General features: G+C 37.0%; 1 protein-coding gene across 1 annotated transcript; it reads right to left on the reverse strand.

The window, feature by feature from the left end:
• Window positions 1–208: 208 nt before the first annotated feature.
• Window positions 209–43,202, reverse strand: SLC41A2 (solute carrier family 41 (magnesium transporter), member 2). The gene is made up of 10 exons (XM_010566325.1): window positions 42,506–43,202; window positions 40,421–40,528; window positions 33,015–33,086; window positions 32,010–32,154; window positions 29,972–30,118; window positions 25,813–25,960; window positions 25,166–25,245; window positions 13,089–13,220; window positions 11,959–12,107; window positions 209–922 (listed from the first exon to the last, which is right to left on the reverse strand). Exons 1-10 carry the CDS (start codon window positions 43,058–43,060, stop codon window positions 737–739), a joined length of 1,722 nt encoding a protein of 573 aa, XP_010564627.1. The 5' UTR covers window positions 43,061–43,202; the 3' UTR covers window positions 209–736.
• Window positions 43,203–50,986: the final 7,784 nt, after the last annotated feature.

The raw sequence follows: 50,986 nt of genomic DNA on the forward strand, positions 1-50,986 counted from the left end.
TGCTCTTATTCTAATAAATCACAACAGCAAAATAATTAGGTTGCTCTTTTTAGCACAAAGTGCTTTTCAAGTGTCTAATTTTATAAATGTTGATGGTCATATTAGTATACATAAAATAAAGTGACAAATTGTTTAGACGATCAGGGTTCAAATCACCATAACAGTTATTATTGATATCAAGTCTGCAATGATCAGAGAGCCACAGCACTGAAATTGTAAGATAAGAACATATGATCAACTAATGTCTATGAAACTGAATTCATCTGAGGTCTACTAACCCCTTCTGTGGTAAGATGAAAATATATACCCACTTTGTTCCCGGGAGGGAAAGACAAGGCAAGCCACTGACTGGGTCTTACCCTCTTCTTCATCACCACTGAATGAGCAATTAGAGATTGTTCTTGTTTGCAATGCAGGTAAGGAACTGTTCTTTTAAAAGACCAGACCTTTTAAAAATGTAAAACTTGATAAAGGATTGATCTGCCCTTCATTGTGTCTACTCAGATATTTTCAACTAGCAGCAATCCACCTCGGTTTCAGAGTAAAGGTCTCAAGTATCCTCCTATTTCCATCCTGTTTTTTAAAAAACAAACCAAACTAAAATCATTAAGGTTGTTTTATAACTGTGTCAACTTGATTTACTTATACCAAACGGAACGATCACGTTGAGGACCTTCAAGTGGAATGATTGGTCTTGTCAATATTCCAGGAAAAGTCATTGCATCCATTGGAATAATTAGTCTCCAACATCGCCATCTCTGTCACCTATGAGCCACAGAAAATGAAAACCTATCGCTAATAAGGCAGTTCCAAGCAGATCTCCCAGTGCAGTAAGATAAGGGATAGAAAAACTGTCAGGATCTTTTCCTTTTTTCCAGAAGTGGTGCACCATCCAGTCAGCGATCCATAACAGAGTAAACACCTATGGAACATCAAACAAACAAAATCTGTATTATTACCAATTAAGTTAAATTGAAAGGAAGTCAACAGCTAACATTATTGTCTCCTTACTACTTAGCACTATTGTATACAACTGCTTTTGAAAAATATTTTCCAAAAATAGTTTTTTGAAACACTCCCCACAACCAGAGATGGGGACACTTAGCCAACTTCTCTCAGTCAATCACGTGCACAGGTAGAAAGAACATATTGAATCATTGATAGCGTTCTTCACCCAGTCTATGCTTGAGGACTTCTGAAAATGGCAAGAGAAAGCAAAAATTCCAACGAAACATGCGACTGCACTTCTCACACAAGACATCATTCTGCACAGTGAGAGCTTAAGCGGGGCTTCGAGATCATTCAGAATCAACGGATGTTGCCCCAGATGAAAACACTCAACACAGGCTAACTCTTGTTTCCACAGGTCTAGAACTGAGCTGAAATCAGATATGATATAAAGAATACCAGGTCAGATTAAGAACAGTTTCATCTGGATTGTATGAACTGCAAAAAATGGCCTAGAAGCTACTTTTATGCATGAAATACCAGCTTCAGCCCTTCTGTAATAAGGCACACCTGCAATATGTATTATGAAATTGTTGCTCCAGGCTGAATTTGTCCCAAAGTAAAAGATTTCATTCCCAACTGTCAATGTCTGAACATTCAAGAGGTTTGATCTTAATACAAAAGGTATGCATAATCATTAATCCAGTTTTAGAAAAGAATTCTTTTAATGTTGCACAGCTGTATGATAAGAGATTCTGGTTCAGTGGAATCATGTGGTGTGGCATGGCATGAGATGAATGGAGACAGGACCACTAACTGTGCTTCCATTTCTTCTTGTCTCTTCTAAGGAGCTGCTTAAGATGAAATAAACACTGTATTTTATGTAGTTTTAGTTAATCAGGTCTTTGGGAATGGTAAACGTATGACAGTTACTACCATAATTAATTTTTAAAAAGTCTTCTATGTACATTTAAAAGAATATGCAGTATCAAAAGTAGTAAAAGCTACAAAATACATATTTTATTTAGTAAATGATCGATTACTGGTATCAAAAACATCTTTATAAAAGTATGCACACATTTACTGAAATACTGATAGGATGGTTGCAAGACACTTCTCCACAATATGAAATACAGTAAAATGAATATCATAGAAAACTTGTTGAAAAAGTGTTGAAAAAAATTCTCAATTAATCTTTGATTTGCAAAAGCATATGTTAAAATACAAGCCTGAATTTCTAATTAAAAAAAAAAAAAAAAAGAGACGGGTATTTGCTTAATGAAAAATGCATGGCTTATTTATATAAACATATCTTCTGAAAAGGGAACTCTGTAGTCTAAGCTAATTATGCAAGTCCTAGGTGTGCTGACTGGAATCCAAACAAATATATTTAAAACAGATGTTTTCTTTGGAAGACTATCAGATTCTTTGAGTCAGCTCCTTCTTCTAACGGAGACAAAAAGAGGCCTGTTTATAAAAGATACTGTACATTAACATCTCCTACAGGATGTGCACAGAAGACTCTGTAGCACTCCACATCAACAACAGTTACGCGTGTTCTATTAGCAGATGAGAGCATTTGTTCCAAGAATAATTTAAAATGCATTTATATGACACAACCAATTAGACATAGTGCACACAGTTCAATTTAAATGACGGTATGCACTTTTGGCTTTTAAAAATCATTACATGAAAACCTTTAATTTGTCTATATTTTTTCCACCCTAAAATAACTGACTGACTTAGACTATTGTGAAAAATGGGTAGTTTAGGAATTAAGTTTTGTGAACCTTCTTGTATTAACTTACAGGTGCATAACACATAACACAAATTATAACAAACCTGGCTTCTCTAAGTAACAGGAAAAAAGTTATACCATATTATATTAACTGATGCTTATGAAAGTATATAAAGTTTAACATCTTTGTCGGTGACACGGACAGTGGGATTGAGTGCACCCTCAGCAATTTTGCTGACAACACCGAGCTGTGTGGTGTGGTTGACACGCTGGAGGGAAGGGATGCTGTCCAGAGGGACCTGGACAGGCTGGAGAGGTGGACCCATGCCAAGGTCATGAAGTTCAACAGGGCCAAGCGCAAGGTCCTGCACGTGGGTCAGGGCAATCCCAAGCACAAACACAGGCTGAGCGATGAGTGGATTGAGAGCAGCCCTGTGGAGAAGGACTTGGGGGTGTTGATTGACAAGAAGCTCAACATGACCCAGCCATGTGTGCTTACAGCCCAGAAAGCCAACTCTCTCCTGGGCTGCATCACAAGAAGGGTGACCAGCTGGTCAAGGGAAGGGATTCTCCCTCTTTACTCCGTTCTGGTGAGATCCCACCTGCAGTACTGCGTTCAGCTCTGGGGCCCCCAACATAAGAAGGACATGGAGCTGTTGGAGCGAGCCCAGAGGAGGGCCACCAAGATGATTAGAGGGCTGGAGCACCTCTCCTGTGAAGACAGGCTGAGAGAGTTGGGGTTGTTCAGCCTGGAGAAGAGAAGGCTCCAGGGAGACCTTACTGCTGCCTTCCAGTACCTAAAGGTGGCCTGAAGGAAAGCCAGGGAGGGGCTTTTTACAAAGGCATGTAGTGATAGGACAAGGGGTAAGGGCTGTACACTGAAAGAGCCTGTATTTTGGTGAAGGAATAATGCTATCATCATGCATTTGCATAGCTAGAAATTCACCAACATTTAAGAATTACACAGATCACTCTTTGGAAATGGTTACTTATTTGGCCACAGTAGTTGGTGTTGCAACATCAATGTGACTTAAATCTTTAATGAGATTTTACTTCTTAACAATCTTAAAATGGGTTGATCAAAGTCATCAATCAACTGTTATTTCTGAAAAAAAAAAAAAATTAAAAAAAAAATCAAAAGCCCTACTATGAGTTTGCTGATTTTTGAAAGTAATTTGAATTTAAAGTGATAAGAAAGGTCACTCACAAAGATTTGTTAGAGGTCAAAAGAAGAGAAAAAATTATACTAAAGACGTTACAAGACTTGTTACTTTAAGTGGCACAACACTTCACATTTTCTGGGATTTATCAGCGCCCTACACTTATTTCAACAAAATCACGCAGATGGCATAGCAGTACAACTACTGTGCACTTCTACTCTGCACTCATGCTATGAGGAAGAAAGCCTTCATACTTCAAATTGAAAACCAGCTGGTTTTGAGGGAAGGAATCAACATTACAGAAAAGCCTAATAAGATAGTACAAAAATGGTCTGTTTAGCTTGAAATGCTGTAGAAAAGTGATAAGAAAAGCTTGTAAATACATGCAGAACTGTTCAGATGTGAGCTAGTATTTTTAAATTATTTAATATACAGAGGAAAAGAACAAAGAAGTGTTTTTTGCAAAAAACAGATGGAGTAGTAATAGAATTATGAAACAGAGCCCTAGGAATTCTTCCAGACTGAAGAATTAAATAACCTTGAGGTTTAAGAAAGGTAAAAAAATAACTAAATTTCTATATACATAAAAAGATCTATCTAAGAAAAGGGAGACACTCTATAGTCACTGATCAAGAAAAAAAACCACAGAGCAAGGATTACAAAAATACAGGCAACTCCAGATCTTTTGGTATTTTAAAAGGAAGATCATGCTAAGCTATTACTCTTCTGGAAAAAATTATAATCAAAAGTGAGGAAAATGAAACTAAAGATGTCATCAGTTTTAGAATAACAAAATATGAAACAAGTATCCCAATAATGACTGATATATTCTGTTTATAAATGCGTATTTGTAAAAAGACTTATCAGTCACATTGTCAAGAAAGGTCCTCAGAAGACAGAAGCAGCAGAATATAGCAATAAGAATGAGAGGGAGGGAGGGAGGGAAAGAGGGAGAGAGCAAGGGAGTGAAAGAGCAAGAGTGAAGTCTTTATCAAACCCTAATGATGAAGAATCTGAAAATAAGGAGTGTAAGTACACATACCATTTTGTACAACAAAGGACAGAAATAGACAGTAATTCTTGATATTGAACTTTCTGATTCAAATTACGAATATCAGATTGAAACTGAAATTGAATATGAATATTTAAATAAGGGTGAGCCTCACTATTTAAAGCTCAAATCTTATGATTGCAAGACTAGAAATGGGAGCATTATACACTACAAAGCAGTTTTTTTCCTTTATTATGGGGCACAAAATTTACTTTCATTCTTTGCAGGTTTTTAAGTACAAATAACAAGTTTAGCTAAAGAAAAGTTATTTTTGGTCTTTTGCATGAAGTAAGGACCCCTAAAAGCTATTTGCATTTTCTCATGTAATTAATTTCTCTTGATTTCTGAAGTGGGAAAAGAATGAAACTCTATTATTTAAAATAAAAATACATAACTCCCTCCAAACATTCTTAATACTGTCTAAGCTTCCTATAGCCTAATTGATACGTTGCAAGATGCTATAATATTTTTATTGTTTCCTTCATCTGGGATGACCATATTTCATCAGTGAATGCATGTCAAATTCACAGTGATAAAAAGTATAACATTCAAACGCATATTATTTGTACAGCGGATTTTAATCTTTTATGTTTGTATTAGTTTGTACATTAGTTGCTATGATTAGTGAATTCCAACACCAAACTGGAAAGAGAAAGTTTAGGTTATTTATTTGCATATGCTTTTTCACATGGGCATTATCAAAATTCAACTGTAAGATTAGTATGTAGAACCAAGACCATTTAGCAGTTTGTTTAGCATGCCTTGGACAGGATATTCCGCATGTTGCTAGTACTGCTGATTCACCTTAAATTGTTTCCATGTGAAGGTGCATTACAAAATAGTTTCATTCTGTTACTTCAGACAGGAAACACAGATGCAAATAAACTGTGGTGACCTCTTTTCAAATGTATTTTAATTCTCCTTTACTCTCAAACTTACACTACCTCAAAATTCACCTATAATGTAACTATGACAAGATCTGGTAATTACTGCATAAGAACTCTTACAAGTCTATGAAATTCAAAGGTAAGACTTTTTTTTTTTAAATTATGAGTGGAAACCCCGAGTTAAGGATCTCTAAAGACTACTGTGTCCTGACTCTGACATCATTCTCACCAGATTTATGGCTTAGGTCTTCTAGTGGTTGTGACCATTCATTAAGTTAATTTTTAAATTATACATGACATTTCTTAGATTTTAAATGGCTTTTGATGTCTTCATGTGAATCTAAGTAGTATCTGTAAAGCACTCATAAGAGATCAACACTGAACTTACTTGCTGAATTTCCACTGTCTACAGCCAGAATCCTGTAGTCGGTGAACCCTCAGAGTAGGATCTATGTATATTTTTCAAATGAAATTTTCCTCCACTGTCTTCTCAGGTGGCATATCTGGTGTGTATCGTGTCCAGGGGAAACAAGTCACTATTTCCTCCAAACATACAGAGATTTCCTTCAATGTCTGGCTGCAGAGAAACCACTGAACAGCAAGTTCTTTCTTGCTGCTGTTGTTTGTGTTGTAGCTAAGTGGTATTAGCTACACTATGGTATCCAAGTACCCAGACAGCATAGCAGACATTTGTCTAAGACTAAAACCTCATCTAAGTAAAAGAGAGGATACCATTTTAAGTGAAGTTGTTTCTAAATCAATTTGATCATATTGATGCAATTTTGTGGGAAGGAACTTCTTTTATTCCACAGTTTGAAACCAAATTCCTCAGACTGCCTTCTTGATTTCTTTGTAGCTTTGCCAGACACCCTGGTTTGACCAAGACAGCCCAAATTTCAGGCTGTTTGTCAGCTGTCTGAATGAGGAGTGCAACCCAGACCATTCAGTGTTCAGGTATGCTCAACCCACAGTAGCTGTAGCACAACTCAGTGTGTCATGCTACACACATAAACACTTCGAGTTCAGCCTTCTGGAGACAAAAATGATATATCCCTGCTAATGACTTAGTAGAAGCCAGGTTTCTACCACAGACAGCAACGTGCCTGCAAGTGAAAGAGCGGGTGATACTCACATTCAGATCCCAATGAGTCTGGCAAGTCTGTTTCTCGTGCTGCAATGAGAAAGCACTGAACGTGCAGAACTGTCCAGGTTTGGACCTTAGTTTCCATATTTCCTTGAATCATGTAGTCTCTTTAGCAGTTATATGCTCTACATTTTGGAAGTAACTTTTCCTCTTAGAAAAAGCAGTATTTAAAATGCATCAATATTTTCTCTATAAACACAACTTTCCTTATTTCTCTATAATGTACATTATACCCCATGAGTTATTTTTCCACATTGAAGAGACCCATACCATCATTAGAATCCTCACACCAGTGAGAAATCCAAGATGTTTTTGATGTGAGCAGGAAGTCATTACGAGCACTGCTGAATTCTTCATTTTCTATGCCCCAAACAGCCCTGAAGTACTGCAAAAGTTACTTCACAGCAGTAGACATCTGACCTTCACTGGGTAAGAAGGACTGTATTCTGGAATTACTTATTTGCTTGGTAATAGCTCTGGGAATCTCCTATTGTTTGTTTATTCCCCGAGTCTTTAACGTAACTGTGTGCTCAGATTGGGTTAGGAGGTGTGAAAATTCCTAAGAGGGCGTTTTGCTGGCTCGGTGAGAACATGCAGAACAGAGACCGCCTTTGAACGCTGAGCCGTGTGCTAGGACTGATGGCTCGGCAATTCCAGCGCTGCTCTCGTTCTGCTGCAGGTTGACAAGACAGAGGACGAACCTTTGCTCAGTGCATAGCCTCATACAGTTAAAAAATACGTGGGCCTTTGTGAGCTATAAGAGGAGGACTGTTTTTCAATTAACATATTCTTTGTTGGTCAAACGCCAGATTGTCACTGCATGTAGCATACTGGTATGTGCTTGTGTGTGACTACGCCAGATTGTAACTGCACGTAGCATACTGGTATGTCCTTGTGTGTGACTTGTTTTTGTAACATTTTCAAGAGTATTCTTCCTACATAGAAGCCAGTCACCAAATCCAAAACACATTTAAAATCAATATACTGGTTTTCATTAATGCACATTGGCTTGCCCAGATACTGTACAATGCATTATGTGAAGTACCCTACATACTTACAGGCTATAGCTTCCTCATAATTTCTTTTTTTTTTTTCCCTGGTGCTGCCATTCATAAACACAGAACAGATTCTTCACTACAGAGCTAATTCAGACCTTTTGAACTCAAGCCTAAAAGTTCTAGTTGAATAAAGATTAATATAAATATTTGTGCAGTTTTCCCTTTCTTTATGAAAATATAATTGTGAAATCCTAGCCCCATTAAAGTTAAAGGGAGTATAGCCTTGGATTTCAATAGAACCAATTTAAAATTTAATTGAAGAACATTTCGAGAATATGTACTTATTTAAAGAACAGAAACAACTGTACTATTAAAGGTAGGAATATTAAAGTAAAAGAAAATAAAACACTTTCTGGATTTTCTTAAGCCTAGAAATGCAGAACTGTTTTGTTCATAGAGAATCAGAGAGAATGCAGATCACAATACTGGCTACTCATATTATTTAAAATACCTTAATTAATGATTTTTAGAAACAACTACATATTCAGTGAAACTGTACTTTGTTTTACTACATAGCATATTTTTGGTCAATAATAACTAAATCATACTATTGCTAATGTACATTATATCATATTAATTACTTATTTCCCATAAATATTTCAATTAAATGACATGCTGGGGAGAGAATATCTAACAACAGGTAGGGAGGGAGAAGAGAGGAAAGAAGCTGGTAGGCATGGGTGGTGAAAAAAACAAAAAATCAAACAATGAAAGTATCAGAATTGGATGAAAATGAAAATAACTATCTGATTGGAAGTTCAGTAATACCATATAGAGCTTGCAATGCAAATAATTTCCATTTTACCACTTTGGGAAGAAGAATATTGAAGTTTACAGGCAATCTGAAAAAGTCTTGTTAAAATGCCAAATAGAATTCACATATACGTTACGAATTTACTGTAGAGATAATGTGGAATAGCATAAACTGACAGAGGAAGAGAGAAATATAAAAGTCATAATTCAAGGCTTTTTGTATTAACATTTCCTTGATTTTTTTTCAGCTTACTGTAACATTTTAGTTCTACTTTTGTCATTTCCCTAACCCCTTCCTCTCTATTTTAAACAAACACAGAGCTGGGCAATCAGAGATAATAAACAGATCTTGAAGTTAATTAACAATCTATTTCAGACCACTGTAAAACATGTCATTAAATAATTTAACATCTTACAATAGTCACTTGAATTTTAAAGATAGAAAATTCACTTTGTTGCTGTTGTTGTTGTTTTTAATTTAGCATTAATTTTTTAACATAGTGGAAAAAGTGTAAATAGGTGGTACATTGCCATAATCATTATTCAGATACCCCTTCTGCCCCCCAGCTCAATATAAGTAAGGAATTGGAAAGGGCAAAGTAGTAATATCAAACCTCCTCAAACCCAGGACTGACCATAATTAACTCTCACCTTTGGGAATCACTATGTTCCATTAAATTATCATCTACCACCTCAAACATAAAAGATACAACCTGCAAGCAGGCTTGTAAGTTTTGACATCCATTTTCATATGCCTTCTACGCAAAGTGAAAATAAATGCAAAGTCCAGTGTATTATAAAAAAGGCCTAGAATGCAGATCTCACTGCTCAAAAGACCGTAAATGGATTTGTTTTGTTGATAATTGAAATGATAACAATTAGCTGTGAGGATTTTTTAGCTTTACAGCAGAACTGGTAAAGCTTTCATTGGGAGGACAAAAATATAAAAGAATTCTGGAAAAATGAGATAGCAGATGTTGGCTTATGCCAAAAGAAATGGCAGGTTGAAAACTGTTATTTACTATATCCAGGTGCATAGATGATGTCACTGAAAAAAGGGAAGAGGAATGAGCGCAAATATTTAAGTGTTTTCCTTGAGAAAGGAGAAACTTATAATCACACAACTGCAGTAGGCAAGTGCTTCAGACCAACAGGTAAATAAAATATGTTCAAGATTTAAGGGTTAGAGCAAGAATAATGTCTCTGAAAATTTTAAATCTCCTCTAATTAGAGGTACGCAAAACTACAATAATCACTACCTGAAAAAAGCCGGAATAATTAAAATGGGGAAAAGACTATTAAATATTTTCAGAAGGTGTTAAAAACCATGCAGTTCCAAATTGTAAATCTGTCAAGACCCATGAAAAGTTACAGTGTGCAATACTGTTACTCAGTTTCAAAGTAAATACATCTCAAACTGCCTGTTATGGTTAAAGACAGAAGATAAAGAGGAAAAAATCATCTATAAAAGGCAGTGGGGAGAAAAGAAAAAAAGCTATATGTCTGCTCTACGGGTGAAAAATCAAGAAAATCAGGTGTGGCCTTACAGACTGCAATGGAGATGCATGACTGCAAAACTGAATACTCTAATCAGACCTTGAATCTATAAAAATGAACTTTACACATGTTTATGTGCTGATGCTGTGTCTGAATTACGGTGTAATCTGAAAGTCCTGCCCTAATGCCTTAACTTGGATTTCAGCTGAACTTCTGCATTGCTCACATCTTACCGAATCCTTTGCTGCTGAAGAAAAGTTTTGTATCCCTAAACATATTATGATTGCAGTTCTGTGAGCAGGAGATGGATTTCATATGGATTTATGAATTCAGGTTGATTCCCATGTGAAATCTCTGAAGTCTAATAATGGCTGCAATCACACTGCTGTCTTACCTTCAGCAGAGGCATTAACAGGGACTCTCTCCCCAACCTGTTTTTATTAAGCTTATGAAACATAGTATCACTGAGAGAGCTGGGACTTGGAAAAACTTGACTGAAATGGGCCAAAGGATTCAAAAGTTATTAGAAAGGACAGCCAGTCAGACAGAACAGACAGAGTGAAGGTATAGCATTGTTTCCTCAGGAAAACACATTATAAAACAAATGATAAGGCTGGAAACTAGGAATATTATGTAAGAGAAAAATGAAAAGCGATTTATAACTTTTAGTATGATATTCTCACTTGCAAAGGTTGAAATGTTACCAGTTATATCCTACCAAAAAAGTATAGAATTCTCATATGAAATGAAAATAGTAACAGTTTTCGAAACCTATCTTTATTGAAATAGTAGTGTGATAAACACAGAAAGACAATTAAGGACATTAAAAATTATAATTTTTATTAAGGATTGACTGTTTATAATTTTGTTTGTATTTTAAAACTAAATTGGTCACAATTTTAGGAGCAGTATGTATATTTAACTTACGGATATTTCACCTGTATTTTTATTGTGTAACATGAACAGTTAATTTTTGTTTTTAAGGTACAATGAAACATTATAATTAATTCAGCCAGGTTTTAGCTAAAAATTGGCTGTGGATTTAATAGAAACATTTCATTTTGTATTACTGATTTCTCTAAGTGAAATTATTTCACTTTAGACATTGCTGTTTCAAAAGGCATCTCTCAAGAACTGCCCTTGCTGGGTGTGAACAGGCCACTAGGTAAGACCAGCCAAAATAATGTATCAATGTTTGACAATTAATGCAATTACAATTTCTTGTACAGCAATCGCTGTCAGAGTAATTTCAACTTTCATAAATATTAAGAATGCACCAAGCAAGCCATAACATTCTCATCTATTGCATATTTAACTATGTTAACTAAAACAGTAATGTGAACCACTTCCGGAGATTTCTTTGAGAGTTTCCTTGATGTATTCATTATTCATAAATGCTACTTTTCATTTTCTCCATCTCCCCTCTAGTTGATTAAAATTATGGGGGTTTTAGATGCAATGGTTCCAAGAAGCATGTGAAAGAGAAAGCACAAGATGCATGACTGGGAAATAATGCAGTCAAGTGTCTTCTGAAAAGCACTCACAATACAGATACACCTGTGTAAGCTGTAGAGATAATCAGTTACTTCAAAACAGTGCTGGAAGCCTGTATTAACCCATACCTTCTTGTACTATTCATGAGATTTCAGAAATCAGATAAAAAATGATTTTCTTCAAGAACTTGATTTTATACCAGCATTTTCAAGTTGTACTTGTTCTTACCTGTAGCAGAGCTGCAAACAAATATACTGCTATAAAGATAGGAGTTAAGGAAGTGTGTCCGCTTTTCATTAAATGGATAGTGTACAAGAAAATCAGGTGTCCAGGAATCACCAAAAGAAGCAGAACTTGGGCTGATTTGTTATTTACTCCTACAATAAAAAAATAAAAAATTTTGTTAAGCTCTTCAATTACTATATCTGATTTTTATTAATTTTAATATAAAAAGCAGTTTTGGAATTCCACAGCATTGACTATTGTGGAACAGCAGGCATTATTTTCTGCTAAAAGACTCCTTGAGGATTTTCATAGGGAGAAAAAAGCCACCTATAGTGTCTGCCAGAAAAGTTAAGCAGGGCCTTTCCAGAAGAGGGTGCAAACTGTCTGCTTTCATTCTGTACTCATGTAATACCATCTACTTTTTTGGAGTTGCAATGACCTCCTAAAGCCTTCCTAGGAAAGAAGAGGTTTTGGACACTGTATTCAAGACATCCGTAGAAGTACCTTATCCTTCTAACAAGTAGTCCCACATCTACCACTTTCTTATCTGTTCCAATTCATTTCATAAATATGAAAGTGTAATACATGCTGTCTACACATCACATTTCACCACAGTTAACCACATTATTAGGAAAGGGGGCAATACGGGGGAGGAATAAGCTGTGAAGCAAGAATCTAGAAAGAAAAAGGCAAATGGGAAATGGAAAGCAGGGACTTGGCTTAATAATAATGTTAGATATAAAGTTTCATCCTAACAGGAAATTGGTTTGAACTTCTGGAGTTAAATGACAAAGGCTAGGAGCAGGTAAACAAGCTAAGGAAAGATGAAGGTTGAAATCCTTCTGAGTGGGTACCATAGCATCCCGCTTCAACAGTCCCTGTCTTCCACCCTTGCCAGGATTAGACCTTTCTCTGTGTTTCTCTCTACGCACCACCTCCTGCAGGGAGCTCTTTGTGATTCTCACCGGCAAACAGCTGCAGGCAAAGGAAACTGCCAAGCCTCTGCTCCCTTTAAATTGCATACAACAAATTCAGTTTGTTGCCATTTTTCACTGGTGGTACAGTCTGGCATACAGGGAGAAAAAGAGGAGACATGAGACATTAGTTTTAACAATTAACTGACTAATACGTACCTGTACCATAATAAGTTCTGCATGGATAATAGCAACCCTTGGCTTCTTCTGGCAGCTCTCCAGGAATGCTATGCAAATGGAGGTAGGTAGAAATTCTGCTAGCTTGAATAGCTACTAGATTACCACCAATACCTGAAATACAAAAGGGAACAAGTGGTAAATTTTCAACTATTTTTTTCCTCTAGTAGGCAATGTTTTTGCAAATGTAACAACTTCCTCTATGTTTACCACAGTCCCCTACATACAAAACTAAAAAAGAGAAACATCTTTAGAATGTATATTAGATATACAAGCTAACACCAAGCATTAAAATAAGTCAAAAAACTTGGGCTAAAATTTGGTATATCATTGGATATTTGGACATCTGTTTTAATTCATAAGTGCAAAAGATTCCTCCAAAAGATTCAATCTGATGCTTTCTCATAGGTGAAGCTCCCTTTTATTGCTCCCTCTTCTTCGGAAATACCTCTTAGAACAACAGAAGCTGTTCTAAGCATAGTTGTGCCACTGCTGGATTACCTTGCTAGGTCAGTATGCAAAGCAGATGCACTCACTACCACAAGCATAAATGCAGATTTCACACACAGAATCACAGAATTCACACATGGGGCTGGAAAAGACTTCAAGAGCTAATCTATCCATTCGCCTTTGCCACAGAGCAGGATTAACTATAGTTTTCTGACACTCATAATTCAGGTTGAAAGGACAAGACAAGTGGCTGAATAACTGATTTTTAAAAGAATGGTAGTGATGGAGATTCTACTTTCCTCATGACAACTGTTGATATACTTCCCATTAGAAAAAAGATTTCTATAAAACAAAACACCCTAGGATGCAAAGAGAAGTGGCTGGCATTGTTACAAGGCCACTGTCTATAATCTTTGGAAAGTTGTGGAGATCAGGGGCTACCCCTGATGACTGGAAGAGGGCAAATGCCACACCTATCTTCAGCAAAGCATTTGACAGTTTCCCACAGCTTCCTCCTAGACAAACTGGCAAGTTACAGGCTGGTTGGGTAGTCTGTGAATTGGGTAGGAAATTGGCTAACAGGTCACACTCAGAGGGTGGTGATCAGTGTTTTTTCCAATGTTGGAAATTATTAGATTTTGCTATATGAATGTTTTTTTAAGAAATCAGGGATTGATACCGGGCCTCACACTGTTCAACATCTTCATAAATTACCTGGATGATGGGATTGAAATCACCCTTACCAAGTTTGCTGATGACACTGAGTAGTGAGATGGACATGTCAGAAGGGAGAGCCATCCTACAGAGAGACCTGGACAGGCTGGAAGAGTATGAAGTTTAACAAAGACAAGTGCAAGGTCCTGCACCTAGAATGACATAACCAAAGAGCCCAGTACAGGCTAGGATCTGTGTGACTGGGGAAGCACCTTGCTGAAAGGGACCTGGGGGTCCTGGAGGACAAGATGATCATGAATTAGCAGTGCACTGCTCCCGCAACGAAAGCAAATTGGGGGCATTACCAGCAGAGATAGACATGACCATCCCACTCAGCACTTGTCAGGCTGCACCTGGAGTATTGTGTCCAGTTCTGGTCCCCACAATTCAAGAAAGATGTGGACAGACTGGAGAAGGTTGAAGAGAGGGCCATGAAGATGATCAAATGGCTGGAGAACCTGATCTATAAGGGAAGACTGAAGAAGTTAGGTCTTTTCTCCCTGGAGAAGAGAAGGCTCAGGGGAGACCTCATCACAGTTTTCCAGTACTTAAAGGGCAGATACAAAGAGGACAGAGGCTCTCTTTTCACAAGGAGCCACATGGAGAGGACAAGGGGAAATGGGTACAAGTTGCACCAGAAGAGCTTTCCTCACAATGTAAGAAATAAATTTTTTACAGTAAGAACGATCATTCACTGGAACAACCACCCCAGGGACATGGAGTCCTCACCACTAGAGGTTTTTAAGATGTGACTGGACAGGGTGCTAGATAGTCTCATCTAGGCTCCCTTTCCCACAAGAGGTTGGACCAGATGATCTTTCGAGGTTCCTTCCAACCTAGGCTGTTCTATGTTCTATGAATTTTTACTTCAATGAATAGAAAACTAAACCAGCTTGTTATATCTACATTACAGAATGCAGTGGCACTAGCATAAAATTCTCCTATTGTTATTATACTCTAGAGTTGTCTGCTTGCATATCAAGCACATGCTTTTTTTTGTTTTTCTTCCAGATGCTTTACATAGCCATGGGTTTCTCTGAGAAGATATGATTAGGCAGAAGTAATGCAGATCTTGTCCCCACTTCAGAAGGAGAAAGCCCTTGCTTATTGTACTTGAATGGATTTGTTTATCTGATGCTTAGGGCTTTGTTTGGTGCAGAACAAGTATCTGTTGTCACCAGAAGACACTATTTGCCAAATCCTTTTGGTGACTATAGAGTGGTTAGGACAAAGATCTAATACTGAGAACTCAAAGAAGCTGAGTTGGCAGAAAGGACTGTTCATCAAACTTATCTGCATCTTCCCAGTCAGGAGATACAGAGACAAAATATGAACTACCAAAAGGTTGAGTCAGTGTTTGCAAAGAAAATTAAAACAACAGTAGCTTTTTTTCCGATGAACTACAGAAAGAGAAGTAAAATAAGGGATTTGTCTAAACTACAAAAGAGGTTTAAACAGATTAAAACCAATCTAAGTAGGGTCCAAAGTCTGTCCTTTGATTGAGAACAATAAGTTTGAGACTTCTGACTAATGAGAATACGGTATGGAAAAGGAGGCAGAAATAAAATTAAGGATCAATGCACTACATTTGGATGGGGATCAGATAACTTCTGTGACTGAATTACAAAAAAGCTGTTACGTAAAACTGCTTCTTAGTAAAGCTACAAAGCTGGGGATTGTGCCATATGACTAGAAAATACAAAACAGTTTCTGCTTAAAAGAGAGGGGATAAAAGCAATCTGCATAATTACAAGCAGGCTAACAACTGCAATATCTGATATATTCAAAACAATATTAAAAGAAAAAAATTAGTGAACTCTTCTCTCACTCTCCATATCTCTTATAGCACTACAAGAAGAAATAAAAGATAGAAGTAAATAGGGCTGGTTTTCAAGGTATGTTTTGAGGTTCGTAGCAATGCAACCGTAAACCACATTGGCACAAAAAAATAGATTTCAAGTATTTCCGAGGATGTATGCAATTTCCTCTCGTGACTGATAATTATCTGCTTCAACAAATTCAGACAATCAGAAATATGATAGATGATTTGGACCTCTTTCCCTAATTAATAACAAGGGAAACTGAGTGAAAGAAAAGAATTAAGGAAAATGGAAATTTGCCCATTTGAAATGGTGATAAAAAAGCTGTCTGGATAACAGAGACATGGACAAGTCTATGAAAGAAGGTATAAGATTGGTTGTCAATCCTTTGATGGATAGCTATTAATCACAAATCTTTTTACTTTTATAACCATCATTTAGAGAAAGTATGCCCCAAGTATGCATGTAGATAACAAGAAAAATGATTGAAAAGTATTAAAAGTGATTCTAAATCAAACTGGCCAGCCACGGGACACTGGTAGAAGGAGGTGTTATCTGTTCTGCAAAGGAAGCTGATATGCTAACCAAAACAGCCAGTGTGGAGTGTGATTTCAAGAGCTGTAACATTCTCTCTTCTATTTTAATTACAGCTGAATTGAACATATACAATTTATTTTAGCTAAATGGAAATGCAATATGCATATCTTAAGCAAAATTATTTTAAATTTCATTTAGTCTGAGTCTCAGTAATCTAATGTCAGTGGTATATGTTTAACTCACAGAAGATATGCAGGTGTACTGAAGTGTAAAAAGCTTCTCGAATCCATACATCCTGCTCAGTCTCAACCAGCCAACAACATATGGTGATGGACAGCAGCAGTCACACTGTCTTTTAGTTCTGTCCATTCATCTACCAATTCTTGCTTCTAATTGTTTTTGAACTTTGGGCCCATTTCAACCACATCTGACACCAGGATAGAGATACTAACCACCTCCAAGTATGGTTAAACAAGCTAACAAACAGGAAACGGTGGCTAGGTAAATAAAGAGAAAGATTCAAACCTGTGCCCTCAGTGAGAGAAAGGCAGTAATATGAGCTGTATAGTTAACAGCATAAGCATGCCAGCTGGCAAGTCAGCACCTAGCTTGGAGCTAGGCATGATGCCTCTTGCTCAGCCAGTAGTTCAGTGACACAGAAGAGGAACGATGATGTTGTGGAAAGCAGAGGGAGAATGGAGAGAATGTTGTGAGCAGCAGGTATTGCAGGGGCATGAGGACATAGGGAACACCGGGCGGTGAAAAGGCTATCTGGTGCTCTAAAAACTCGGGGTACAAATCAGCATAGAATCACGTTTCATTATTCTGCTGGTCATAGAATGATTTATATAAAGCTGTGCTTGCATTGAATGAATCACTTCAACATGTACAGAGATACTCAGTTTGTTCTGTAACAGCAGTTACTGTGCATGTGAAGTTATCTCAGCAGTATCAGATTAATCAGATCCGTGCAAGAAGCAGAAAACATGAAACTGCGTAGGTTGACAAGATGTCAATACACAAAATTGATAGCTTCTCAGCATCTTCTGGATGCATAAAATGGTCATGTGCTCAGTAGCTGCTCATATTATGAAAATCTCTGTAGACATATATGAGGACTGTTTCCATGAACATTTAAGTCAGAATTTTTTTTCTCCCGGAAAACAGTATAGCAAACACTTTATAATAAAGACTAACTTGTTAGCTTCTCTTCATTCTCATGAGAACTACAACACAGAGGAAAACAATTTCTTTCAAAAGTAAAGTCCTGCAACTGTTACTGCATTCCTCTCAGAACAGCAGATGTGTTTAACTTCAATAAGAGAGTGCTACTTTGTCAATAAGCAGAAGAGATGTTGTCTGGTAAAGTGTGAAGGATGTCATGCTGACTTACAACATTAAAAGAAAATTGAAAACCTCATCATTTTATCGAGCCAGTTAAGGGCTATGCAAGAATACTTCTGAAAATTGTTATCACAGTTCTTTTTTGTCTAACAGGCACAGAAAACCAAAAAGTAGAGCCAAAACCATGTCATGTATTTCCGAACAGGCCTGCGGGCGTGATTCTGTTAATCATTATCTGGAAAAAGGACTTTTTTCTAATAATAGAAGTAACCATGCTATTCAGAAAACCGCTTTAAAAGTACTTTACATCAATGCATATTAAAGAATATGTCAAAGTAAATCTGTGTCTCATAACCCTCATTACAGGTAAAAAACCAGAAGTTAAGGGAAGCTGGATGGGTGTTGCTCTTGCAGACTAGTCTGAGACCATCCAGTGCTCTGGGTAACACACCGGGCTGGTTTTTTTCCTCAGCTCTTATACCGCATGTTTTGATAAACAGGGTAACATTTTCCAGGGAAAACTGGGAAGAGTCGCTGATAAACCAGAGGGTTGTACTGCCATTCAGAGGGAACTGGATAGGCTGGAGAATTGGGTCAAGAGGAATCTCATGAAGTTCAACAAAAGAAAATGCAAAGTCCTGCCTCTGGGTAGGAGTAACCCCATGCACCAGTAGAGGCTGGGAGTTGACCATCTGGAAAGCAGCTCTCCAGAGAAGGACATAGGGGTCCTGGAGGACAATAAGTTGACCATGACCCAGCAATCCGCCTTCATGGCAAAGGTCAACAGCATCCTCAGCTGCATTAGGAAAAGCATCAGCAGCAGGGCAAAAGAGGTGATGCTTCTTTTGTGCTCTGCACTGGTGAGGCCACATGAGGAGTACCATGTCCATTTCTGAGACATGATTTTTCTTTTAAATCTATCAAGAGAAGGAAGACAAGAAGATTCTCACTTTTGCGTACTCCTGAGCACAATCCATAGTTCAAAATAATTTTGTCTTTTTGGAGTTCAACAACAACTTGCTTTTGGATGTCATTTGTATTATAAAAATGAAATGAAAAGGGAGGAAAAGAATGTGTTACAATAGTGACTGAGCTAAAAAAGCTCTAAATTTTTGAATAATAGTATTATCTTTCAAAAAATTCAGGACCAATTTTTGCTCTGACCTCTCTACCACTAACTTCAATAAATCATGTTTTATGCAAGTGAAATACTTAGATTAGAAGCCTAGCTTAACTAGCTACCTTTTTATGGGTGTTTTTTATCCACATTTCTTCTATCTTCCTTTTTACTTTGTAGCATTTCTTTTAATACTTAAAGTTTGAGGGAAAACAGTTGGAAATTATTAGCTTTTCCTATATGAATGGTTTTTTAAGAGAAGTCTTTGAGACAACATTATATATGCAAACTATTACATTTTATGTTTGATTTGACTCATAAATCATTTCCTTCCTATGCCTAATAAAAAATTGTTCCTTGACTGTCAAAAAATGAAAATATTCTGGATATAGTTGTGTTGTGAAAACTAATGATTACTGAAATCTAAAAAATTTAGAAGTAAGACTTAAAAGAAGGAACACACACGTCTGTAATAGCATAGAATATGCAGATTTACATGTACAGGTTAGCAATTAAAAAGTAGTAAAACTATCACGCAATAATGCATCAGAACTAAATATCCAAAACCAAAACCCTCCTTCTTTTTCATGCCAAAATAAAGACTGAATTATAAATTTCTCATACAGTATAGGTGCCTTCTGAGATTATCACATTCTTTCCAATTCAGGATGCAGAAAAATTAATTTGTTACTCTACTACCCTACAGGTACACTAATGTTTTCCCTTGTAATTTACAGAGGCAAATTTCAGATGCTCAACTGTCTGAGGCAATGGTTACTTTCTAATCAAAGCACTAGTCTGTTGTGTGAAAGCTGACAGTACAACTATGCTATAAGTGATTAAAATATATAGTTATTAAAAATGCCTTTTTTTTTTTTTTTTTTTTTTTTGAGGTGGAATGGTTTCTGGGTATTTTCTTTCCATATGCTCCAAAACAACTTAGAACTAAAGCTCTCTGAAAAACCTGAATGTCATTCCATTTATCCTACTAATAGATAAAAAAGGTATGGTTTGGGGAATATATTACATAAGCTTAACTTTCATCTCCCAGACAACAGATATTCAGTAAGTTTTGTGTTAAGTTTTCTCATATGGATTTCTCATATTCCTTGATCTACATTTATTCCCTCCAGATATCAAATACTCTCACAATATGTACAGCCAAAGAGTAAGAAATATTACAACAGGTTTGTGTTACCCTTAAAGAGTATTGCTTCAAACCATCTGCAAAGGCAAGTTTTTCTACATAAAGCCTGCAAAGCTTCTTTGATTTTCAGGTGTTTTCACAATTAATTTGCAGAACCTCCATTCTATAAGATGCATAAAATGGGGTAAAGTCTACCAACATTTTGGTTATTATGCAGTAACTCCTGAAATGCAAATACTTAGAAGATATCTCACAATGTTTTGTCTAAGCATACAACAAAAATGGAGACAAAAGTGGCTCTATCTGGTACCTGCACCTTAGTTCATTTCTGCTGACTATTCAGAAGCATATAATTGTTTAAGGCATTACCTTTTTTCTGCACAAATGAACTTGGCTACTTGCAAACTGCAATTCCTGAGCCAAATTCAACGTGCTGTGATGCTGTAAGAGGATTTGCAAATTGTAACCATCTCATCCATTAGAAAACATAAAGATCAACTTGAGTATCTAGGCTGAAGCACAGCCACTCTTGGGCTTAGTTATTTTATTCAGAACTTCAGTACATCACACACAGACACCTAAATCTCAAGTAGTTTGTAAGTACCACAATGTCTGAAACCACAAAACCATTTATTGATTTTTAAAAAGCAGTTACAATTTAACCCAACCAACCATAGAATTAAAAATAATTATTCATCTCAAGAAATGTGTTTAACGGGAAAATGGAAAAGCAGTTGTGAAATACTTCTGGCCACCAGCAGTAAAGCTGACTATAAATACCTGTCTGCTTAAGAACTATTTTAATATTCTTGACAAATATTTGCAGTTATTGTTAATAGAGGTAGGAACTTTGAGGTTGCTCAAATTCCAGACCAATAGTTCTTAACCCAAAAGGCTTATGGTTCCACACTGTAACATTTGTGATGAAAGTAACCTGTCTCGCATCTAAGAATAGGCAATCCATCTAGACAGAACCAGGTTGAAAGCTACTTAATGGTGCACATAGGAAGCCTAACACCTGACAACTTTGCAGTGCGTACTGTTTAGGATTTCAAGATATGACAACTGGCACTGAATAAAAACAGTGACAGCTTGAAATCCTGAACAAATTTACACTGTCCTCAAATTTTGGCTTGACACAATCCCAACAGGTTACAATATTTCTTTCAGGTTTCCCTGGTTTCTTTCAGGTTTTCTGTGTCACAGGAGCAAGAAACTTTAAGGTAAGAGAAAGGAAAAGGTATGTGAAAAACATTTTGAGGGGAAAACCCTCAACTCTTTTCACTACTTAGGCTTACAATGAGAATTCCAAGACCAGGAAAGTACTTGTAGAGAAAGCTTTCTGCAACACTAATATTTAAAAAGCCATCTGTTAAGTGGTCTAGCACACCTTTTATGTCAGTAAATGAGTGTCAACAGATGTACTTTTTTAACTGAAAGATTTCCTAAACCCCAGTTTACTACACTATACTGACCAGCAATATCAAAAGGTGCCAGCAGAATTATGAAACCCAGGAGAGGCTAATCTAACAGCAACCAAAAAAATCACCTACCTACAATTTCCTTTTCCAGGAGGTGTACCATAAAACAGGCCCACTCTGCATCTTCTACACAGAACATATTTTCTCTATATTTTCTGATAGAAATGCCTCTATCCTTAGAATACTGAGGGTTAAGGGGGTGAGCACAAGCACAGACAACATTACTCCCCTCTGCTTTTTTGTGCATGAGGGAAAACCAGAATTCCTTAGTGCTTCTGTTGCTGCCTCGTGGCACTGCAAAAGCGTTATCGCTATTGGTAGTAACAGGCCATGGGCCTTAGGCTAACTGAACCTTTTGCTACCGTTGCAAGACTCCAGTCTTGGCCTAGTAGGCTTGTTGTGAGCTTGTTATGAGCTCCAAAATGGAGCCTGGTATGAGGTTTCTCTTCTTACAATGTAGAGTTTAAGTCTGGGATAATAGCAAAGGTTCTGAAAATATGGACGTGGGACTGTAAACAACTCGCTGATGGTCCGTTACTAGTCACTGTTTAAACTTTGAGAGCTGGGAAAAGACTGCTTTATGCATATCAAGAAAAGAAGGAGCTAAGCATGAAAAATCCAGATGAACAACGGAATAAGGCACCTGGTGTGGCTTGGAAAATAACATTCTCAGGCGCTGCGTAGTAGTCCAAGGGGTAGATGACAAAGGCTAAGAGCACTCTAGAAATACAAAACTTCTTATGAAAAAGCAACATTTTGAATGCAGGTCATACAATCATCACAAGAATCATCAGCACAGAACCACTGTGGGACTGCCACAGCTACAAGCATGCCTTTTGCTCTCCCTGCCTGCTCCAATAGCCCCAGCTTTCCCTTTCTTCCACCTGCCTAATTCTTCAAGGATCTTTTGACCTTTCAGCTAATCATCCAGGGCTACGCATAGCTTTTGGCTAGTTCTTTTTCTCTAAAGATAGTTCAAAAGAATGTATGCACGTTGCCTTAATTCTGTTGATAACTTATGAAAGAAAACAGGAAACAAAGCGGTACATTTGTCCTTTTCTCTAGAGGCATATAGTAAGCTGTCATTCTTAGCGATTAAAATTATTTACTTAAGTCCAATCATTAGCTAAAAATATTAAAAAGGTAAAATGTAAACATGCAGGCAATCCAGGTTTCAAAGCCTTTCTGTGAAAGAAAATGACCTTGAATAGGATACACAGTTCCACTTACAAGAGCAGTCCATAACTGCTACAGGGTAAAAGACCATCATCACTGCAACATCTGGTAGGAGCCTGAGGCCTTGAGAAAGGCGTGTATCCGTGAGACCTGTATCCATTGTAGGTAGCAAGTCTAGAATAAGCGAGTCTATAGAGTAAGTGAGTCTATAGAGAAAATCCAGTAGTATTCTGGTGCTGTACTGGAGCAGAAATAGAGGCCTATGGGGAAACTGTAAGAAACAATCACCAGACAGTTGTTGGCTTTTGTAATCAAGGGATGTCATCTAGGAAAGCAGGACCTCTGATAAGACTACTGGTTTGGGTACACCTGCCTAAAAAGAAAAACAATCCTCTTCTCCTAGGAAGCAAATCCAGGGGGTTACCAAAAAGGACTATTATAAGAAAAGTTATAGGTATAAAGCAGAAAAAAGTTGAAGATCGACATGTCTGCCCTGCTCTTTAGGTATCTGGAAATCAAAATGGAAACACACAAAAGGTAGTTGCAAGTACTTGCAATTTCGAACTAATATAAAGGCACAGGCAAGAAAGCATAAAGGCTGAAGTGTAAAAATTAATTTACGGTTACCAAGGAACACAAGTGGCAACACAGAAATGCTTCATATTAAAAGTAAGAACAAAGGAAATACAGGACCTTAATGTGAAAGAAGAACAAGCAGCATGCTCTACGAAGACTGAAATACTCAGTTCCTTTTGTCTACTGCCTTCATAAAAATGGAGATGTCTGATTACAAACTGATATGTATTAGGGCCTGAGGGTAAGTTAAATGTAGCGCATCCTCAGAAAGCTAGATGATCAATCCATGAATTATCAGTGACCATTTCTGCAAACTGATTATTTTGGAGGTTAGAGAATACCAGAGGGCTGTAATGGAGAAAATAGAAAATATATCTTTAAAAAGGGCCAAAAAGGATGATCTGGGGAATCGTATATCAGTGAAATTTACATTCCTACATAAGTATTCGAACAAATTATTAAAAAGACAATTTATAAGCATCTAGAAGATATGAAAGCTGTAAAACAAGAGCTAACATGAATTTACCAAGAACATGCTTCTGTCAAAACAATACCATTTCCTCCTCTAACTGAACAGCTTGCCTAATGGTCGCAGCAATAGATATACTAACTCTCAACTGCAGTAAAGCTTATCAAAATGTTTTGGTGCTATCCCATGCTACATTTCCATTAGCAACCTCTGGAAAATTAATTATATCAGGGCAATGTGGTTCAAAACTACAGCTCAGTGTCCATATTAACATTTTCTTATCAAGGTGGAAAACAAGTGGTTGTAATTCATTTAATTGATAGCTTAGAAAACAGCACAGAATATACCCATGTGGAATTTGCAAAGGCCAAGTTAAGTCAAAAGCACTTTGTAAGCCAAAAATTAGAAGCCAGAATCATCTTGGTAATTGGAGAAATGGTTTAAAAATCAACAATACATAGAAGTGCAAAATAATGTAAGAAATCAAACAGAGAAATACAAAAGGGGAAAAGAATAGCTAGGTAGCAATATAGTGCAAACAGATTTGGTGATTATAATTATTGCAAACTAAATATGTATCAACCCTGTGATACTGTAGGAAAAAAAAGTATTTTCAAACTGCATCAGTCTAATAAGATATTAACTTTTCTTATAAAATTCGCCTTGTTATTGTTAGAATACTTAACTTAAGGACCAAATTTTCACAAATACATTCTTACACACCTGGAAAGTGCATACCAAGCATGGGAAACAACACCCATTTTTCTTGAGAAATCTATTTACTTGTCTGTAGCAGCCCTGCTAGGTCTTATATTTACATACACTACATGTGAATAATAAATTACTGTTTTGAAAATTTGTCCTTTCATAAGAAAATCCTTTGAAATAAAATTTTATCTACATTTTCCTCAGCCATAACCCTTTTAATATAATATTTGATCATTTAATATTTGAATATACTACTCCAATATTTACACTTTCAGTTTCTTAATGCATACTTTAGGTTCCTACTTCTCACATTCTCTATCATGTTTTAATGGTTGTAGTAAATAAGATCAGGAAGCACTCCTAAGGTGTTCAAATAAACAACTGTTGACATCAAAATCAAAACTTGAAATTAATATACCAGATACTAATTAGGATAACAGAAATTTACTGTAATAGACTTTTCTCAAACCAAAGTATATCAATTGATACATAGTAGCACATAATCCTGTCAGAGTCTTACCATTAATTACTGGGGTATAAACAACAATTCCAACTAAGTTAGGATCAGATACAGTTGTGTCCAGAATAAGGCCACCAATACTGAAAAACAAAGTACAATAATTAGAATAAGGCAAGCAGGTATATTAACCAGTATTTTAAAACTTTTTTAGGTCTGTCTTAGAACATCTTCAAGGCACAATTTTCTTCTCAATTCATCTTTCCCCCGCCCCATCACTTTGTTCTCAGCTACAGACTAACATCACTATAGTTATTTATATATTAAAATCGACTTCTTGTATAACAAATACCATAGGATTTCAGCCAATCACTCCACTTTTAAGATTCACAACTTTCACTGGATTAAACAATCTCTTAGATCGGTGTATAATCTTGATTGGAAACTGCAGGAGATGAATAGTTCACCGTTTCCTTCCTTTGATATGGCACAATTCTGCTCAGTCATTGCCACAGGCTACTGCTGGCTCTCCCACTCATTCCCACCTGTCACTTAACTTTGCAACTTTCTTGTTTGGGGAAGATAAAGTTTATTCACACTCTACATTCTAGAGGTGCCTTAAATGTTTCTTTTAAGTACAATCAGGTGTTAAATAAGATATACAGAGACACAGGATGACTATCAAGATGAAGCAAGACAAACAGACTTACCTGCTTATAACCATGGCAGTTATGACAGGCTCCCATCCTGAATGGAGGACAGTTCTGGTAGCTGGGTGTTTGGCAGCTATGACAATCCCCATCGGAGTCAGAGCCAAAAAAAAGGCACCAACCAAAGGAGATACATAGAAATATGTTTCTAAAATAAAAATATAGAAAAAAACAAAACAAAACAAAGTGTTACTTTCAAGATATTCCTATATGTTTTTCCTAATTTAGAACTCTCAAATAAATTATAATCTACATCATGCAACTGAGGAATTTTAATAGCCTTTATCACTACTGTACCTAAAGTTTCAACTACTGCACTAAACAATATGGTTAACATCTGCCATCTGTGATTACCATCTCCCATCTTCTCAATGACAAAACTATCTGTACAAAGAAGGAATTTTGAAGAGGATTTTTGTATGACGCTTTATGATAAAAATGCAGTAAGGATGTGGAATATAAAACATTATTTTGTAACATATCTACAAAAAAAAAAAGAAATTGAATATATTGAAAATGCATTTTGTTTATACACAAATTCATAACATATGTACACCCCCTTCTTTCCAAAGCACAGATAATAATGATAATCCTCCCAGAAATAGCACATCTAAAATGATGCAAGCACAATGTGTAATATTGAAACATTTATATCAGTAGCTCAGTTGGTTTATAACCAGCCTGAGTCTGAAAATTCATAGCCACGATTCTGCTGCTTGCACCTATCCATCAGAATTGTATCATATTTCATAGGAACACAACTGCAAACACCAGGGAATACCATCATAAAGCTGAGCTTATAAGGCAAACAGCTGCCTCCACAGAAAGAATACTATTTTTTTTGATTACTTGGTTTTATAATCCCATCCATACAGAAGTTATTACAGTTATCCAAGACTTCCTAATTCAACAGTGAGGTAAATAAAGGAAAATTTATGCTAATGGCAAATATATAAACTATGCAAACATTCCACTTTTACATATATTTAGTTTTGTGAGAAATGTGGTCATGTATTTAATGGTAAATACATTTTGTCTAAACTTTCAGAATTTGGACAAGTCTTAATGCAAAATATATTTTAAATTACAGGTTGAAGTAGTTAATGTAGAACACACAAACACTCTACCAAAGAGGAATATCTAGTGTATAAAGAAGTAGTCTCACCCATGTATTATGGCTTATTACAAAGGCTGCAAATTCAAGCAATTACTACTTTGATGTTATCTTGGTGGAGCTAAAATTACTCCTGGAAGAATTGCTGAGGAGTTTTTAGAAGTTACTATCCTTCTGCATTGACTGGTAACAACCTCTGCAGCAGAGCCAGCAGAAAAGATAGTGAGATACCTTTCATTGTGTAAGCTAAAAGTGGAAAGCTATTAGAATGAGAATGAGACAAAGCCCAAAAGAGAAGTAATTTCTTCCTTTCCTTATCTAACTATTCTCTAGTATATTATCTCATGCTTCCTTTGTGGTGCCTGTGCCTTTTTTCCTCCTTTTTCCTCTTTCTGTGAGCTAAGAGGTGGGCCTAATGTAGTGTTCTTACTCAAAAGGGTACACACAATACATGATTCCTCTATTCGATAATTATAGTTTTGTTTTATCAAACTTAATAAAAAAAGACAAAAATGTACTGATGTAAAGTTCTCGAACTACTTACTGCCTAGGTAAACACATCTTTCCCTCCAATTGCAATGAAGAAAGATCCCTGTGTGCACTAAAATTTGTCACATGGAAAGGCATCATTCATTCTACATCTATTTATTTAAAATTTTGAAACTTCTCTCCTTTTCCTCTCTCTTTTTTTCTCCTCTATTTTTTTTTCCAAGCCATAAGTCATGCTGTATCCCTGCTACATCTTCCTTTCTCCCTGTCTGTTCCTCTCATATGGAACCAAGGTGAGGCATTAGGATGTACCAGATGCCCATAACTGATTTAAAGGTCAGAATGAGAGAATAGCTCTAATGTAGTGTATTTAGTAAAATACAAAGGGGCACAAAATATGTTCCAAGTCTTTGCCACATTTTTGGAGAGCTTGCCAATTTTATTAAAAGGTAAAGTCTGGTGGTCAGCAAAGATCCTCTGTTGCAAACAAACATTGAACAGCAAAATACGGATGCAATGGTGAGCACTACTGTAATTAAACACTAATTTTTAAAATTCTTTCACTTGTACATCAACAATTAGCCCACTGTACTCTTTATTTTAGGGCTTCTACCAACACAGGAAAGGAAATTAAAGTTCAAAAAAGTATACCTTTTACAATAATTTCATTTTTAATCCCTCTAACAACTAAAGAACTTGTTAGAATGTGTTCATGAAAAAAGGGAGAGCATTTAACTATCTGCATCAGTCTCCAGGCTTGGAGAGCTAGTCCAGTAACGTAGTCCAAGAATTACAAAGAACACTAAAAATAAGTAAAGAATATCATATAATTCTTTTCTTCTGAAAAAAAATGAAAGCGCACATGGATAAAACTGAAATCAATCCAGCAAATGAACAATGAATAGTAACCAAGAATTATTTAATAGGTAACTTCTAAATAAATAATAACTATGCAAGTATAAAATACACATACACGTCATCCTGCCACAGAAATGTTTTGTAGCAAGTTTAAAAAAAACAGAAAAAAAAATATGAGAAGACAGTCTCGCTAGTGTATAATGATTCATGAAATATAACCAAAATAAATATAATTTATATCTGCATATTTAAGCCATGTTCTGTGAGAAAAAAGGAAAGCTTTAAATGAAGTCTTCAGATCATTACTGATAAATGACAAGCAACACGGACCTCCACATTTAATATACTGGGTCTTCCTATTCCAGAGCATTCCCCATGTTGTGTTCAAGCAAGAGGAGCTGGGTCCCAGCACGGTCCTGAGGAGCCCTCTAGTGCTTTCCCCCAGCTATTTAACAACGATTCACAAATACAGGTTTTTTTAGGGAGTTGTTAAGACAGAAAGAACCGTTAACCTTTTAATATTTAAATCCCTATCCCTCTCAAACCAAAGGCTGAGCACAGGGCTACAGCTCTGTTACCAACAAGCTGAAAGCTTGTACAAAAATAATTTCTCCCCTTCCAGTCTTGTTACATGAAAACAACTCTTCCCCTGCAGAAAGGAGCCAGAAACTTATATTTTGTTTCCGTACATTTGAGTAGTTAGGCTAATAAATCATAGGGGAAAATAGTTAATTCAGAATGAAGCTCAGGGGTGAATCCCACCTGCTTCATTACTAGCCCATAAACTGTGGGTTTCTTTATAACATTCCCATTGGGCTTGTTATTCTAGCATTGAGAAAGCAGGGAAATAACAGAAAGAACATAAGAACATCTGTGCTGGGTGAGGCCAAAGGCCTTATCTAGTCCGGTATCCTGTGTCTGACTATGGTCAATACTTCAGGTTTGTGGAAAGAAGAAAAGAAAATGACAAGTTTAGAGTGATGCTTCTTTCGGTGTGCTCTGCCAGCTTCTGCTGCTGTTTGCCTCAGGGATTTAATCTCTCAGGTTTCTGTCTGCATCTGTCTGTTCAATGCTCCTCAATGGATTCTTCTCTGATTAATGTATCCAAATAATTTTCTAAAATCACTTTGGTCCTCTTAATACATCATAAGTTCCACATCCCAATCACATACTGTGTAAAAAAGTTTAACTTTTTTTAACTTGTTGTCTAATCATTTTCTGAATGCCTCCCAGCAGCTTATCAAGATAGCCAATTCAACTCCTTCCCCTCAGTACAAGGGGAGAACAATTCAAAAGCATTCTGGGAAGCAAATATTTGATTTAGGGGTGAGCATTCAAGAAAAATTGGATGAAGACACCTTCCCTCCTCCCCAAGAAAGCGGAGTAAATTCAGCAACTACAGTTTCTAATTCACATGTAGACTGACTGTGATACTGTGAGAGTCTTTCAGACATTAGCAGATTGTGCCAAGATTGTGGTCAGTGACTTCTATCATCTTAAAAAAAAGAAAAAAAGAGAAAAAAAAGATCACGACATAATGTTGCAACCCAAGGTTTATCATTCAACGGTACAAAATGTCGACAAAAAAGTCAGTCAAACTAAAAGCTTTTCTGAACCTCTCCCTCCCTGCCTTCTCCCCCACCCTCCTAACCCAAAAGAGGTTCCTAGGGAGACATACACACTTAGAAACGTACTTACCAAGGCAAGTATAAAGACCCTGACTTATCCATGCTAGTATAGCAAGAGTGATAAGATCTCCAAAACTTGCTGCTATAGGAGTGGCAACATTGTCAGGATTAATACCAGTCTTCTTTGATCCAACAATAACTCCAACCATTATTATTCCTAGATTGAACAAAGAAGACAGTACAGTAACCGTATCTACTGTTGTAACTCCACAGAAAATTCCAAGAAAATGGCAATTTCAAGCTTAAGAAGTCAGTGCTTTTGTCCCAGGATGATTGTTCTTCCCACCTGACTGACGTCTGTATTTTTAAGTTCTCGCCATTCTTAAAAATGAGGTTATATATTAAAAAAAATACAGTAAGCACACACACACAAAATCAAGAACCATCTGTACAATGAACTATTTTGCTTATGAGTATAATTAGCAGTATTGAAACTGTAAATCAGCCATTTCCTGAAGAAAAAAATATGCAGTGTATTATTTCTACACCCTACTAACTTTCACTCACTGAAATTTAAATTACACTAGGCTGAAAACAACAGAAGATTAAATACTTCAACATCTGATATTGTGCAAGATTTTCAGTCATGGGCTTAGTACCAAATGTCAAGAAGCTACATCATATATTAAAAGCAAGACAACATATAAAAATGTTACTTGCTACACAGTTAAAGAATTTTAAGTTAGGGATGTTGCTTTCTATTTTTTTCCCCATAAACAGCAACACTAACTTTTTAAGAGGCATTTCCCTGCACAGTGCAAGTGGCTACTAAAAATAAAATTCACACTGTTATTAACAGTTGTCTTTGGCATAACCTGACTAATTTGCCTCTCATCACATAATACACATAAGAGCTTCAACTGTGTATGCTATTGTTTATGTTATTTTTAAGAACTTTTTAAAAATTGGTATTACAATTTTTATGTATTTTAGTAATATTACGTATTGTAGGCTACCTTAGGAGTTCACTTTCAGAGAAACTGCCTAAAGAGTTACACTCCATGAAATTCTCAAAGAACTGAAATGATCCGTTAGGATCAAAATATTTCAAAAGCACCTGTTTCACGTGTAGGAGGATGAAGCTTGGAAAGTAATTTCCTGTGCTGGCCCACCACCAAATAACAAGAAAAGTTTCTCTTCATGTCCGAATTATACAAGAGAAGTGGAAAAAATGCATTCATGTTCCCCAGTTCTCTCACTGCTCTGAATTCTGTGCATGATCAAACTCAATGGATTTGTAGTCACTAAAAAAAGTGCGTGCTCTTAATTCCATGGGAAACTTTAACAATTTTGTAATTTTCACATAAGTTAGCATATCAAATTAGTAAAAAAAGGAAGTTAAACATTTTACTTGACTTGATATTAATTATGACTACTGACTATGTATTTTCATTAAGAATATGTCACAAGTAAAGGTACTTTTTCCCTCCCCTCACGTCCATTAAGTACTGTCTTTTATGGTTAAATGTTTCCTGACAATTGGGAAGAGAAGATTAAATTCATCATGTCATATGGCTCCAGACAGTCTTTGGCACTGTTTGTAGAGGGGGACTTGAACTTGGCCCAAACCCTTCACATAACAAGCCAATTTCCTCACTTCAGATACAAAGCAGAGCACAAACTAACATATAAGCAGCACAGGCAACCAGGAACTTTGGATTCAGCTGAGCTAACATCTGGGCTTAATTGAGTTTAATTACAAATAAATTCTACCTGTTTAGTACTAAGAATATATTTTGTACATTAATGAGTATAGAAAGCAGGGGAAAAAAGTTCTCCATCATATTAGGTAAAGTCTAAAAACATACTTTTTGTTTTAGATATGCTCAGGAGGTCATGCAAATCAAAACCTTTTCAAAGAATATGACAGGAGAGGAATGCAATATGCAGGCATATGGAAATTGCAAAAGGGCATCCCATCTTCAGCTGTGTTTCAGATGTATTATACCTTACTGGATTTAAATTTTTAAGGAATAGCAACATAATATACATTCAGCTTCCACAGAAAACTAAATAACTGTAAAAAGTAACATATATACACCTTTTACCTTGCAAAAGAGAAGCTATGAAGGCAGTTGCTACGCTGCTAGAACACAGAAGGACTGAATGATCAAAGCGATATTTGCCTTCTGGAATCCAGCCCAATATAACTGCTGCCACTGCTGCCAGAAAACCAACTACTGTTGCCTGAACCTGGAAACGAAGAAGGTGGTGAGCAATTCTTAAAGTAATTGATAGACTTAAGAGGACTACAGAATCATTTTCCGATATTCTTTCCTTCTATCTACATTTATTTGCAGGGTGTAAAGGGAGCATGCTCATCCATTTCGTAGAGATGATGATAACCTTGGATGATCAAGAAGAAAAATCTTATGCCAGCAGAAAAGGCTTTACCAGCATTTCAGAGACTCAAGAATAACAAAAGTAAAATCAGGGAAAAGAGCCGAGGATTTACCAGAAGCCAATGCCTGAAGAGGCTTCTAAGCCACTTAAAACAGTGAAGTCACAGCATAAACATTTCACTTATATTTTGAGCATGTTGTATTACATGAACATGAAATAGTTCTTAATCTTAAGAAATAGTTGCTTTGGAGAACAAGCACTCCTTTCTTCAAATGACCCAGCTATTTAAAATATTGTTTATTATCCAAAAGCTCTATCACATACTTCCTTTAAACATTGCATCCAATGCAAACACAGTACTGAAAACATTTGAGAGGACAAATTTAAAAGGTTTTGCCAAATCTGAAATTTTTCTCTAATCATCCTCAGATCTTCTCTCATAAAAATTAAAAAGGAGATACCCTTGGTACAGTCACAAAGAATACTTTACCCCTTCTTCTGATAAATATAAGCTCATATTGTTTCAGAGAAGAACTACACTGTTCAAAAAAAATCATGATGCAAACATTGTATGTTAAGTATGAGCTAGTGTAGTAAGGCTAGTTTCCCATTAACATTGTCCATCTCCATACTTACCAATGTTTGTGATGGGCTTTTTCAATAACTTCACTCACTTACAAGAGTTAATCAAATAAATCCATTATATTTACCTGTTTTAAGGCCAAGTTGCCAATTATTAGGTTCCATTTCTCAATGGGAGAATCCATTTTTCCAATATTTACCTGTCAAAATTATAAAAGGATTTCAGATATTTGAGTTTAAAATTGTATTACTTTAAAATGCACTAACAAGGTAGAAACCCACAAATAATTCAACTCATACAAAAAAAAGAGACATTCTGAAAGCAAGTTAAAACCAAGCTACACTTTCTTCAAATCAAGCATTGCTGTTGATTTTAAATTGTACTTACAGTATCTATCCAAAAGTAGCTAAACTTGATGGAGTTTTACATAGTAACTTGTTTAACATCAGCTTACCCTGCAAGATATACTAGCCACCTTATATTCCAGGAATGTCCAAGCACCACCAGTGATTAGATCAGTGGCTGGAAGGGAAACTTATCAGTGTTCAGTCACTTTAGACTGAACTTTTTTCTATGGTCCTTAAATTCTACCGGCCAATAGAAAAACGTGTAGAAACATAGGTGCATGGACACACACGCTCTCATGCAAGTGTGTTAATTGACTGCAGTGAAACTACCTGCATAGAGAAACTGCAAGTGCTTATGGAAAATCAGAAACCATGTCTAATACTGTTTAGAATTCTAACTTTTCATTTATACAATACAGCTACCGACTTATGATGCTGTAAATTATGTAAGTCCAGTCCTAAGGCAGTAGCTGGCAAGATAGCTAATAAATTATTCTTAGAAATGGAGAAGTACATACATGCTCTTTTATAACGTATTTCCTACTTCTACTTATTTTTTTGAGTTAGAGGACAAGATCTGAAGAACAGTACATACACTGCAGTATGACTATGTTTAAAAAAACTTCTTTTTTGAGATAACTGAACAATTTTTTACATGTTGAGCATAAATTTTAGCATTGTTTCCTATAGAATACTAATTTATAAGATACCATACTTCTCAAAACACAGAAAGCCTTAGTGCATATATTTTCATCTTTTGATAATTTCTTTTCAGTTGGTTTTACTTCCATTTCTTTTCTACTTTGTTCCATTTTGTGGTAGTAGTGACTGGTGTGGTGGTGCATTTCTTTCTGCCTCTGTGGGCTGATCTACGAAGTTGGGAAGTCTCACTAGGCTTTAGCATAAGTGTAATGAGTTGGGCAGTTAAGTGTCCCTTGACCGTACCAAGAAGTCTCACAGGGCTAAGACAGGGAATCATGTGGACTGTCTCAAGGACTCCTGCTGCCCATCCAAAACAAAAAAAATGAAAGTAGAGGTAATTTATTCTCTCCTGACAACCTTGAGACATCCCAGTCCTCCCCTCACAACCTTGGAGTATCCCGTATCTGAATCTTAAGTCATTCTCTGACAGCCCTGGAGTCTTCCTTATCTGAATTGTAATTCATGTGAAATGGTACCAGGGCAGCTGGAATCCCAGTAAGTTGTTAATGACTAAAGCTAATCATCTCCCGAACCTATAAACAGCACTACTAAGTGAGACCCTTTGAGCTCTCCTGGACCACAGTGGGCTGCGACCAGCATCTCCCTCAGAGTAGGATGCCTCTCAGAGCTCGCTAACTTTCCTGTTTGCAAAGATTGGAGGTCTGTCGCCAAAAGCCAACAAGACTTGGGCTGATACTCTCCAATCCTTGAGACTCAACCCTTCGCCCATTGAGAAAGAGATGCCAAAGCATTCGACGTGAATATTTTCACTGAACTCAAGGGGAATTTTTAACAGGTATACCTCTTCTACTTGCTTATATGTATATGTCTCAGTGCCTTTATGCACGTGTGTGTGTACTAACCTGAATATTCTATAGCAAGAATATTACAAGTTATTGCTTTTCAAATCTATACTCAAATTACTGTTGGGAACTTTATTCAACTGTGAATGAATCTCAGGCTGTTATTATACTCATAATCCCTTTAGATATAAACTGTTGACTAAGTCTGTGACTAAGAGTTGATCCAGCTGCACCTAGACTCCAAAAGGAGTTTAGAAAGCAAGGGGGTCTTCTCTGAACCTCGTGACTCAACGGGAGGGTCTCCCTTACCCTTTTACAATCCCGATCTCTGTACGGATCATGAGAAATCAATTCTAACTTGATTTTTCTTTGTATATTCCTCTTTTACCCTATTGCATTTTCCGTCTCTGTATATCTAATTATAGTCTGATTCTAACTTAATTTTCTGTGTACATTTCATCCATGTATTAGAGTGAGCCTTGCCTTTGAATTCTGTGAAGTTGCACTTTTATATAAATTTCTATTAAATCATTTTTCTTTTGCTAACACTGTTGGAAGTGATTCTTTAAGTGGTCCAAACCACTCCCTTTCACAACAACTGGCAAGGAACAAAGTATTAAAAGAAATGCTAACTTAAAAACTTAGAAATATAGTAAGATACTTTACGTCAATCTACACTATAAATATATTACAGTGTTCAAAGTACAGTCAAAGCTCTGCAAATACATGCATTAAGTTTCAATATTACAGCAATATTTAAGGAAGTGGAGATAAGAATCTCCTTTGCATCCTTCTTAATTATATATGCTAAATGAACGAAATGGCAGGCTATGGAGAGCTTCACTCTTTTTCTCCTTTGAAGAAGTTTTGGAAAAGTGTCCAAAAAAATCCCCGTTGAAACAGTAATCTTACAAAATGCTTAACCCAGCCTAAAAGTGGGCAGCTTCCCAATGGCATAGTTCTTCTCTCCCCTACTATCAGCTACACGTTCACGTTTTCTTTCTTGAACAAATTCTACTAACTCCATGAGTGAGTTCATGGCAACACAAATTTGCTTGCTGGTTTGATGGAAAATGCTTTTTTTCAGGGAGCAAAAAGGGGTTATCTTCTACAAAATGATCTGATCCATCAGATGCAACCATGTAACCACATACAAATGCTCTAGAGTTTGGAAAGGGGAAAAAGAGCAGGACCACCCCTTTCAGCTGCAGATTTGCATAAAGTAAGATAAAGTTTATTGTGACACTGTGGACTAGATGGATGTAAATAAAAGGTTTGTGAAGTCATATTGCTAATGCCTAACCCTGATAACACACGTTCAAAACAAGAGTCTGCATAAATTTACAGGGATGACTGGATGAGTGGCATTTTGGTGTTGGTTTTTTTGTTTTGTTTTATTTTTTTTTACTGCCTCTTAAAAAACAGAAAAAGAATAGGGAGAAAAGGCAACAGTGTGAACTGAGACAATGAGAGTGACCCAAACTACAGAACAAAGCTGAAGAATACAAAACACAGAATATAAATATTGGGCTTGAATGGGCAGTTGATGTAAGTATAGCTCACACAGTTACACCAGCACAGCAGTGGGCAGAGGGAGAAGGGCTTACGTCAACACTAACACCAAAGAGAAGAACAAGCTATGCCCTGAAGTAGATTAAAAATACAGTCTTGAGACAGATTTAGTGAAACGACTGATTCTAAAGTGGATGGGAAATGGTGAGTGACCAGTAAGAAGCAGCTAAAGTAGGAATTTGGGCAACAAGTTGAATGAAGGTGGTCAGACAACACTTGAAACCAGATGTATTGTGGATAACAGAAACTTGGTAACAAGACATTACTTTCTGGATGACTACATAACTACAAAGAAATAAAGATAATTAGTTTACAGTCCCAAAGAGTATAGAAGTCTACAAATTCAGATGCAATTATAAGCTAACTAAGCAAGGGTATGAATTAGCTCCAATGCTGAACTCATGTTAGAAATTTCCTCGTCAAAAGGTAAAGCTATTCACACGGGCACAGTCTTGCATTTACTGTAAAGACAGTATCTGGTGGGGAGCCAGCTAGTGAAAATTTAGGTCAGAGAAGGGAAGATTAATCATACAACTGCCTCCAAATAACTGTTTAGATATGCTCTGAATTAATACACTCTTTCTGTTTTCACCTAGGATGAGGATGACAGGACCAAAGACTGGATAGTTAAAGAGAGTAGGGGTCAATGAAATCAATGTGAAGAATGCAAAGGTCAGAATAACCTCTTTCATAGAGGTCTGAGAACTGGCACATAAATTGCAGGTCTAGCAGTAAGCTTTTTGATTAAACTCTCCAGTAAACAATGATACAATATGACACAGCACCTGTTTTTAAAACCTGGGGGAAGCAAAGCAATCAAGGCAACTGTCCTGGAGTTCAAATTCATAATCTGGCAACTAAGCCCAAGCTGTCACCTGTAAGAAGTTACAGGTAACATATAACAGGTTTCCACAGTTTTCAGTTGTTTTTTTGTTTTTTAACTAACGATCAGAAATATTACAGAGTTCCTGTGTATTTGTTTGTCTTTGCAGTATCACTAGGGGGAATGTGGCTGGCTATCCACCAGCTCGCAGACCTGTGCCCATTGCAACTGGTGTTGAGTGTGAAAAAAGACACATAAGAGAAAGTTGGAAGGTTCTTTGCAAGATAAAAGCCTTTTTTTTTTCCCCTGTTTTTGACATATAAAAACTAAATATAATCTTGTTAGCATTATCTTGATAATGAATGATCTATACTATTCTTATTTTGTACAGTATCGGTCTCTTAAACCTCCACTGTGCTGTGCACATGCACATACACACACACACTCTACAACATTTACTGATGGGCTCTTCACCAGCTAGAACAAATCAGAGCCACCACCGGCAAAAGTGAGAACATTCACTGAATCATGACAAGCCTCTACCTCCTCCCTGTGAAGGATGTCTAATGAACTTACAATATGACTAAGGAAGTGCTGGAAAGTATTTCAATCACCTGTGTAACTTTGGCCAGGGTCTGTCATGATTCTTGAAGAAAACAGGTCATACAAGGAAATTAGAGGTATTAGAAAACAAACAAACAAATGACAAAAAGAATCCCACAAGTCTGTTGATGCAAAGCTGGGAAGTAGCTTGGTGCCAGTGGTGCTGTGACTGTGACTTCAGGCAATGCCAAAGAAATTGGAACTCCCATACACCATACAGCACTGTCTGAAGGAATGTACACTTCACTGACCTCTTAGCCAGCTAATTAACCTTCATGGTAGAAGGATGCGAACAGAGCTGGCTAACCTGATTTGGCCAAGACGGACATATGACAATTTCTGCTACTGGGGTGAAAGGAAGCCTTCATGGCATGCTTGAGTAAAAACCTCTGAAGCATCAGCTGATTTATGTCTTGGTGAGACTTAATGACAGTGGTAAGTGGCCCTGGTAACACTACTCAAACTAAACCCTCTCAGAATGGACTGTTTGAGTCTTGGTAGGAGCTTGGGCTTCAAATGCCCAAACTGCCTCTGAAAAATCACGTTCAAGACATCTACAGATCATGTTATCACACAGTTACTGGGATACTCTTAAGAATGCCATTTTGGGCTGAAGGGAAGTGGCCTGAACCTCATGATGTCAACTGTAGTTAACCACTGAACATGCAGCCAGTGTTGCAGAAACTCCAGTATCCTTTATCTGTGTGTGTGAGAGGAGGATCAGCTCCTTGACCTTTGGTAACTGTTGATGGATAATAAGAACCAAGGTCAGGATTCCCAGTGTAGAAAAAGGGTGTGCATGACCCTCTTCCAAATGTCCCCTGAGAGCTGCAAGGTTTACAAATGAGATGGCATTAGTGAGGATGGGGAAATCAGCCATTGATTAGCCCAGAGGAGAAGTTCTGGAGTCATGATCTGGCAAAGGTCATAAGCTCAATTGAGACAAAGAATTAAAGATCCCATTAACTGAAGCAGAAGTGATAGAGCTGATTCTGACCCTCTTTTTTTAAGCCTTCAGTAGGGCACTGGTAGATCTTGGACTTGGTATACATTTCACTATGCAATACAAGCACTTTCAATCCTCAGGCCACAACCTGGACCAGTCAGGAATATATTAAGCAACAGGTCAACATAAAAAAAAAAAATTAAGGCAAAAGACAGAAGTATTCATACCTGACAGTAAAGGCGGTAAGGTTTAAACACAAAATATTCTTAAGAAACAGTAAGAATACTCAGAAAAGTAAGAGCATTAAAATCAAACAGAAAACAAGACTGAATAGCTAAGGCTGCCATTGATAAAGATACAGCACAACATGTCAATTCTTACATATGAAAGAATGCATATGGGGCAAAAGTAATCAATTTCTATAATGAGCATGACACAAGCAAACCTTCATAGGACTGCTAAGGCTATGTCCATCACAGTGTGCATTTGGGCAATAACTCAATATAACGTGGCAGTGACATTTATTAATGACAGAAAACTGGGAGACCTTGTCAATACAAAGCATTGTAATATCATACAAAAACTGAATGACCTTGAGGATTACAGCAACGAAAACAGATGAAATTCAACAGTAGAAATGCAAGGTCATGCACTTATGGACTAATAATATTTCTGCCAGAAGATGGGAGTGACAGCTGGAAATAACACAGGAGGAGAAATACTGGGATGCAGTCATTGATCACAAAGTGACTGTGAGGTCTAAATCTGACGCTGCTAGGCAAATAAGTACATATAAACCTACAAAGTTTCAAGAGCAATTTCTCGAGAGAAATAGGGAAGTGCTACCCTACAAAGCCATAGTAAGGTCTCATGTGGAGTTACATACACCTTTTATATACACCTTTGACCAAACATTTTCTTGAAAGATTCATTCAAGCAGGAACAGGCAGAGAGTGGGGGCCTTGCTGGAGAACGGAAAAATTATCTTACAAAGGAGAAACACTGCATTAGGCAGTGTCTTACAGAGATACCCAGTTCAGGTACCAGAAATAGTTTAGCCACATTATTAAAACATTTTATTCACTATAGTTATTCACACACACACAGAAAAGATAGATGGTAAGGGAAAAGATAGATGGAACATCCCCTGAGATGTAGAAAAGAACTATGACAAGTATGTAAGAAAGAAGACATAGAAAAAAACCTAGTTATGCTGTGTAAGAGTGTTGCCACACACAAAAAATAAGCAGACCCCAAAAAACCACCACAACAAAAAAGGAATAAAATTATTCAGCCAGAAAGCCACAAAAGAGTTTCTTACAGTTTGATCAACAGGGATCTGGAGTAGCAGTGTTAGCAATGCTTTATTTCAGTGCCACACAAGTGGCCTTTAGAAAAATGTGTCCAAAACTTACACATTTTGTTAGTCTATTTCAACCCCCCTCAAGGCCAAAGAGATCTGTCAACTTTACAGAATACACATATAAATCTCAAAAATCTACTGTATCTGTTTTGAATGATGACTCAGAAGAGACAAAAGAAGTAAAATTTTGACATGTGGAGATCAGAAGAGGGTTGCCTTTTTAAGTTTGCTAATTTAATAACAGATTTAAAGAGCCCCCATAACAGCCAGATATGGCCATAAACGTAAAACACTTGTGTTCCAAAGATTTGTTTTCCTTTTGAAATATTTACAAAACATATCTGAAGAGCAAAGGGGAAGAGAAAGTTACTTACAGCAGTTGACAGCCGGGATGCCAAGGTCATTTCCAAATTTCCTTTGAGACCAAGAAGTGCAGGAACCAAGATAAAAACTTCAGTAACATTCTTGAACACATCCCAGTGCTATATAAAGGATACAGTAGGAAACATACAACTGAAAAATTGTCTTTAGACCATCTGCAAAGTACTTAAAAAATTCTGTAACTTGTAACTTAATCCTCTAAAAAAAAAAAAAATCAATCTTTTTATATTAGACCTAAAAGTCTAAAGCCAGAACTGTTATCTATGTAGATAAAATAGATTTATGACTGCATATTACTACTTCAAAGATGAGAATACTGAAAGTAAGAGATACAAAACTTGGCCTTAAAACAAACCTAGTTAAAAAAAGATGTCATTAATCTGAAGTCTTTTTTTTTCATGACTTTGAAATAGTACCAGGTACTATGACTGCTCTTGAATTCTGCTCTTAATTTACAATAATATTTTCATCTTTTCCCTTCCAGCTGTGTAGAAACCTCACATAAAACCAGCAAGGAATTAATCATCAAATGAACAGAGCCGGTAAGTGAAAAAAGCTTATCTTTATTCTTTCACCTCTACATGTGAAATTTAGAAGAGTACAGTTTTCCAAAACCCAGATTTTATAAAGCAAACTCTCCCATAATTTTTTGTGCACTGAGTTCTCAGCACTGAAATGCTGTGCTACTTTGTATGTCTATCAATCCATGTATTTAATTTGTAATCATTTACCAACTTTAACTAAACTAACAAAACTGTAAATTGTCTTTCTATTCTGGGATTTGCAATCATTCAAATTATTATTTATTTTAATTAAAATAAAAGGATTCAATTCTCAAATGTAAACAAGATCCAAGAATTACCTATATGTGAAGTTACATGAGTATTTACTAGGGGGAAAGAATAGCCATGAACTGGTTTGTAAAAAACAAGCTTGGAATGCTTGTTGTGTTCAAATTTTCATTTTTAAAACATATCCTGTCACATTTCAAAATTCTGCTTTACTGACATCACAGTTTAATGCTTAGTTTAAGGTGAAAAAAAGATAGTACTGACAGTAGCTATTTATTTTTGCCTTTGTGCTACATCTCTCTCATTCATGGTGAGCTGGACCAGGAAACCAATAAGGATTAAAAGTAATATAGAAGGAAAAATCAAGATATATCTCAGTCCAACCCCCAAACCAGCTATACAAACACATTCCCTTAATGGAAGGAAGACAAGGTGAAACCTTGTCCTAAAAATGTTCCATGTCAGTAGGGTCTTAGTGATATAATACTCCAAAACAGGTTTTGAAAATATTATTAAACTTCAGTCTTAAAATTGAAAGAAAGTTCTATTTTATCTCAGCCCTGAATAACTATCATCAGTTAACTCTGCTACCACATACCAAGATAATCTGGCTTCTCTGGACCTACTACAATTATATTTCAAGGGGCACATGACTTTGCAGCCCTCTTCAGACCACCAATGTTTGTAATTCCAAGTGTTTGGTATACCTAATTTTATATTTTAAAAGTCACTTACATACACCTGAATATTCAAAAAAGCTCTAAATCACTTCGTATAAACTTCATATAACATATGAATGTAATGCATATTTTCATATACCATATGCATTATCACGGACCAAATCTACATAGTATTTCAGAAATTGCATAGACTTGAAGCACACAAGGAGATGAGATAATGCAATACATACTTCTAATCTTTTTAAACACCTATGTATCGTGGCATCACGGTTAATTACAACTCCCACTTGACTATGTATACATTTATTAGTGTCAACAGAATTTTGAACCCTTACTATATTTCTGTCCTTAGTTAAAGCAGAAGGTAACAGTTTTATTCACCAGCTCACTGTGGCTAAGCGACAACACTTACCAAGACTTGAATGACTCCAAATTAAATATTGGAACTGCTTAAGACGAGGTTTGGGGAAAGGGAGTTCATAGCAGCAGGACCATACACAGGCCTAATTATTCCCCAACATTGTAAACATCTACAATATCACACATCACAATTATAAACCTCACAGACTACCTGTTAAAAAAAAAATCTTTCAAAGCAAATACCAACCTGTACAATATCCAAAACCATGCCAGCAGAAACAGTTCCAAATCCTGCTAGCAAAAAAGGTACGAGTATCTGTAATGCCATAATACTACTAGATTCTTTGGGTTGTTTTCTACTTCCTTCCACAATGATATCTTCATTACTGTCACTGGATAGATTGTCTTCCTGCAACATAGCATCTGTTTCTGAAGTGTCCATTCCATCACAGTAATTATAACTGGTAAAATTATCGTATTTAGGGCTACAGCTAGATGGGCTGTGTCCATTACTACCATGAAAACCCGGTTCTGAGAAGTGATGGTACTCTGTGTGTTGTTCAGACCTAACATTAAAATTGTGTCCTGCTGGTTGTAATCCATCTTGCCAGACACCATTCACTTTTTTGTGTCTTTCATCCTGGTTTATTTGGTAAACAACAGGAACCATACTCAAAAGCAGTCCCAAAAATTTATCAGACTGAATTGTATTAAGATTTATGGTCCAGTTTACAAAACCTTCTCTGTCATGAACTTTACTACTTGTTTTGGAGACGGTAGATCTGCCTTTACAGTTAGTCATAGTGCTACGGAAGTACAGGTTGAAAAGCACTTTGTTCTTCAGATGTCAGCAAAGAAATCTTGTAGATTAGTCATTGAGTGCCACCCTTGATTTTAAAACAGATAAGCCAAAATGATCCTTTTTTGCATGCAAAAATGTTTTTTCATTGATCTCAGATCTTCAACAATTCCATAAGCAAGACTGGATCTGCAAAAAAGTAAAAAGCATATATTCAAGATCTAAAATATTTTAACTCTACAGAAAACACAAGATACTGGTTTAAATTTACAGATCACCAAGTATCTTTCCAAAGCAAGTATTTGTAGCAATGTCAATCTCCTCCGACATTTAACTGCCTAAGATGAAAGAAATCAGAAGGTAAAAAGGGAAAGTTGGTGGGTGAGGAAGTTTCACAAACCAGTGTACTTCTCAGTGAAAGAAAGTGACAGCAATGTGGACTGTAAGTGAATTGGTGAGGGCCTAGATTTTGCCTTCTGGAAGCCCAGGAAGTCAAAGTCTTCAGGCAGGTACTCTGTGTAGACCTAGACTTTCAGTGCCCTTGAAGGCAGCAGGTCCCCAGGGAAAAGTATATCTGCAAGGTGCAAGGGTATGGACAAATAGAACCCACGTGATGCACTGCAGGGCCACTGTTGTTCCTCCAACTCTATGCTAATGCCAAGGAGCCCAGAAAAAATAAGGAAAAATCCCCCAACTTTCAAAATGTTATCAGAGGCGGTAAGCCTAAAGCAATATTCTGGGTGGCAAAGGCCTTATGTGTTGACAGTCCCTGCCCTCCATCCCCATAAAAAGGTGGCAAGCCAATATATGTAAAATTCAAAAGCACGCTAATTTAAAATCATAATAAGTGATTTTTCTCTGAAGCAAACATACAAATTATGTTAAATATAAAGAGCTACTATATACATAATAAAACTGGACATTTTTTCATAAAATACTACAATATCAAGGAACTACAACAGTACTGAAATTCAGACCAATTAGTCTAAAATAGTTTAAATTAGTCTAATATAAAAATAAACCTACAGTACTGGATTCATAAATATGGCATATTAAAATTTAATTAAAACTAGAAAAAAGGTTAAGAGGATAATTAAAACAAAGGTATTAAAAATCTTATTTTAATTTAATTTTGCATGAGGCGTAGGTTGCAGATATTTCCTGAAAGATAGGTTATTCTAACGTCTAGTAACCAGTAAAATATAATTATTTGATCAATATTAACACTAGATGTGGTCAATTTGTTTTGCTTTCTGCAAATCATGCAAATACAGTCTTTTACCTTCTATGTTTAATGTGATCTAATGTGCATTTGTTTCTACCTTGAAATTTCCATCATGATAGAAAACTAAACAATGATATATTGGCAGTCTCAAGTCATTTGGTATTTTCTCCACCAGAAGCCACTTTACCTTCCTCTTCTTCAATTTTCATTTTGTGATAATAGTTATGCTAATTTACTAAAAGAACAGTCTTAATTTCACTTGGAGCCTTGTTGACTTTGGTATTTATTACTAGACTCCAAATGATTGGCATAAACAAAGCAACAAAGGTCAGGCAGACTACACCGGCATGATGTGGGATAACACAACTCCACAAGCTCAAGACACTGTATCTATGCAAAGCTGTGAAAACATATTTTTACAGACTGCAGGAATTAAAAATAGTTTAGGGTTGGAGGATTTTTAATCTATGTTTCCTAAGAAAATTGAGCTCCTAAGATCATACCGTTAATGTTATGATCCCTATACTTTCCCTCCCTCCATTTCAATGTTTTTAAGTCATCCAGTATTTCTGGAGCAATCAGAGAGTAGAGATGTCAAAGCTTTTAATAACTAACAGCCTGATAAGAAATCCAAATTTGTGCCCTTGCTGTAAGGCATCTTCAAACATTTGTTACGATAATTCACTCATATATGGCCACAGCAAATCAACTTCAAAAGTCCAGCTGCTCACAGAATTACTCGTTTTGGGTTTTTTGAGTGAAGAGATGACTCAGAAGCAACATGAAGATTTTTCCCTCTACCAATTGCTTTATCCAAGGGAGCTCTGACCAAGAAATGCGTATTTAAAAAATGACAATGGAGTTTCTTGCTTGATATAGAAAGAAGTCAAGTTTTGCAAGAAAAAGCAATCTTTTTTCCACAAGACTGACAGAGGAATTTAAGTAACCAAGGTTCCTGCAACAGCTTTTGCTGCTCTGTAGAAGATTGTGCTACGTTGAACCTTTTAGTATAAGTGCATAAAAACTCCTAGGCCTCAGTTCTGGTTTTCCACACACTTCAATTAAGAATAACAAAACAACTTTTGCTGCTGTCCCAGAGGAGCTCTAACCACAGGCCAAAATGGTGCTCTGTTAAGTGCTCCAGAAGGAACAAAAAGAGGCAATTTTGTTTCTTCCTGGCCCAAAGCTGGCATTATCTATGTAAAAGAAAAGAAATGGTGCATAAGAAAAGACAATCAGAAGCAGATGTATCATTAAACTATCAACCTAACTATTATCAACTTCTAATGACAACAGCAAAGAGCTTTATAGCAGGATTAAGAGGAATACAAGACAAGAGAAGTTCATGGAAGTTAAGGAAAATTAAAATTTCAGGAAGGGTATAGTCTAGGGTGCTGAAGGTTGCCTACTGATTAATGACAATGGGAAGTGGCACACTACTTAGGAAGCTTGCAGAGGGAAAAGCTTTGCATCACTTCAGCCAGCTGAGTTTCAGCTTGTCACAAGAAACATCTACATTAGAGAAACTTTATGACAGAATTCAAGAATGGGATGTAGAATTAAGAGGTAAAAGTGTCCATGATGAAAGACATGTACTGAGACCCACAGCAAACTCACTGGTTTTTTTGAGGGGTCGTGGTATTTTACTTTTTTTTTTAGGAGAGGGGGGGAATAACAAAGGAAGGATTTTATTTCACTCACAGGGAAATACATTGAGAAAATTTCCCAATAGTTTTAACAAGGCAGAGTCTGGCTCTCTCTGTGGTTTCTCCAATATGTCCTCCAGTCACATCACCAGAGTGCTAGACCAGTGAGTCATGGAAATTATTCATTGGTCTGGAACCCTGGCCAAAAATATTTGGGTTAATTATCCATATCTTTCTAACATATGGATTTTTCTCCTTTTAAGTTTTTACTTTTTTTTTTTCTTCTTTAAAAGAAACAAATCTTTTGGGAAGATTGTGGTTTCATTTAATATGAGAAAGTGTTAACAAATAGAAATGGCACTTAAAATAAAGAGTAACAGAAAAATGATTCAGTCATGTAGCAAGTTACAAAGGGAGGAAGAGGCTGGCATGGACAGCTAACAATTGAAATAGTACAAAGCAGTTTGGATGACAGTCATTTATGTTTTTTATACCAAAAAGACTTGGAATGACAAAAAGTGAGCTAATGATAAATGCTGAAAAATGAGAATTTAAGAAGAGTAATTACTTGCTCAGAGCATACAGAGAGGAGATAACTATGAAGCCTTCTGAATGTAACTATTCATTTCTGAAAACCTGTTCCAACAAAGATAATTCTCCAAATGTCATCTGATGCAATAATTTTATCCTGAGTTACAGGATGCTAATATTGCTGTACTTCTTTTTTTTCGGGAGGGTGGGGGGGTGGGTTGTACCTGCAAAATGCAGCAAGCCATCTAAGGAACAGTATGATCTCAGGGACAAGAACTTCCTAAGAAGCTTTATCATTGACAAGAACAATGCCAATTTTATAGTGTTGTCTAGAAAATATATGGTCAGCTAAAGAAGCAAGTTCTACTCGAGTAACTCATATGAAGAAAAGGAGGTAAAAATCTCCAAAACCCCATGTCCAGTTTCTGTAGGAAGAGGAGATAAGTGAATCTGGTTTCTTGCCATATAATCAGGAAGTTACAGAGAAAGTTGAAGGACTGAAAAAAAAGAAAAGAGAGACACAAAGATCCTTTGAGAAGCCAGGAAGCAGACTCAAATTTATCATACCTGGCATGCTATAAATGAAATGAAAGGACACCTTGTCTTTGTCCCTACAAGCAAAATAATGAGCTATGCCTAGACTATGAATATAATGATTTCCACTTCTTTATTATCTCCTAAGTACCTATGTTTAATAGTTTCTTCTTTTCCTTCATAAATTTCATACCACATAACAATTACTGTGTATTATTCACCTCTCTCAGTCCCACAAACATACATAAACACAAACATACATAAACAAATAGCCCTGCAAACATAAACAAATAGGAAATACAGCCATACTCTGCTGTTTGCTGAAGACATGCTCCTGACAAGTGAGACACTTAGCAATCCAACAGATAAAAAAAAAGTTTTACCCAGAAGGCTTAATACAATTGATGCATACAGCAATTTAAAAAATACACATTGACACAGTATATACGATTTGTAAAATGGACAGGACTATGAGCTGGAAGAGATGCTGACTTTTGGAAATGGATAGCTGCTTTAGAAAAATCTCAGATACTTCAGCTATGAAACTGAACACCTGATCATTATCACATTTTTCCATCCTTCACCTTTGATTGGCTTGATTGGTCTTGATTCATCTGAGAAAGATGAAGATGGCAAAGAAAATGTAACTGTTCAGGAAGAGGCACCAAGAACGCTCTTCATTAGTACCCAAACAAATTGCCAACATTGCTTCAGACACACCCATGATTCAGTTCTCAAGAGCATGGGAAAGAGATGCTTCTATACTTTCCCAGGGTTTAAAGAACATCTAGCGCTAGCAGGATTAAGGGACCAGATTCTACAGCTAGATTTGATCATATAGTGATTAGACTGCTGATAATTTATTTAAGGCATGAAAACAATTAGCAATTAGATCACCATGCTTTTTTTAAGAAAAAAGGGGAAGAGGGAAGATTGGTGAATCATCAAGCATGAAACTTTTGTAGAGTCAACATTATGACAGGCTAAAACAAATATTTGTCAAAGTCCAGGTCTAGGAAAACTAATTTTCTGATTTCTTTCAGAGTGTGGCTAACAAAACCAAAAGATAACACCTATCGAAATAATACTGAGGGCTTTCACAGGATCCAAAGCTAATCACACCACAGTCAAACCCAATTTCTCCTAGAAGCTGCAAACGTTTTTTTTTACAGGTAATCTTTTAAAGCAATAATAATCTCTACGTTGCATTTCTAGGCAGTCCACAAGAAAATACAATAGCTTAAACATGCCTGTCTGAAAAACACTCTCAGTACAAGAATAAGACTTGGAAAGGGAGTCAGGAAAGTAATATGAAACATCAATGAAATACTGAGCTTTAATATTTTGCCATAATAAGCAAAGATGAAGCTGGATTATTTTCTGGCTTCAAAGACTCTTTTTCTGTCTTCAAAGATGAAGCCAGACTCTTTTCAATGAAAGGATGAGAGGTAGGGGGCACAAATTGAAACACAGGAAATTCCATTTAAACAGAAGAGAAAGCTTTTTTTACCATGAGGGTGGTTGAACACTGGTCCAAACAGGTTATGGAGGCTCCATCCTTGGCAATACCTGAAACCCAACTGAACATGGCCCTAAGCAACCTGCTCTACTTGACCCTAGACTGAGCAGAGGTGGCTGAATAGAAAATTTCCTGAGATTCCTTCCTACCTCAACAATTCTGAGATTCTGTAAAGTTTGAAATTTGAGGGTTTGGGGGTCTTCTTTAAGTTCAGAATAAGTTTACACAGGTGATACAGGAATTTGCATGGCCTCCTCCACTATTGAGTCCTGTACACATACAAGTTCCCAGTATCACACTGACATCCTTATCACAGCTGTGGCTAATCATTTACATTGCTGTAGTGGACATATCAGTAGACAGTGAAGGCTACATCATATCATCTCAGCATTATAGAGAGTAAACAAACAGACTGTATTATCATTAACCGTTTTGTAGAATCTGGAACCCAAGGTGGTATCCTGGGCTAAGATTATTTATACCAGATACTTAATGCTGAGTACTAAAAACTGGAAAACATGCTGAAAATTAACAAATGTTGCATGCAAGGCAGATATATGGGCATTACATACCACTTCTCAAATATTATGCAGTAAACTGGTTAACATGGTGCTTATTGTATGGCAGTTGTAGGTTAAATCAATAGCAAAAGAAACAAAAGCAAAACTAACGAGGAGGAAAAAACAGATAAAGAACCTCCAGATGCTTTCTTGAATATAAGACACTGAAAGAGCTGCTAGCCTCAGGCTCAGTTTTCAGACAAGTTTGAGACTGCTGCATTCCACTTCCTGAACACGGCAGCTTTCGATTTTGGCCCCAAGGAAAGAAAAAGCACCTGTGGGAAAAAGATTTGGTTTGCCTCTACACTTTCAAGGCAATGCAATTAGAAGAGACCAAAACACAGCCAGAAACAAGGTAGCAAGGCTGTGAAATGTGGTCAGGTTGTAAAATCACCCAAATAGAACACCAACATGAAAAATACCAGGCAAATCACATCCAGCCCATCAAAAGCAGGTGGGAAAGTTTGAAATACAAGAGCTAATGCCATCCTCTAGATGAAGTAACCAACAGGTACTTGCCAGGATGAGTCCTAACTGTACTATTTGGGACCCTGATTACAGGTTTCTACTGTCATCACCAAGGAGGGATGAATGCTTATTAACTCAGGCACTAGGATACAGACTTCACATTGTTTTTTTGTGGATAATATCCTAAGGTATTTGAAAAGAAAATGATACACTGTTATTTTTCCTTCTGAAGTGTCTACCAGTCACACTGCAGTATTTATGGTTCCTGTTTCACAATCTCTTTAAGGGAGTGTATATAGGGAATGCTGCCAAAACAGGTCTTCCCACCTGCTCTCATCTTTTTACCAGCATTACTGAACTGGTAAAGTGAGGATAACTTTGGATGTCTACTAAAGCTTGCTAGGACCCTACCTAGAAAAGATGTTTGAGCAGACTTTTTTCAGGTATTTATGTTTTGTTCCTGACTCTAAGACTAAACTATTATTTAATTTTGTATGTTCCATTTATCAGAGCCCAGCTAATGTAGCGTGGTCTATAACCTAGGACCAAATGTGAGTGAAGAAGACACATCCTGGACAGCGGGGCGGGGATGGGAGGAGACGAAATTATAATATTCACTGAACTTAAAGAAAGAGACCCAGCTAGAACTTGAGCTTAATTGAGAATTAATGACAAGAGTAGAAAGTAAAGTAGAGCAAATCACAAAAAACTCCTATGTTTTGGCAGAAAAGTACGGAAAGAATAAAAATGTACCATCACATGTTAATTACAACTCTTGTAAACAACAACAAAAAAAGAGGATGATCGTTGAAGGTTTGGATACAGGTTCCACGCTTGTCTACCAACTGCATCTGCGGTGGCCGATTCTGGCGTATTTTTATGGGCGCAAAGGTGGGAACAGACATGCAGGCACACAGGGATGGAATGAGGGCGGCTGGAAACGTTGTTGGACCTCGCTCACGCACGGGGAAACCAAAGAAAAGGCTCCTTGTCCAGGCTACCTGCAGCGGAGCGTATTTATGCGCACACGACGAAGAAGAGCTCCGAGGATTTGAGGAGCGCAGCGTTCCCGGGCGGCCTTACCGCCCTTCAGCACCCCTTGGGCCGGCCGTAGGACTCCCGGCCGGGCCGGTGAGGAGCCCCGGTGCCGGAGCCGGGCGGCTGCGGGTGAAAGGAGGAGCTGTGAGGAGGGGCGGCCGCCTCAGCGCCCGGACGAGGGGGAACCGGGGAGAGCCACACCGCCCACGGCGGGGGGGCCGGCGGCCGGGGCCGGCCCCGCGCCTGGAAGGCGGCCGGGCGGTCCGGTGCTGCCCCGCAGCCCTTTGCGGACCCCCCTCCGCCCCCGGCATTGGGGGTGAGGCGCAGCGCTGCCGGAGGAGGCGGGGATGGCAGCGCCGCAGGCCGGGCGGCGCCTGCGGCCGCTCCGCCACGCGTGAGGAAACTTTC

The sequence above is a fragment of the Haliaeetus leucocephalus genome, unplaced genomic scaffold (assembly GCF_000737465.1).
Source record: "Haliaeetus leucocephalus isolate CR32 unplaced genomic scaffold, Haliaeetus_leucocephalus-4.0 Scaffold206, whole genome shotgun sequence".
NCBI classification, from domain to species: Eukaryota; Metazoa; Chordata; class Aves; order Accipitriformes; family Accipitridae; genus Haliaeetus; species Haliaeetus leucocephalus.

Excerpts from the sequence above, each read along its gene's own strand:
- SLC41A2 (XM_010566325.1), bottom strand. The coding sequence starts at position 43,060 with ATGACTAACTGTAAAGGCAGATCTACCGTCTCCAAAACAAGTAGTAAA. Across the intron at positions 40,529-42,505 it reads TGGTTTTGGATATTGTACAG|CACTGGGATGTGTTCAAGAA; the intron begins GTTGGTATTTGC and ends TCCTTTATATAG. Across the intron at positions 33,087-40,420 it reads CATCCCGGCTGTCAACTGCT|GTAAATATTGGAAAAATGGA; the intron begins GTAAGTAACTTT and ends TAATTTTGACAG.